This window comes from Zingiber officinale, chromosome 1B (assembly GCF_018446385.1).
Source record: "Zingiber officinale cultivar Zhangliang chromosome 1B, Zo_v1.1, whole genome shotgun sequence".
Classification (NCBI taxonomy): Eukaryota; Viridiplantae; Streptophyta; class Magnoliopsida; order Zingiberales; family Zingiberaceae; genus Zingiber; species Zingiber officinale.
In genome coordinates this window covers 146,929,155-147,001,243 of record NC_055986.1, presented here as the reverse complement: position 1 = coordinate 147,001,243, position 72,089 = coordinate 146,929,155, and the positions used below count along the sequence as shown (strand labels likewise).

At 38.4% G+C, this 72,089-nt stretch overlaps 3 protein-coding genes and 1 pseudogene across 3 annotated transcripts; 2 read left to right on the top strand and 2 right to left on the bottom strand.

Annotated features, from left to right (window-relative positions):
- Positions 1-38,529: 38,529 nt before the first annotated feature.
- On the top strand, positions 38,530-44,621 carry LOC121984376 (annotated as a pseudogene).
- Positions 44,622-45,007: 386 nt separating this feature from the next.
- Positions 45,008-47,719, bottom strand: LOC121984368 (mediator of RNA polymerase II transcription subunit 6-like). The gene is made up of 5 exons (XM_042537270.1): positions 47,392-47,719; positions 47,123-47,297; positions 46,941-47,010; positions 46,194-46,303; positions 45,008-45,349 (listed from the first exon to the last, which is right to left on the bottom strand). Exons 1-5 carry the CDS (start codon positions 47,661-47,663, stop codon positions 45,203-45,205), a joined length of 774 nt encoding a protein of 257 aa, XP_042393204.1. The 5' UTR covers positions 47,664-47,719; the 3' UTR covers positions 45,008-45,202.
- Positions 47,720-57,309: 9,590 nt separating this feature from the next.
- On the bottom strand, positions 57,310-57,839 carry LOC122008033. The gene has a single exon (XM_042563643.1). It carries the CDS (start codon positions 57,808-57,810, stop codon positions 57,475-57,477), a length of 336 nt encoding a protein of 111 aa, XP_042419577.1. The 5' UTR covers positions 57,811-57,839; the 3' UTR covers positions 57,310-57,474.
- A 1,915-nt stretch (positions 57,840-59,754) lies between these two features.
- On the top strand, positions 59,755-60,733 carry LOC122007955 (cell number regulator 1-like). The gene is made up of 4 exons (XM_042563530.1): positions 59,755-59,948; positions 60,031-60,102; positions 60,218-60,427; positions 60,540-60,733. The coding sequence occupies exons 1-4, from the start codon at positions 59,792-59,794 to the stop codon at positions 60,629-60,631; spliced, it is 531 nt and encodes a 176-aa protein (XP_042419464.1). The 5' UTR covers positions 59,755-59,791; the 3' UTR covers positions 60,632-60,733.
- The last annotated feature ends 11,356 nt before the right edge of the window (positions 60,734-72,089 follow it).

Sequence of the window (72,089 nt, the reverse complement as noted above, 5' to 3'; positions counted from 1 at the left end):
CTGCCCAAACATCAAAACCTAGGGCACCTAGATTGCTCCAATAATATCACCATATCCGTAAACTAAGAACATATCCTTAGCTCTTCTTAAGTACTTAAGGATCATCTTGACAGCCACCCAATGATCCATTCCTAGATCAGACTGGTATCTACTCGTAACACTCAGAGCATATGATACATCGACTCTTGTACATAATATATCATACATGATAGATCCTATTGTGGACGTATAAGGTATCTTATCCATGCAAATCCTCTCATCTTCTGTGTGTGGGCACATAGACTTTGAAAGTTGAATTTCATACCTCATAGGTATGAAACCTTTCTTGGATTCAGACATGCTAAATCATTTTAGCACTCTATCTATATATATGTCGACTATGAAAGACCAAGCAACCTTTTTGATCTATCTCTATAGATTTTCATCCGAGGATATAAGTTGATTCTCCCATGTCTTTCATGGAGAACGTATTAGACAACCAAACTTTAACTGACTGTAGAACTACATATCATTTCCTATAAGCAATATGTCATCAACATATAATATTAGAAATATGACTACACTCACACTAACCTTTTGATACACACAAGGTTTGTCTGGATTTTGTGAGAAATAAAACTATTTGATCGCCTCATCAAAATGGATATTCCAACTCCTGGATACTTGCTTTAGTCCATAAATGGATCATTGAAACTTGCATACTTTATTCTTGTTAACATATGTGAATCCTTCGGGCTATGACATATACACATCCTCGAGTAGATTTTCATTAAGGAAAGTTATTTTCACATCTATCTGTCATATCTCATAATCATGATGAGTTGATAGGTCCAAGAGTATCCGAATAAATTTAAGCATTGCCACAGGTGAGAAAGTTTCGTCATAGTGAATGTCTTGCCTTTAACAATAGCCTTTCACCACCAACCTTGCCTTGTAGGTAATAATATTACCATCCATGTCGGTTTTCTTCTTGAAAACCCATTTGTACTCTATAGACGTAATGCTTTCAGGCGGGTCCACCAAGTTCCAAACTTGATTTTCGTACATGGAATCCATTTTTGACTTCATGGTTGTAAGCCACTTGTCCTTTTTTGAACTATTCAGAGCCTCTTCGTAATCAGTAAGTTCCTCATCCTCAATGAGTAACACATCATTCGATTCTCTTACAAGAGATCTATATCTCTCAAAAATATTGCGTGCCCTACCTGATCTACGAGGAGGTTGTGTCATAATCGGTTGTAGTTCTTGACTATGCATCTCATTAGTGTTTATTAGAATCTCTTGAACTTCATCAAATTCAACCATACTCCCACTTGCCTCTTGTAAGAGAAATTCTTTCTCTAGGAAGGTAGCATGCTTTGAAACAAACACTTTTTGTTCTAAGGGGTGATATAATTGGTAACCCTTAGTTTCCTTAGGGTATCCAATAAATAAACACTTATCAAACTTAGAGTCCAACTTGTCTGAACTCGCATGTATCGAGATTATGCATACCTCGATCTCACCTGGTTATGGAGGAATTACTTCAAGAGGCTCACTGCTCCCGATTTGCTATCCACCCAGGCGAAACCTGCATGTATCGAGATTTGAGGTGTTCCTATTGGTGGAACGGCATGAAGAAAAATATTGCAGAGTTTGTAGCTAGATGTCTAGTTTTTCAGCAGGTAAAGGTTGAGCATCAGAGACCTGCTGGATTACTTCAGAGGATTCATATTCCAGAGTAGAAATGGGATCACATCACTATGGATTTTGTGGTGGGATTGACTAGGACACGACGAGGCCATGACGCGATTTGGGTAATCGTTGATCGATTAACCAAATCCACACACTTCTTAGCGATTCGGAAGACCGATTATCTGGATCAATTGGCAGAGCTGTATTGTCGGGAGATCATCAGATTGCATGGTGTTCCTTTGAGCATTATATCGGATAGCATGGTTCACGTCCCGATTCTGGCAGAGTCTGCAGCAGGCCTTGGGCACACAACTCTGTTTCAGTACAACATTCCATCCGCAGACAGATAGACAGTCAGAGCGGACCATCCAAACATTAGAGGACTTACTGAAGTCTTGCGTTATAGATTTTGGAGGCACCTGGGAGGACCACCTGCCATTAGTGGAGTTCGCGTACAACGACAGCTATCATTCAGCTATCCAGATGGCAACGTTTGAAGCGTTATATGATAGGCCTTGTCGGACACCTACCCTCTGGGAGGAGGTTGGGGAGGCCCAACTGCTAGGACCTCAGAGAGCTCAGTAGGAGACAGAGTTTGTCCGCACTATCAGACGGAGGATGTCCAAGGAACAAGACCATCAGAAGAGTTATGTTGATCAGAGACGAAGACCCTTGGAGTTCTCTACTGGCGATAATGTATTTTTTAGAGTCTCACCCACGAAAGGGGTGAAGAGGTTTAGTCTCCGAGGTAAACTAGCTCCACGATATATTGGGCATTTCCAGATCTTGGAGAGAATTGGAGCGGTAACTTACCGTCTAGCACTACCACCTGTTGGTCCCTTTGGAGGTCGGCAAGAGGGGAGGGGTGAATTGCCCTGAAAAAATAAATCTAACCTTTCTTGGATTTTCAACTAAATAACAAACACTTGTAAAAAAACAAAGACTAATTAAAAGAAAATAGACATAGGGGATTTACTTGGTTTGTAATCAGAAGATTGCTAATCCAAGACGAATATGGCGCACTATCTGATGATCTCCTTCGGGCGGAGTAGCCTCTTTACAACGTTGACAGCACAGACAGAAAAGTAAAGGGCAGAGAAACTGATTACAAGTGAAGTGAATAAGTTGTGCAAATCAGTGTTATATTTATAGCACTGTTTGGGGCGCCTCGAAGGGTTCCGGGCGCCCTGGGGGATAAAACTTTATCCCCCAACATTCAGATCGAGTCAAACCTTGATCTAGTCAAAATCCACTTCCGGGCTCCCGGAATGGTTCCGGGCGCCCGGACGGTCCGAGCGCCCGGAATGGATCCGAGCGCCCGGACCACTTAAGTCAACCTAGTTGACTTTTTGTGGTCCGGTTCCATTGCTCCGGTTCAACTCGTCTCAGTCCGGATCTTCTGTTCTGGCTCTGCTAGCTTGGGTGATCTCGACCATCCGGAATAGGGCTCACCCGAACCCAAGTTCCGGCCTTCTCCTCGAGCAGCCTTCCTTCCCGGTTTCTCATCCCTCGAACGTCGCGTACGTTCTTCTCGTCCACCGGTGTACTCTTCTGTTGTCACCTCGTCCCTCGGACGCACCGAGCCCGTCGGCTCTCTCCCCGTGTCATCCTTCTCGTTAGCCGCATCTTCCGCTCGACTTCCTGTGTTCCTAAGCTCCTGCACACTTAGACACAAGGGTTAGACAAAACAGGACTTAAATTAACTTGTTTGATCACATCAAAACTCTTTGGGGTCCCAACAATCTCCCCCTTTTTGATGTGAGCAACCCAAGTTAAGCTAGGGTAAACATATGCAATAAAAACAATTAATTTTCAAATAAGTCCAAAAGAGTTTTCAATTTAAAGAATGTATACCTCCCCCTAGACTTAACATTCTTCTCCCCCTTTGATCACATAAAAATGGGGTTCCTTTTAACAAGTTTAAGGTAAATTCTAACTTAAAAGAAAAAATTAAGGCAAATTGCAACAAAAAATTTCTAACTTAAAAGAAATTTTGAAGTGTTTGATAAACATAATTTTTAAGTTTCAAACATAATTCAGAATTTAGAAGAAATTTTCATAAGTAAAAAAATATTTTTGAATTTGTTTTCTAGAACAAATTAAATAATTATTTTAAAGCATTAAGTGATTTAAATTAATACTTTTTCAGTCAGTCAATTAAACTTTTCATTTCAATACTTGGCTTCCATGCAGTGGCGAGGCACTAGGCCTTCTTGATTATTGGAGCAACAACCACTTTCTAGACAAAGCCGCATAAAGAAATTACATGTTTAATTCTCTTGCTGAAAATGCTAAGTCTAATTTTGATTTTTAAATTAAGCAAGTTTTTGGAACCCAATAGAGGTTCCTTCCTACAGGGTTAATCAAGTATTTTCTAGGTACATAGGCTTTTTCTATTTTTTTTATTTAACTTTGGTGAAACCTATAGTACCAGTTTAGTCCTTTATAATTTTTAAAACCAAAAATATTTGAACAGGTAGAGTTTTTCAATCTTTCTATTTCTTCTTTTAATTTTTCATTTTCAAGTTTAATCTTATCAAAATCCTCTAATAGACATGATTTTGCTAAAGTTCTTTTTATTTCTAAGTTTTCATTTTTTAATTCAGTATTTTTAGCTTTTAATTTGTACATAGACTTAGTCATAGCCTTAATACCGAAATAAAGCTGATCAGGAGGTAAGAGACATACATCACTTACTATATAGATGAATATGCCGCACTATCTGATGATCTCCTTCGGGCAGAGTAGCCTCTTTACAACGTTGACAGTACAGACAGAAAAGTAAAGCGCAGAGAAACTGATTACAAGTGAAGTGAATAAGCTGTGCAAATCAGTGCTATATTTATAGCACTGTTCGGGGCACTCCGAAGGGTTCCGGGCGCCTTGGGGGGATAAAACTTTATCCCCCAACGTTCAGATCGAGTCAAACCTCGATTTGGTCAAAATCCACTTCCGAGTGCCCGGAATGGTTCCGAGCGCCCGGACCACTTAAGTCAACCCAGTTGACTTTTTGTGGTCCGGTTCCACTGCTCCGGTTCAGCTCATCTCGGTCCGGGTATTCTGTTCTGGCTCCGCTAGCTTGGGTGATCTCGACCATCCGGAATAGGGCTCACCCGAACCCAAGTTCCGGCATTCTCCTCGAGCAGCCTTCATTCCCGATTTCTCGTCTCTCGAATGTCGTGTACATTCTTCTCGTCCACCGGTGTACTCTTCCACGGTCACCTTGTCCCTCGGACGCACCGAGCCCGTCGGCTCTCTCCCCATGCCATCCTTCTCGTTAGCCGCGTCTTCCGCTCGACTTCCTGTGTTCATAAGCTCCTGCACACTTAGACACAAGGGTTAGACAAAACAGGACATAACTTAACTTGTTTGATCACATTAAAACTCTTCGGGGTCCCAACACCACCAGCTCTGGTAGGCATTCACGATGTATTTCATGTGTCCATGTTGAGGAGATACGTATCCGACCCAGCACATATTCTATCAGATATATCAGTTCTCATTCATCCTGACGTTACCTACGAGGAGGTTCCGGTACGGATTCTGGACAACAAGGAATGTCAGTTATGGAACAAGACTATCCAGCTGGTTAAAGTCGGATAGTAGTATCATTCTAACGAGGAGGCTACGTAGGAGCTCGAGGATAAGATCTGACCTCGATACCCCCATCTTTTTACTTAAGGTATGTGGAATAGAGTTCCGTTCGGCATTTATCTATTTGCCTATTGCTAGTACTTGCTGATGGTAAATAACAAAATTTGGGGAGCAAATTTTTATTAGTGAGGGAGAATGTAAAATACTATAACAAAATAATAATAAAATAATATGATTTAATGGATGAATAACCTTAATAGAATTTTTAGAAATTTTCTGAGATTTTATCGGAACTCGTATGATGAGTTTAAGGGGATAAATTTATAGGCTTGGGAAAGACATGTTTGGAATAACCATTTAGTGGGAGTTAATTAAGAAATAAACTTAGGTTTTGATTTTTCCTAAACCTAAGTTCAAATTTTATAAAAACTAATACCATCATCGTGCCCTAGCCTCCTTCTCCGCCCGATCCCCCTCCTCTCCCTTCTCCCCTCTCGCGACGCCGAGCCACACCGACCCCCTTCCTCTTCCCCAACCGATCACCTTCCCCAACCCGATAGCGCCGCCTCGCAACACCTATTCTCCCACGCATACAAAACCCCTCAGCCAAGGAAAACCTCAAGCCCTCTCCCTCACGTCGATTCCTCATCTTCTCCTTCCCCGATTCTCCTCTTCATCCCTCATCGCCGCCACCTGATCGGCGACGTAGGTCACTCCAGCATCAACGATTAAAACACATCTCGAAGGCTAGCCAACAACTCTATAGACGGCGGCTGTCCCGAGAGCCACGGAGTTTCCTCTCTCTCTCTCAACGCCGCCCCAGCCGCATCTGCGAGTGCGCGCGCCCTGCCAGATACTCATCGACCAGCCACGACCATCAGCATCGCATTCCTTTTCATTTCTCTGCTTGTGCCCTACTCTGATCTTGCTATCATCGCCTCCTTCCCCTCTCTACCGTGGGATGTCGTTGCCCTAGATTGACGATAAGCTACTGTGGCACCATCTTCTCATCAGATCTGAGAGGAGCGCCTCACTTATATTGCTGCGATTGGATTTCTTCATCAAGCAGCTATGGATCAAAGAAGGGTAAGCTATTTGATGGGTATTTGACTTATACAGCAAGGATTGTGAATTATAGTGTTGGATTTGGAGGTTAGCGGCCCCACCTAGCTCCGGCCATCATTCCCGGCAGCAACTTCTCCGACTGTGATTTAACAAAGGAGGGCTAAATTGGGTGAGTGTTGAATTGATTCATGTTTAGCTTAATCCGAATGGTGGAATGATTAGGGTTAATGGAGCTAACTCTAGTTGATCGATAGATTAGATTAGTGGAGTAATCAACAGTTAGCGTTAATAATCTTATCGATTAGGGTTTTCCCTAACTAGTGTTGGGGATTTTATTTAGCTATTTAATTCATAAGAACTTAGCTAAATAAAATACTTTGATGTAGGACTCTGTTGAGATGACATCATCGACGTGAGAGTTGTTCCGATACGAACTACTGATTAAGGCGGGTACCCTTGACTTATCTCTTTTGATATTGTCATTCTGATATGTGTAATAGGTTATAGCTAGTAGTAATGGTTATGTTTATATTTACTTGGTATGTCACTACTTGATACCCGTAGTATGCCCATATTGTTATCTGTTATGCATTTATGTTTATGCCTATTGATTCTTGCCATGTGTATTTATGTTCATAGAAGTAGTGACATATAATGCAATATCGGATATAGGCCTAACTACTAGATATACTTGGCATGTGTACCTAGATTTATTATCTGGCATGTGTACCTAGTTTTATTATCTGGCATGTATACCTAGATCTTTATTATGGACTCAGTTTTCCTTTTGGTACATATTATATAGAGGTTGATATTTTCAGGAGTTACATGTTTTAGTGTCATGTACCATTTTTGTATGATTGCATGCTGAGCGATTGTCGGCTCATTTATAGTTAAGCACATTGCCAGTTACATGATCTGTGCACACAACCACTCATGGGTTAGTGGTACATCAGGTAGGGTATGCAGTTTGCTCTATCAGGGTTCCGCTGGTCCGCTCATGGGTAGCGGGACTGCAGCGTGGTAGCGGGCTGGGATCCCTCCTCTTGACTATAACACAGGGAGATGAGAGCTTAGTCTCCCCCACTATGTTTGGGGTAGGAGGATAGGTGTACCCCGACAACATCCTATCCACTCAATTATTCAGGAGTAGTGATGGCAGAGTGCATAGTTGTCATAGCCCTACCCACTCGACCTCACCATCACGTGTGAGGTAGTTAACTAGCGTCAGGGGTGACCATGTCATTTGCATCATATGCATGGATTACATTTATTGCTTGTAATTACTGTATTTTGGATGCTGCATTTTGGTGGTTGCATATGATTGAGATGCATACAAGAGACATAAGGTATTTGGTCTGATGACCCTTGTATCCAGATAGGAGGTCCTGGTGAGTACAGCTTCTTATGTTGTTTAGTTCTGCATTTCCTCTTATTATTCAGAAGATTGTACTGCATGATTATTGCTTATAGCTATATCTTACTATGCATGTCTGCTCGATACCCACTGAGTTCTTGAACTCACTCCGTTGATTACTTCCTATTTTAGGTTGAAGCCGTCAAGAGGTTCCAGTTGTTAGTCCCCACTCTGTGTCGATACGATTTTCTATTTTTGGTCTTTTGTTTCTTGTTATGTGATATACATACTTGTGATGTGTGTTTCTAGCACTCATGAATCTTATATCGAGATTTTTTGTATGCTGCCCATGTTTTCCGCTGCGATGGTTTTCCATTGTGGGTTTTGTTTTCCTCGCTGTAGTGGAGTACGTTTGATATATATATATAACTGCGTGGAATATTTATTTAAATTATTGTTTATGTTCCGGCTGTGTTGGCCGAGGATTGAGAGGCCCTGAGGGCTGTGTACTTTGGTTTTAAATTGTCACCGGTACATTGTCACCGGTACAGGGGAGATGTTGTCAGATTTTCCTCTGGCAGAGACTCCTCTAGAGCGTGACACGGAATCTACAAAGACTTTTCACATCGTAATTAGCAATGATAGCTTGAATTGATTACGATCCAAATGAGATCCAATTAGGGTCCGGCCTGGGGTAATCTACCGTTGCATGTGACCCATGGCGAGGCAATGCAAAGACGAAGATATGAGAAAATTTTGGATTTTAGAAAAAAAAAATACGTGGACCTGCAACGTGGGCAGATCCACAACAGTCTGTGACATTTAGTTCGCAGTTGTGCTTCTCAAAAAATTTTGATTTGATTTTTTAAAATTTGATACTATATATTAACCCTTAAACTTTACAAATAAAATAGTATTGACATAACTGGAAGTTAAAAAAATCATCAAACAATAAAAAAAAAAAGAAAACAAAAAAAAATGTTAGGTTGTCTACTGTCGTTTAAGGTGTGCAGTTTAACTTTATTATATATAAACTCGTGTACATCCATGTTGGACGCATGAGTGTAGTCAAGCGCCTAGATCACTTTCGGACACTCCACATACACTCAGGCATCCAACGTGGCATGTACAGGAGGCGCCCAACAGATCATGGCTATATATGTTGTCTGACTTCCCATGTGCGACTCCATTTGTAACTAACTCGCACTTTTGATCGCATGGATCACTTTCGAGCACCCTGAGCACTTCTGAGCTACCCCACACACTCAGTCAGGTATGGAAATCAAGTATCATAAATATATATATAAATGATATCCTGCACACCCTTAGGTGCGCGACGGTGGGCGACATCTGACATGAACGATCTGACGCAATGTTATGGTAAATCTCATCTATGTCCTCATATGAATTAACAATTTTTATCATTTTCCTCTTGATGCGGTGATAAGGGAGAGCCCACCAAGTATGAGTCAAGGGGGGAGATAGCAGCTGACGTGGAGGTCAAAGTCAAAGCGGTCAACGTCAGGGAACCAACGGGCTCACCAAAAATGGGTTGAGCAGAAGTCGACTTCAGCTGTCGATCGGACTTGAGAGGTTTGATCGACCAAAAAGTGATCGAAGTAGATTGCTCGCCTAGGCAGGATCATATAGAAAGAACATCAGATGACGCACAATTGACCGAGCGAGTGCAGGCCGACTGGAGCTTGTGTCCGATTAGGCAATAAACAATCCACCGAATTGAGGTACTATGAAGAAAGCAGCTGAAATCGACTGGGTGGAGGGTCCTGGCCGAGCGGCTACCCCGCTCGCCCATATAGTGGGTCCCTCCCATATTTCTAGATATCCTTCTGGAAGGTAATGTTGCTGACAATAGGGCATGGTCAACAGACAAATTGCACAATGGAAGCTTCTACTATCATGTCAGGGATTGACATGCCCTATTAAGGTACGGTTTCAGAGACACTTTTCTGGCATACCCTTTCATGGGATGGTTTGGGGAATGTGTCCACACCTTGAGAAACGCGCACATCGCCTACTATAGCACTATATAAAGGGGGGTTCATGCACCGACAGAGGTATGTGCTATTCATTATTCATGCTTGTGCTTTCATTGCTACTACATTGCTCCACCTTCTTCTACTGTTCCAGTGACTGCTTGAGCGTCGGAGGGTTAACGTCGAGACCCCTTTCCTAGCTCTGCACTAGCGTTTCTTGTGTTATAGATCGGAGCAAAGTCTTCACGCTGTGAGCTGAGGAGTTACATCCCCAGCCACCCTTCTTCATGATTTTCGGATAGGATCACCTCTTAAATTAAAATAAAATTCTCTCTTTTATTCTTTTATTGCATGCAACAATCACTATGATACTAGTTTTTAAAATTCAGCATCACAGCTTAATTATACCATCCATTGTTGTGGTGTTGTTTTTAAAAAATAGCACCACCTTAGTATAGTATTTTTTTAAAAAAAACCAAGACACCAAGGTATTTTTTAAAAAAACAGCACTAGTGTGATGTTATTTAAATCAACAACACCTTGGTGTTACTTTTATCAGTAATATTTTAAAAATAAGCACCAGAATGGTTATTATATGCAATTAAATGAGAGACATACAAAATAAGAGAGGAAAGAGATAAGATTTACTATAATGTCGTGTCAAATCATCCACTTTGGATATCACCAATGGTTTCTCACCTAATATGGTGCAAAATATATATATATATATATATATATATATATATATATATAGCTTGGGCAGTTTTTCTTTGGACACCTGTGAGCGGTTGATGGAATTAGCGAAATGCTGATTTTTTTTTTTTTAACTCTCAGTTATACTAATAAATTTTTGCCTTTAGGATTTAGGAGTTGGATTATAGTATTTGTAAAATATTGAATAAAATAGTAATAAAATAATAAGGTTATTTGAGGAATAATCTTATTGGAAATTTTAAAAATTTTTAGGGAATTTTTCGGAGCCTGTTTGGCGTATTTTAAGGGAATCGATTATTGGGTTGTAAGAAAACTTATTTGGGATACCCAAATATGGGAGTAGTTGATTGAGTTAATAAAACATAAGTTTCAATTAAAACCTAGGTTTTTGTTTTTATTTTCGTTTCTTTTTCTTCTCCTTTATTCTTCGCCTCCCAATCCCCAAATCTCACCGACTCCTCTTCTCATTGCTATCTCTTTCTCTCTTCTTCTCGCACTGACTCCCTTCCCCTTACTGTCCCCATCCGACACCACCCTCTCCTCTTCTCCCGATCCATTGCCCGTTGCCTTCGTCGCCTCCTGATTCATCACCGTCGGCACTCGAGCGTCGCCCTGTCGCACCTCCCGATTTGCCGACACTGGCCACCATTTTCCTAGCCCTAGTCGCGGACACCAAGCATGCATCAAGAGCCGAGCACTCGATTCCACCCTCTCGGTCTAGCTCTAGCTGTCGATCCACTACCGTCCGATTATCCCGGATCTTTGCTCGACACTGCCACCGGATCGAGCAAGCGCCACTCGGCCATCATTGGTGTCGCCTTCGCCAGGCAATCCAGTGCTGCCAGCCATAGCAGCAGCTAGGAGCATGGTTATTGCCTTCGGTCGATCATTCTTCTCTGACTTTCTTCGGGTCGGTGTCCTGGTGATATTGTTGCCCTGTTTTCTGGCTGACTCACCACCATAGCAGTGAACTTTCGGTAGAAAACAAGGAAGGTACCGAATGGAGGGGTTTGGATTTTGGGAATTTTTCTTTGATTGTCGTTGATGTGGATTGAATACTGTGGTTGATTTGGAAAGCAGCACTTTCATCTAGCTTCGATCATCCCTGTGACACCATCTTATCTTCAGGTCTGAAGGGAGAGCTCCACTGGTATTGCTATTGCATTTGGTGTTATTCATCAAGCAGTTGATCGAATCAAGGGTATTGGTTTTGGGAGATCAACAATCCCACCTTGTATCGGCTACCAATTCCCGGCAGCCAACATCTTCGACCATGAGTCAACAATAGAGCATCCAGTTTAGGAGTTTGATTCGAGACGAGCGTCTCGACGTGAGATTGGTTTATCACGATCTACATTTAAGGCGGGTACCTTTTGACTTATCTCTTTTGATAATGTCATTTTGATATGCATAGTAGGTTATAACTAGCAGTAATGATCATATTTATATTTGCCTTGGTATATCACTACTAGATACCTGCAGCTTATTTTTATTGTTGTCTGATATGTATTCATGTTTATATACTCTTGATTATTGTCATGTGTGTTTTGTTTCCTAGAGGTAGTGACATACTATACTTTACTGTGTTTAGGACTAGCTTTCTAGATTTTTATTATCTGTCATGTGTATCTAGTTTTGTGATACCTAGATCATTGTTATAGAATTCCTTTTCCTTTTTGATACGTATTATTTAGAAATGGTTATGATCAGGATTTACATGCTTAGTGTCATGCACCATCTTGCATGATTGCATGCTGTGAGATTGTCGGCTCCATTATTGTTGAGCACATCGCTAGTTACATAATCGGCACACACAACCATTCATGGGTTAGTGGTACATCAGTCAGGGTGTATGCAGTTGCTCTGTTAGGCTCCGTTGGTCTGCTCATGGGTAGTGTAACGCAACGTGGTAGCGGACAGAGATCCCTCTTCTTGACTATGATACAGGGTGATGAGAGCATTGCGCTCCCCCACACTGTTTGGGGTAGGAGGATAAGTGTACTCCAACAACATCCTGTTCACTCAGTCACTTAAGAGCAATGATTGCAGAGTGCACAGTTGTCATAGCCCTACTCACTCGGTCTCACCATCGTGTGTGAGATAACTGGCTGGCGTCAGGGGTGACACATGCCATTTTTGCATCATATGCATTGGATTGCATTTATTGTTTATGTTTGTTGCACTTTGTTTGCTGCATTTTGGTGGTTGCATATGCTTGACATGCATATAGGAGGCATGAGGTGTTTAGTCTGATGACTGTATGTTCAGATAAGAGGTCCTAGTGAGTACAGCTTCTTCTGTTGTCCTTCAGTTCGTATTTCCTTTTATTTAACAGGAGACTGTATTCCATGATTTATTACTGTTAGTTATATTCTTATTATGCATGTCTATTGATATATGCTAAGTTGTTGAACTCACAATGTTAATATTTTCTTTTATTTCAGACATCAGGTAGATGTATGTGGAGTCACTTGGAGTATTCGGTCTGTCGGTTCCCACGTCACATCCGAAGACATATTTTCTAGTTTCATTTGTACTTTATTTGGTTTATGTATTTGGTGTACTTAGCATTGTATATTCTGATTTTGTTTCTGGATTGTTGTGATGTGGTGTCATGTATTGTTTTGTTGTGTGGTGTAAGTCTAGCCGGCTAGCAGTCCTTGCTTTTGGTCTGTGATAGTTTCTATTATTTTCCGCTGTGTTCTTTTTTTTTTAGTACGGTCGAGTAGGTTGTTTAATATATAATTGCGTTGTTATGTTTTTAGTATACCATGTGAGTTGTTTATGTTGATGCAACCTTAGGTCAAGGTTGACCTGGTTGACCCGACTCGAGTTGACCTGACTCGAGGTGTATTTTGATGTTTGACAAGAATAGAAAAGTTGTATCTTGATGTTTGACAAGAATACAAACTTGGGAGATTGTGGGTGCAACCTTTGGTCAAGGTTGACCTAGTTGACCCGACTTGAGTTGACCTTACACGGGAAAAGTCCAAGTATGGAGACTTGGCACGGAAAAGTCCAAGCAGGGAGCTTGGCACGGGAAAAGTCCAAGTATGGAGACTTGGCACGGAAAAGTCCAAGCAGGGAGCTTGGCACGGGAAAAGTCCAAAGTATGGAAGCTTAGCATGGGAAGTCGGAGAGGGCTCGGTAGCTCGTTCTCCGGACTAGATCAGAGAGGCCTCGGTAGCTCGTTCTCTGGACCGGACGAAGTCGGAGAGGGCTCGGTAGCTCGTTCTCCGGACTAGGTCAGAGAGGGCTTGGGAGCTCGTTCTCTGGACCGGAGGAAGTCGGAGAGGGCTCGGGAGCTCGTTCTCCGGACTAGGTCGGAGAGGGCTCGGGAGCTCGTTCTCTGGACCGGATGAAGTCGGAGAGGGCTCGGTAGCTCGTTCTCCGGACTAAGTCAGAGAGGGCTCGGTACCTCGTTCTCTGGACCGAACGTGGAAGTCGGAGAGGGCTCGGTAGCTCGTTCTCCGGACTAGGTCAGAGAGGGCTCGGTAGCTCGTTCTCTAGACCGGGAAGGCTTTAGGGTTTAGGGCTGGGAAGCTCTAAGGCATTGGATCGGTCTGGTGACCGATCCAGGATACTGATATCCGGATCGGTCCGGTGACCGATCGGTAACCAAATGTAATGTTCACGTTAACCGACGGTCAGACCGATCGAGCGATGGACTTCGAGAGCGATAGGAGGGATCGGTGCGTGGACCGATCATTTATAGTCCGATCGGTCCACGCATCGATCAGACTTTAAGCCAACTCTGTGAGAGTTGGTTGATCGATCCGGGGACCGATCAGTTTAGGCCCTGGATCGGTCCATAGACCGATCGAACTCCGTCTCCAGCCTGATCGGTCCAGGCCTAGCCGTTGCGACACAACGGCTAGATTTCGTGTTGCTCTTTGTCTTCTTCACAGGTGCAGCAGGTGCGGGATATATATCGAGGTCGAGGGCCTCTACAGGAACTCTTCTTCTTGTTCCTCCTTACTGCGATCCGAGCTTTGCTGAGCTCTGTGTTTCTGAAGCTTCGTGTGAGCTTCCCTCGGCTGGTTTGCTGATCAATTGCTGCTGGCATCGTGAAGTTGTTGCTTCATCGAACTCCAGTCAACAAGAAGGCAAGCAAAGTGTTGTTACATTCATATTCTTCTTGTTTTCTTGCTCTATCTTGTACTCCTTTATTGCTGTTGCAAAAGAGTTTGTGGCGAGGTTTCTCCACCCAGAAGGAGTTGTTGTTAGCCGATTTTTCGGGGTCTCATCCACCGACGGATTGATAGGCTTCGTCCACCTTACGGACACGCCGAGGAGTAGGAGTATCATCTCCGAACCTCGTTACATCATCGTGTTTGAGGTTTGATCTTCTCCACTTTCGTTTCTACATTGTATTTCCGCTGCGCTAACTCAAATTGTAGGAAGAAACGAGTTTTTGGGGTCGGCTATTCACACCCCCCTCTCTAGCCGCTATCCGAAGGTCCTAACAAGTGGTATCAGAGCAAGGTTGCTCTTCGTCGGATTAACACCCGGGGGAGCACAAGCTAGAGAATGGATCTACTTGGAGAAGACATCACGATTCCACCCTTCTACGATCGCGACGACTTCGCGTATTGGAAGGTAAGAATGAAGTATTTTCTTATGACTAACCTAGTGAATTGGAATTGTGTACGAGTAGGTTTTACTCCTCCGGTGGATAAAAAGGGAGAACCTCTCGAGAAGAAGAAGTGGACGAAGGAACAAATCCACCAATCCACAATCAACGATGAGGTAACGAAAATCCTTGAATTTTCATTACCTAATGATATCTTGTGTAAGATAGGTGGATACAACGATGCCAAGGAGTTGTGGAACAACTTGGCTAAGTTCCATGAGGAGAGCTCCAATTCAAGTCATGAAGAGGAGTCAAGTGAGCCAAGTAGCTCACATCATGGAGGTATGGAATTAGAAGTTGAGGGCTACTCAACATCTAAGGAAGAAGAGGAGGAGAGTTCTTCATCAAGATTGGTGCAAGAAGAAGCCTCTACCTCCGGAAGGGATGAAGAAGAGAGTTTATGTTCATCCTCAACCCTAGGTAACTCAAGCAACTTAATTTCAAGTAAATTACATATAATGTGCTTTGAGTGTAGGGAATATGGGCATTACAAGAGTAAATGTCTAAAGAGGATTAGGAAGACTCCACCGGCACCAAAAGTCAAGGAAGTCGGAGTCCCGATACGCAAGGGCAAGGAGCACGTGGTGTCTTCCAATGCAAGCAAAGGGGACATTATAGGAGCCAATGTCCGAGGGGGAGGCAACCTCACAAGGACAAGAGACCAAGCACATCTATGGGGGGAGCTAAGTCAAACCCTAAGGTATCTTTTAAGGCACATTATTGCAATTCTAATAAGAAACATGCTAGTAGCTTTATTACAATTGCCAATGATGATAAGCATGATAACCATAGAAACCGATACATGTGCTTAGGTGCCAAACATGTTAGTCTAGGTAAGGATGATACTAGAAATACCAACCCTAGAATTAACTCATCTAAGGTTAAGGAAAACCTAGATAGGAATCCCAAAACAACAAGACATATGCCTAGGAATACCTCAAAGAAAAACGACAAATTAAAACTTGAGGTATTAGAGAAGGAAAATCAAGTCTTGAGGTCAAGACTTGACACCTTAGAAAAGACTCTTAAGAATTTGGAGAAGTCAACTCTAGGGTCTAAGGGTCAAAAGCAAAAGCCCAAGGACATGAGAGGTTTGAGTCACAAACCTAAGTCTCAAGTGGTCAAGCCCACTTATCATAATGTTCCATTCGATTATGGAACAAGACCTAGGGCTAGGAAGACCATCACCAAGGTCACAAGGGGAGTCACCCCTAGAGTTGATCTTGATGAGTCCCAAATGACCAAGGCTTTAAAGCCTAGGAGGGTCATTAGGAGGATTGCTATGGAAGTCATCCCTAGTGAATATTTAGTGAACCCAATGAGCTCAAATAGGTTTTGGGTTCCTAGGAGCGTGATTTCATCACGCTAGATGGTTTAGGGTGTGCCCATCTTATTTGGATAGGTAGTTAACCTAATCATGGCAAAAGATGGCATTTTAGGAAGTTTCAAGGTATAACCAAGCCTTGAAAATGAAATTAAAAATTATTCCTAAGGTGATTAGGATGTGCCAACCACACTTGAGGAATTTTCTAGGGTCAATCTAATTGGCACATAGTGATCTAAAAATCTTTAGTATATGATTTTATATCTATTACACTTAGGAATATAGAATTTATGGCAAAATGATCAAAAATGGCAACTAAAGCTAGAATTAGGTATTTTCTATACCTTTATATGTTATTTGCCATATATTGTTTGCCACATGCCATGTCATGACATCATATCTAATTTACTATCATTTGAAATGTCATGATAATACTTAGGTTAGTTATATGTCATGCCTTATTTAAGTTTCATACTTTATACCATGACATCATGACATTGGCACATGTTTCCACTTATGATATTATTTTATGCCATGTCATCATCTCTTGCATTTATGATCAATTAAATTGATTTAAGGATAAAAACTCAATTTGATATGGAAATCAAATTGTTGTCTAGAAAATGCATGAGAACTTAGCTTAAGATGACCTAAACCCATATCTCACATCAAAATTGACTTGGATGTGTTTGATACACCTTAGATGTGTGTGAGATATTAGGATTATGAGTTAGGATCAAGGTGCATAGCTCTTGTACCTAGATGAGCCTAATTCTAAATTGAGGATCATAGGGAAAGCTTGTGTACAAGTCATGTACATTTAGCCCTAAGATTGTGGTCCTAAATTGAATGGTTTAAAATCATTTCAAAATTGATTTGAAAAACCTTGATGAAGCTTTTCTAGTGATAGCATTCATCATTGAGCAAGTTGATATAAAGATGGATTAACCTTGAGCTATTTCAAAGTTTTTCGAAATTTGTATAAAGATTTGAAAATGGAAGTTATTTTCATAGAAAACTATTTTTCCATGATAATATATGTTATGAGGAATGTATCCTCAAAATTTTATAATTTTTGGAATTTTCTGTGAATTTTTAGGGGTTTCTGAATTTCGGGAGAAAAATCAGAAATTCCTATCAGAGCTTTGTGGACCGATCAGAGGGGATGCTGATCAGTCCAGGGAGGTCTGGATCGGTCACTGGACCGATCCAGGGAAGTGTGGATCGGTCTGGTGACCGATCCAGTAAAGGGCTGAGCGTGCCAAAATGCTGATTTTCGACTGATTGTCTGAAATTTCACCTGGAAGCTGGTATTTTAGATTTCTAAAGGATTGAAACTCTCCAAGACATTGTTGGTGCAATGATCAAGGGCGAGTTGACCTTTACGGGGAGTTTTACCTATTGGTCAAGCAGGAGTTGACTTTTAGGGGGAGTTTTTACTCGTCAAGATGAGTGATATGGGATGGTCACTATGTTGATTGTTGTATTTAGTATCAAGGGGGAAATTAAAGGTTTCAATGAAAGGTATGAGACTTTCATTAGGAAGAAACTCTTGACCTTGATTCACTCTTTTTGATGTGTGTCAAAAAGGGGGAGAATGTTTAGAAAATGTTCAAGGAAGAACATTGGAGTTTGGGGAGAATGTTCAAGGAAGAACATTGGAGAACTATTGGAAAACCTAAGTTAGGTTATCGGGTTAACCTAACTTGATTATGGTTTTTGTCAAACATCAAAAAGGGGGAGATTGTTGATGCAACCTTAGGTCAAGGTTGACCTGGTTGACCCAACTCGAGTTGACCTGACTCGAGGTGTATTTTGATGTTTGACGAGAATAGAAAAGTTGTATCTTGATGTTTGACAAGAATACAAACTTGGGAGATTGTGGGTGCAACCTTTGGTCAAGGTTGACCTAGTTGACCCGACTTGAGTTGACCTGACACGGGAAAAGTCCAAGTATGGAGACTTGGCACGGAAAAGTCCAAGCAGGGAGCTTGGCACGGGAAAAGTCCAAAGTATGGAAGCTTGGCATGGGAAGTCGGAGAGGGCTCGGTAGCTCGTTCTCCGGACTAGGTCAGAGAGGCCTCGGGAGCTCGTTCTCTGGACCGGACGAAGTCGGAGAGGGCTCGGTAGCTCGTTCTCCGGACTAGGTCAGAGAGGGCTCGGGAGCTCGTTCTCTGGACCGGACGAAGTCGGAGAGGGCTCGGTAGCTCGTTCTCTGGACTAGGTCAGAGAGGGCTCGGGAGCTCGTTGTCTGGACCGGAGGAAGTCGGAGAGGGCTCGGTAGCTCGTTCTCCAGACTAGGTCGGAGAGGGATCGGGAGCTCGTTCTCTGGACCGAATGAAGTCGGAGAGGGTTCGGTAGCTCGTTCTCCGGACTAAGTTAGAGAGGGCTCGGTAGCTCGTTCTCTGGACCGAACGTGGAAGTCAGAGAGGGCTCGGTAGCTCGTTCTCGGGACTAGGTCGAGAGGGCTCTGTAGCTCGTTCTCTATACCGGAAGGCTTTAGGGTTGCGAAGCTCTAAGGCATTGGATCGGTCCGTGACCGATCCGGATACTCGATTATGCGGATCGGTGCGGTGACCGATCGGAACCAAACGTAATGTTTACGTGGGTTAACCGATCGGTCAGACCGATCGAGCGATGGACTTGAGAGCAATAGGAGGGGATCGGTCCGTGGACCGATCCATTGAAGCATGGTCCACAGACCGATCAGACTTTGAAGCCAACTCTCTGTGAGAGTTGGTTGATCGGTCTGGGGACCAATCAGCCTAGGGCCTAATCGGTCCACAGACCGATCAGGAGTCTCCCAGACCGATCAGGTTGGAGCCTGATCGATCCAGGCCTAGCCGTTGCGACACAACGGCTAGATTTCTGTGTTGCTCTTTGTCTTCTTCACAGGTGCAGCAGGTGCAGGATATATATCGAGGTCGAGGGCCTCTACAGTAACTTTTCTTCTTGTTCCTCACTCTTGCGATCTGAGCTTTGCTAAGCTCTGTGTTTCTGAAGCTTCGTGTGAGCTTCCCTCGGCTGGTTTGCTGATCAGTTGCTGCTGGCATAGTGAAGTTGTTGCTTCATCGAACTCCAGTCGACAAGAAGGCAAGCAAAGTGTTGTTACATTCATATTCTTCTTGTTTTCTTGCTCTATCTTGTACTCCTTTATTGCTGTTGCAAAAGAGTTTGTGGCGAGGTTTCTCCACCCAGAAGGAGTTGTTGTTAGCCGATTTTTCGGGGTCTCATCCACCGACGGATTGATAGGCTTCGTCCACCTTACGGACACGCCGAGGAGTAGGAGTATCATCTCCGAACCTCGTTACATCATCGTGTTTGAGGTTTGATCTTCTCCACTTTCGTTTCTACATTGTATTTCCGCTGCACTAACTCAAATTGTAGGAAGAAACGATAATTTGAGGTCGGCTATTCACACCCCCCCTCTCTAGCCGCTATCCGAAGGTCCTAACAGTGTAATATATATAACTGCCTGGTTGTGTATATTCTAGCAATGTGGGCTGATGTATTTTGTTTATTGATGTATTTATGCTTCAGATTATCACCAGTATAGGGGAGATGCTACCGAAATTTCTTCTGGCAGGGACTTCCCCGGGGCATGATAATTTATTGGTATCAGAGCCACAAGTTTATGATGCCTATTTTCTTGTATTTTGGATTTCGTGTTTTGGTTTCTCGATGTGACTTTTTGAGTTTTGGGACCAGGCAGTAGCAGGATATCTCTAAGTTATAGGAGGTATGTTTGTTTACTATTATCATGTACTTCTTCTAGTTCATATATAGTTATCTATGATAGTTAGTTATGACATGTGTTAGTACTCTTTTAGTACCTGTCTAGTTGGTTGTAGAATATATTGCATGTGATGGGTCAACCACTGATCACGGTGACCCTACTGGAGGATTCATCATATCATACTACCAGTAATAATCATGTTGAATTAGTCTATAGAGGATTAATTTATATTCTCTTTGGTTTTATCTGTAGAGGATTGATTCACCCTTATTGACTTGGGTAGTTGTAGATTGATTTACCTTAGTTACTTTTGTCAAGGATTGAGGTACTCTTATTGGATCAGTTAGTGGATGACCGATCTATTTTTGTTGGTTCGATCAGTAGGGGACCGACTTACTCTATTTTTATAGAGATTTTGAATTTTTTGGTTACTCGTGCTTGGTTAGAGATTTTAGGCACATTTGGGTACATGACTTGTACCAATGTAGAGAGGATTGAATTAGTCGTATACCATTGTCGACTTGGTCAGTCTGCAGAAGATTGACGTATCTATTCCATGTGGACTTTGACCTTGAACCATCTGTACCTGGTAGAATGACTTAGAAGGTACATTAGGATAGGATACCTCTACTGGTGTGGAAAGGTGTAAACCTACTTGCTTAACACTTAGGAGATACAACCATTTCGTGGGCGTATGAATTAGTGAGTACATTCGGATATATAATTTGTACTGACGTAAGAAAAGTTGAAGTTAGCTGCTTATCTTTACGTGACAAGGCATCACGTGAAGGATGAAGTAGATGATGATTTTTTGAGATCAAGGCATCATTTGGGGATTACGTTGAGATGTTTTGAGAGCGAGTACTTTACTACCTCTTCCAGTAGCATGATGGATTATAAGGTGAGGATCAGTAAATTCGCCTAACCCTGATCCATGAGGGATCCTGACTCATGGACCGATCACGGATATCCTTGATGGTGTCTAGGGATTTATGACCCGTAGTGATATAAAGGTGGTGTTAGTTGGTTAACACCTAGAAAGTTCCACCGTCACCGAGTGAAAATATTTTATGATGGTGGAGCAATTGTAGTATGATGTGTTATAAGACAATGGTTAGTTGACTCAATTAGTATTGTCTCCATAAGTAGCTCAAGATCTTGACCACATGATCATTTTACCAAGATCTTGAAGTTTATAATTCATATTGGAGTATTCGATCTTTTATCAAAATTTGTTGAGGGTTCAACATTTTGCAATGGTTATTGGAGGACATTATACGGGTATGATTATGAGATTTGTGGTGATATTCTTTGATGGGTAGACTCTTAGTCAGAAGGTTGAGTGACCTTTTGAAATTTGGATTGTGATTCTTTTATTGTAGATATTTGAGTATCTAAAGGATGAGATTGGCATACTCATTAAACATTTTGGATAGGATTAGTAGAGTGTTTATACTCATCTTTTGGATTGATCGTATCTCTACTACTTGAAGAGTTGTTGATTATCGATCAAGAAGTTAAGGGATATCCCTTGGATTTCAGTAGTCATACATCTTAGGTGGGATTGTGATATATTTATACATCTTGATAGTACACCAAGATGAGAATTTGTTACTGAAGGTTATCATATTTTATTATTGTTGAGGATGATTTGAGGTTGAGGGATATTATGAGATTAGATATTGTGATATGTGGATTTCAAATGATTTATTGGATTAAATGTTGAGTTATGTGGTTGTCTGATGATCCATTAGTGGATATTTGTTTTGATGATCTATTAGTGGATATTTATTTTAATGATCTATTAGTGGGTATTTATTTTGATGATCTATTATCTGGGTATCTCATTGATGGTGACATAGTGAGTGTCCTGTGTGATATTTATGGATTTGGTGATATGTAGTTGGTGATCGGATTACAGATTCGTTGCTAGTAATCTTATGGTTTAGTATGCCTTATATACAGAAATTATGAGTTTTTTTTGGCTTACCAATGCTCTAGCGGTATTTATGGATTTGATGAACCACGTCTTCCTGGAGTATCTAGATCAGTTCGTTATCGTTTTCATCGACGATATTTTGATCTACTCGCGTTCCGAAGAGGAATATGCACAGCATCTTCGCATAGTCTTGGAGACTCTCTAACGACATCGTCTATAGGCAAAGTTCAGCAAGTGTGCTTGTTGGCTACCTTCAGTCGGTTTTCTGGGACACGTGGTTTCTAGCCGAGGTATTTCCATAGACCCTAAGAAGATCGAGGTTGTCACCAGTTGGGAGCAGTGGAAATCAGTTCAGGAGATCCGCAGTTTCTTGGGATTTATCGGATATTACAGATGATTCATTAAGTGTTTCTCTTGCATTGCCATGCCGCTGACACGCTTGACAAGGAAGGGAGTGAAGTTCATGTGATCAGAAGCCTGTGAGACCAGCTTTTAGGAGCTGAAGCGGAGATTAGGGTCGACATCAGTTTTGGTTTTTCCCTTTGGAGAGGACGGATTCGTACTCTACGCCGACGCTTCTCTACAAGGTTTGGGCGTTGTTTTGATACAGCACGGCAGGGTAGTCTCCTATGCTTCTCGTCAGTTGAAGGAGCATGAGAAGAACTACACAGGACATGATCTGGAACTGGCCACCATTTTATTTACTTTAAAGATTTAGCAGCATCATCTTTATGGTATTACATTTAAGATTCTCACTGATAATAAGAGTCTTAAATATCTTTTCACTCAAAAGGAACTCAATTTCCGACAGAGAAGATGGATGGAGTTCCTGGAGGATTATGACTGTACTATTAGCTACCACCCGAGGAAAGCTAATGTGGTTGCCGATGCACTTAACCGGAAGTTCAGAGGGACTTTAGCTTTCCACCGAGTTTTGGTCACGGACTTGATTCAGGGTTTCTCTGAGTTGGACCTTGAGGAGCAAGGACAGACTGAGCAGGGTATGTTGGTTACCATGGTTGCTCAATCGTCGATCAGGACCAGGATCTGAGAGTCCCAGGCCGGTGATCAGCACTTACAGTCCATTGGCAGCCAGATAGCTTCCTGACAATAAACGAAGTCCACCCGAGATGATGAGGGTATTATTTGTTTCTGATGTAGATTATGCGTACCTCAATCTCACCCGGTTATGGAGGAGTTACTTCTGGAGGCTCATCGCTCATGATTTGCGATCCACCTAGGCGGAACACGCATGTATCAAGATTTGAGATGTTCCAATTGGTGGAACGACATGAAGAAAGACATCGTGGAGTTTGTAGCTAGATGTCTAGTCTATCAGCGAGTGAAGGCTAGACACAGAGACCTACCGGATTACTTCAGAGGATTCCTATTCTGGAGTGAAACTGAGAGCACACTACTATGGATTTTGTGGTGAGATTGCCTAGGACACGATGAGGCCATGACGCGATTTGGGTAATCGTTGACCGATTAACCAAATCCGCACACTTCTTAGCGATTCGGAAGATTGATTCGCTGGATCGATTGGCAGAGCTATATTGTCGGGAGATCACCAGATTGTATGGTATTCCTTTGAGCATTATATCGAATAGAGACCCACGGTTCACGTCTCGGTTTGGCAGAGTCTGCAGCATGCCTTGGCCACTCAGTTCCGTTTTAGTACAGCATTCCATCCGTAGATAGATGGATAGTCAGAGCAGACCATCCAAACATTAGAGGACTTGTTGAGGTCTGGCGTTATGAATTTCGGAGGTAGCTGGGAGGACCACTTGCCATTAGTAGAGTTCGCCTACAACAACATCTATCATTCGGCTATCCAGATGACACTGTTTAAAGCGTTGTATAGTAGACCTTGTCAGACACCCACCCTCTGGGAGGAGGTTGGGAAGGCCTTCTGCTAGGACCTTAGAGAGCTCAGCAGGAGGCAGAGCTGATCCACACTATTAGATGGAGGATGTCAGAGGCACAAGACCGCCAGAAGAGTTATGCTGATAGGAGACGGAGACCCCTAGAATTCTCTACTGGCGACCATGTATTTTTGAGAGTCTCACCCATTAAAGGGGTAAACAGATTTGGCATCCGAGGTAAGTTAGCTCCGCGATACATTGGGTCATTCCAGATCTTGGAGAGAATTAGAGCGATAGCTTACCATCCGGCGCTACCACCGTCTCTAGTAGGCGTTCACAATGTATTTCATGTGTCCATGCTGAAGAGATATATAACCAACGCAGCACATGTTCTGTCAGGTATATCAGTTTTCCATTCGTCCTAACGCTACCGACGAGGAGATTCTGGTACGGACTCTGGACCACAGAGAGCGTCAACTGCGAAACAAGACTATCTGGCTGGTTAAAGTCGGATGACACTATCATTCTAACGAGGTGGCTACTTGGGAGCTCGAGGATACGATCCGAGCTCGATACCTCCATCTTTTTACCTGAGGTATGTGGGTTAAAGTTTCGTTCAGCATTTATACTATTTATCTATTGTTAGTACTTGCTGATAGTAAATAACAAAAATTTAGGGGCTAAATTTTTATTAGTGGGGAAGAATGTAAAATACTGAACAAAATAGTAATAAAATAATAAGGTTATTTGAGGAATAATCTTATTAGAATTTTTAGGAATTTTTAGAAATTTTCTGACAATTTTTTGGAGCTCATTTGGCGTATTTTAAGGGGATCAATTATTAGGCTGTAAGAAAACATGTTTGGGATACCCAAATGTGAGAGTTAATTGAGTTAATAAAACCTATGTTTCAATTAAAACCTAGGTTTTTGTTTTTATTTTCGTTTCTTTTTCTTCTCCTTTATTCTTCGCCTCCTGATCCCCAAATCTTGTCGAACTCCTCTTCTCATTGCCATCTCTTTCTCTCTTCTTCTCGCGCCGACTCCCTTCCCCTTATTGTCCCCATCCGACACCACCCTCTCCTCTTCTCTCGATCCATTGTCCATCACCTTCGTCGCCTCCTAATTCATCACCGTTGGCATTCGAGCATCGCCTTCTTGCACCTCCCGATTTGCAGACACTGGCCACCGTTTTCCCAGCCCTAGTCGCGAACACCAAGCACGCATCAGGAGCCGAGCACCCGATTCCACCTTCTCGGTCGAGCTCTAGTTGTTGATCCACTACCGTCCGATCATCCCGGATCTCTACTCGACACTTCCACCGGATCGAGCAAGCGCCACTCAGCCGTCGTTGGTGTCGCCTTCGCCAGGCAATCCAGTGCTGCCAAACGTAGCAACAGCTAGGAGCGTGGTTATTGCGTTCGGTCGATCATTCTTCTCTGACTTTCTTCAGATCGGTGTCCTAGTGATATTGTTGCCCTGTTTTCTGGCTGACTCGCCACCATAGCAGTGAACTTTCGGTAGAAAACAAAGAAGGTACCAAATGGAGGGGTTTAGAATTTGGGAATTCTGCTTTAATTGTAGTTGATGTGGATTGAGGACTGTGGTTGATTTGGAAAGCAGCACTTTCATCTAGCTCTGATCATCCCTGTGACACCATCTTATCTTCAAGTCTGAAGGGAGAGCTCCACTGGTATTGTTGTTGCATTTGGTATTATTCATCAAGCAGTGGATTGAATCAGGGGTATTTGTTTTGGGAGATCAGCAACCCCACCTTATACCGGCTACCAATTCCTGGCAGCCAACATCTTCGACCATGAGTCAACAGCAGAGCATCCAGTTTAGGAGTTTGATTCGAGACAAGCGTCTCGACATGGGATTGGTTTATCACGATCTACATTTAACGTAGGTACCTTTTAACTTATCTTTTTTGATAATGTCATTTTGATATGCATAGTAGGTTATAGCTAGCAGCAATGATCATGTTTATATTTACCTTGGTGTATCGCTACTAGATACCTGTAGCTTATTTTTATTGTTGTCTGATATGTATTCATGTTTATATACTCTTGATTATTGTCATGTGTGTTTTGTTTCCTAGAGGTGGTGACATACTATACTTTACTATGTTTAGGACTAGCTTTCTAGATTTTTATTATCTGCCATGTGTATCTAGTTTTGTGATACCTAGATCATTGTTATAGGATTCCTTTTCCTTTTTGGTACATATTATTTAGAAATGGTTATGATCAGGATTTACATGCTTAGTGTCATGCACCATCTTGCATGATTGCATGTTGTGCGATTGTCGGCTCCATTATTGTTGAGCACATTGCCAGTTACATGATCTGCATACACAGTCACTCATAGGTTAGTGGCACATCAGTTAGGGTGTATGCAGTTGCTCTGTCAGGTTCCGTTGGTCCGCTCATGGGTAATGTGACACAGCGTGGTAGCGGGCAGGGATCCTTCCTCTTGACTATGATATAGGGAGATGAGAGCATTGCGCTCCCCCCACTCTGTTTGGGGTAGGAGGATAGGTGTACTCCGACAGCATCATGTTCACTCGGTCACTCAGGAGCAGTGATGGCAGAGTACACAGTTGTCATAGCCCTACCCACTTGGTCCAGAGGTGACACATGTCATTTTTGCATCATATGCATTGGATTGCATTTATTGTTTGTATTTGCTGCACTTTGTTTACTGCATTTTGGTGGTTGCATATGCTTGACATGCATACAAGAGACATGAGGTGTTTGGTCTGACGACCGTATATTCGGATAGGAGGTCCTGGTGAGTACAGCTTCTTCTGTTGTCCTTCAGTTCGTATTTCCTTTTATTTAACAGGAGACTATATTCCATGATTTATTACTGGTAGTTATATTCTTATTATGCATGTCTATTGATATCCGCTGAGTTGTTGAACTCATACCATTGATATTTTTTTTATTTCAGACATCAGGTAGATGTATGTGGAGTCGTTTGGAGTATTCTGTCTGTCGGTTCCCACGTCACATCCGAAGACCTATTTTCTTGTTTCGTCTGTAGTTTATTTGGTTTATGTATTTGGTGTACTTAGCATTGTGTATTTCGATTTTGTTTCTGGATTGTTGTGATGTGTCATGTATTGTTTTGTTGTGTGGTGTAAGTCTAGCTGACTAGCAGTCCTTGCTTTTGGTCTGTGATGGTTTCTATCATTTTCCGCTGTGTTCTTGTTTTTTTTAGTACAGCCGAGTGGACTGTTTAACATATTACTGTGTGGTTGTTTAGTACAGTCGTGTGTGTTGTTTAATATATATAACTGCGTGGTTATGTATATTTCAGCCGTGTGGGTTGATGTATTTTGTTTGTTGATGTATTTATGCTTCATCGGTAAAGGGAGATGCTACCTAAATTTCTTCTGGCAAAGACTTTGCTTAGACGTGACGGCATTAAGTATAAAAAAAAATAAATCGAAAAAAAAAATTGGATTTACACTGGATGCGTAGGGTATATATATTTATATATAGAAGAGTCTGGTCATGGCCAAGTTCTTGGTGGTTCGGATGGATGATTTTCTTGCGATCACCATCAGCTGCTGTGAAGGAAATAGTTTTGGATCATCATTGACAATTAACGGCTGAAAGGAATATGATACATCGAAATCAAACTGATGCATCGCAAAATCTAGTTATCATCGATAATAAGTCTAGAATACAAAACGAATACCACAATGGTGAACCGAAGGACTATACAACAATGGTGAATATATCGAAGGATTGACCTGAATAGAAAGACAATGTCATTGCTTACTTGTCGCTAATCGAAGCTCCTACAACGGAGCGGAGTCTTCTATAAGAATGGATGACAATCCAGGTGTTGACGAGTGGCTCATATTTGGATGAAGGGATGTCATGGAAGAAAAATCTGTTAAGATTTTTCGTAATAAAATTCTGTTAAGATTTTATATAACAGAATTTTGTTATGTTTTTCATAACAAATTTTGTTACGTTTTTACCGGGTCTGGGGGGTTTAGCAGTATTTATAGGGATCATTGTAAACCCATTGTAGATCAGACAACACAAGAATCATTAGATGTGATTCTCTTGTGTAGAAGAGAATTCTAATAAAGCTTCGGCCGTTTTGTGGAGTAGGCAAGTCGCCGAACCACGGTAACTCTTTTTCTTTCTCTTCTTCTTCTCCTTCCTGGTGTTTGCTCTCTTTTGTGCGTCTTTGTCTTGTTGTTCCGCGCGATCTCTTTTCTCTCTTCCTCTTCTTCCGTTCAGAAAGGTTGAGAGGTATTGCCCCCTTCTTTGCACAGCAATTGGTATCAGAGCTCCAGGTTTTTGGCAGATTTCTACAATATGCCGAGGACGACTTCTGTGAAGTTTGACGGAACTAGAAAATTCGGATTATGGCAGAGAAGGGTCAAAGACTTGTTGGTGCAACAAGGCATGGCGAAGGCGCTAGGAGAAAGAAAACCGGAAAGCATGGAGAAATCAGATTGGGAAGAACTTCAGGCGAAGGCAGTAGCAACAATCAGGCTTTGTCTTACGGATGACGTGATGTACCATGTCATGGACGAGGAGTCACCGGTGACAGTTTGGCAAAAGTTGGAAAGCCGGTACATGTCAAAATCATTGACAAACAAGTCATATCTCAAGCGAAATTATTCGGGCTGAAGATGATGAAAGGAACCGATTTGAGCCAACACATCAACGTATTCAACCGGATTGTAAGTGATCCGACGGATTGATGTGAAGATCAAGACGAAGACAAGGCGCTGATGTTGTTGAATTCTCTACCTTCATCTCCTACGTACGAGAATTTGGTTATTACTTTAATGTGGGAGTAAGAAAACTCTTAAATTAGAGGAGATCACAGGTTTATTGTTACGTTTTCATTAAAGGAAGAAAACAAACGATGAAGTTTCTCAGGAAAAAGGACTTGTGGTAAATAGCAATCAAGAGCATGGTAGGAGCAAATCTCGACATGGATATGACAACAACAACAAGACTCGTTCCAAGTCGAGAAGGAAGAAGGTGATCACGTGCTACAAATGTGGAGGTAAAGGTCATATCAAGAGAAATTGTCTAGAGATAAAGAAATATGTTGCAGAGAACAAAAGTAGTTCGGCAAAGTCTGCAAACATAGTTGAAGAAGAAAATTCAGAAAGCGGCGATGGAGATATGCTATCAGTTATGTCAAGTTCGGAGCAGCTGACGGATGCATGGATTTTAGACTCTGCATGTTCATATCACATGACTCCAAACAAGGATTGATTTGACACCTATAGGGCAGTGGATTCTGGTTCAGTGTTGATGGGAAACGATGCATCATGCAAGGTTATCGGCATAGGGAATGTCAGAATCAAGATGTTTGATGGTGTGATTAGAACTTTATGTGATGTCAGATATATACCAGAGCTAAGGAAGAACTTGATCTCACTAGGCACACTGGATGGTATTGGTTGTAATTACAAATCAGTGAGCGGGGTGATGAAAGTCAGCAAGGGAGCTCTGACGGTAATGAAAGGACAAAAGGTAGCAGGAAACATCTACAAGTTGATAGGGACTACAGTTTTAGGTGGAGTCGCCTCGGTGGAGTCTGAATCAGATAGTACTGTCTTGTGGCATATGCGGCTAGGGCATATGGGTGAACGTGGGATGCTAGAACTTCACAAGCGAGATTTGTTGAAGGGTGTCAAAACGTGCAAGCTTGAATTCTGCAAATTCTGTGTTCTTGGGAAACAGAGCAAAGTGTAATTTAAGACGGCAACAAACAAGACGGAGGGGATTCTGGACTACGTATATACGGATCTCTGGGGACCGGCCAGTGTAGCATCACGTGGAGGGCACTTGTATTTTGTGAGTTTTACTGATGATTTCTCACGAAAGGTATGGGTATACTTTATGCGTCACAAGTCAGAAACTTTTGCAAAGTTTAAATTGTGGAAAACTGAAGTAGAGAACCAGACCGGAAGGAAGATCAAATGCCTTAGGTCAGATAATGGGACTGAGTACACAGATTCAAAGTTTCAGAAACATGGGATAATGAGGCACTTCTCGGTTCGCAGGACACCTCAGCAGAATGGGGTAGCGGAAAGGTTGAACAGGACAATCATTGAGAAGGCAAGATGTCTTAGGCTGAATGCAGGGCTTGCAAAGAATTTCTGGGCGGAAGCAGTTAACATGGCATGTTATCTCATTAATAGATCACCAAGGGCAGCACTAGAAGGCAAAGTATCAGAGGAAGCATGGACAGGGAATCAAGTAGATTACTCTCATCTTCGAGTTTTTGGATGTCCAGCCTATATGCATATATCTAGTGAGGAAAGATCAAAGCTGGATGCAAAGTCAAAGCAATGCATTTTTCTGGGCTATCAGAAAGGAGTTAAAGGCTTCAAGCTTTGAGATCCTAAGGCAAACAAGGTGGTGATCAGCAGAGATGTGGTGTTTGACGAGAAAGCTATGTTACAACGTACTCAGGAAGAAGGAAAAGAAACACCACAAAGCAACAAAGAGAAAGATATTGTGCAAGTGGAGCTAGAGACTTATGACTTCGATGATTCTAGCTCAGAGCACATGGAGCATCGCACTATAGCTAGTGGTAGAACGAGACGAGTCGTAAAACCACCCACTAGATACGGATTCGAAGACTTGGTATCTTATGCACTTACCACTAGTAGCGGAGACCCTACATCTTTTCAGGAGGCAATACATAGCTCTGAGAAGGACAGGTGGACGGGTGCTATGGCAGAGGAGATGGAGTCGTTGCATAAAAACCAAACGTGGGATCTAGTGGAACTTCCTGAAGGAGAGAAAGCTATAGGGTGCAAGTGGATATTCAAGAAGAAAGAAGCAATGTCAGAGGGAGAAGAAGTGAAGTTTAAGGCTCGGTTGGTAGCAAAGGGTATTCACAAAGAAAGGGGATTGACTATGAAGAAATTTTCTCCATACGTCAATTAGAGCGGTATTAGCTTTGGTGGCACATCACGATTTGTATTTGGAGCAAATGGATGTGAAGACGACATTTCTTCATGGAAATTTGGAGGAGCAGATTTTTATGTCACAACCTGAGGGATTTAGTCAGTCCGGACAAGAGCAGTTGGTTTGTAAGTTGAAGAAATCGCTCTATGGACTGAAACAATCTCCTAGGCAATGGTACAAACGTTTTGATTCTTACATGATTCAAAACGGATATAGGAGATGCGAGTATAACTGCTGCATATATATGAAGGGCCTTGAAGATGAATCACTGATTTTCTTACTACTATACGTAGATGACATGCTCATTGTTGCGAAGAAGATGAGAGAGGTTGACAAATTGAAAAGGCTACTGAGCAAGGAATTTGACATGAAAGATTTGGGAGAGGCCAAGAAGATTCTTGGGATGGAGATTCACAGGAATAGAGTTGCAGGGAGATTATGGTTGTCTCAACGTAGCTATGTGGAGAAGGTGTTGGATAGGTTCAACATGAAGAATGCAAAGTCGGTGAGCAAACCCCTGGCGCATCACTTCAAGTTATCCAGTACACAGTGTCCAAAGACGGATGACGAGATCCAAGAGATGTCAAAGGTTCCTTATGCCAGTGCAGTTGGTTGTCTGATGTATGCCATGGTTTGCACGAGACCAGATTTGGCGCAAGCAGTTAGTATGGTAAGCAAGTTTCTCTCAAATCCTGGTCGACCACATTGGGATGCAGTGAAATGAATTTTCAGATACTTGAGAAATACAACTAATTATGGCATCATGTTCAGTAGACAACCGGAAGATCCTTTAGTTGCTGGGTACGTAGATGCAGACTATGCAGGAGATTTAGGTAACAGGAGGTTTACTACAGGATACGTATTCACTGTGGCAGGAGGACCTATTTGTTGGAAATCTATGATACAATCTATTGTTGCATTGTCTACTACGGAATCCGAGTACATGGCAGCAGCTGAAGCAGCGAAGGAAGCTTTATGGCTTACAGGGTTGGTCAGAGAACTGGGTGTTCAGCAAGGTGGAGTCAAGTTGTTATGCGATAGTCAGAGTGCTATCTATTTGGCGAAGAATCAGGTGTATCATGCGAGAACCAAACACATTGATGTGAGGTTTCACAAGATCAGAGAGTTGATTGCTTCCGGGGAAATTCAACTTGAGAAGGTTCACACTGCAGACAATGCTGCAGATATGCTGACAAAGCCAGTGACCACAGAGAAGTTTAAGCATTGCTTGAACTTGATCCATATCTCTAGATGCTAGAGGAAGGAAGCCCAGACCCAGAGATCCAGATGGAGTTTTGTCCAGATATTCGTATTCTTCGAAGGGGTGAATATTCGCCAAGGTGGAGATTGTTGACGAGTGGCTCATATTTGGATGAAGGGATGTCATGGAAGAAAAATCTGTTAAGATTTTTCGTAATAAAATTCTGTTAAGATTTTTCGTAATAAAATTCTGTTAAGATTTTATATAACAGAATTTTGTTATGTTTTTCATAACAAATTCTGTTACGTTTTTACCGGGTCTGGGGGGTTTAGCAGTATTTATAGGGATCATTGTAAACCCATTGTAGATCAGACAACACAAGAATCATTAGATGTGATTCTCTTGTGTAGAAGAGAATTCTAATAAAGCTTCGGCCGTTTTGTGGAGTAGGCAAGTCGCCGAACCACGGTAACTCTTTTTCTTTCTCTTCTTCTTCTCCTTCCTGGTGTTTGCTCTCTTTTGTGCGTCTTTGTCTTGTTGTTCCGCGCGATCTCTTTTCTCTCTTCCTCTTCTTCCGTTCAGAAAGGTTGAGAGGTATTGCCCCCTTCTTTGCGATCACCATCAGCTGCTGTGAAGGAAATAGTTTTGGATCATCATTGACAATTAACGGCTGAAAGGAATATGATACATCGAAATCAAACTAATGCATCGCAAAATCTAGTTATCATCGATAATAAGTCTAGAATACAAAACAAATACCACAATGGTGAACCGAAGGACTATACAACAATGGTGAATATATCGAAGGATTGACCTGAATAGAAAGACAATGTCATTGCTTACTTGTCGCTAATCGAAGCTCCTACAACGGAGCGGAGTCTTCTATAAGAATGGATGACAATCCAGGTCCTCGTCTCAATGGGAAATTAGTAAGGAGGAGAAGAAGCTCAGTTCAATACGATGTCCATTTGAATTAATCTTCTCTTCTATCCTTATATATATATATATCTTGGGTTTTTTTAAGCCAGTAGAGACGATCCAAATAACACTCATAACCTATTAACTGCTCATTACTATACAATTCACGTCCAATAATTTAAATCCCCTTTAATACAAATGTATTAAATCACTCAATGCGATTTAATCTTAATTAAAAAAAAATAGATCTATTATTTTAATGATCCCTTTAATATCAGTTTTATAGATATACAGAGAGATAAATATAAATATATAGGTGTTAGATGTTAGGATGGTAGGATAAACTTCAGGTAATTAATTTTTGAAAATTAATTATTGACTATTAAATCAGAAATTATATGTCCATCATCTGCGCTATGGTTTAAAGCTTAATCTTAATAACAATTATTGTTTGTTGTTAATTCGAATATTAGCTTATCAACGTTATCTTTAATTAACATGCTAAACATATTAATTAAAGATGTCGTTAGTTTTTAAACCGGATAAAATATGAGAAGACGCTGATGAGAGAAAACTAATAAGGTGAACCATGTTGTTTATCCTCACAAGTAAACATTTTTCCGTATTTTTCATGGCCCACATACTATCATTTAAACTGATACCCATATATAATTATGCCCCTCCAGAAAAATAGAATCAGTCAACTTAACATATACACATGCGATCGGTGTTAGCACTCCTCTTGACTCAATTGGACCTTACCATCTCCCTCCGACTGATCTCACTCAAGGGCAGATCCAGTGAGAGACCATATCGACGATCACCTTTTTTTATTGGCGGTGAAACCTCTAGTATTATGAGGTTACATTAGTAGAGATGGAGGATATCGTCCTTTGTTTCGTATAAAAATCGTTCCTTCATTCTTAAATTCTTGGATCTGCCACTGATTTCAATGTCCAACGATCCAAATATTTCTATCCAACATACATTCTCAGGACTCAACAACCTAAACACCTTCCTCAGCCTTCCGAAAGAGCATTTGATGGCCCGAATTATACAAATTATCTCAAGTATCCTATCTAGCTTGACAATTCACGTTCTTATTATCCTCAAATATCTAATTGATTAGAAGATGACATATTTATTATAATAAGATAGACATTAATTTTCAACGGAGAGATCCTTAAAAAATAACTCCTCTCAATTTCTAACAATTTGATGTCTTAGTTATTTGACTCTATAATTTATCTCTTTTTACAAAATTTATAAAACTAAAAATATAATTATTTTTTATTATAAATTGACAACCCACGTTCCTAACACAATTATTATTTACAACCCAATTATTTACAATTATTATTTATAATTATTATTTATAAATATAATTATTTTTTTACTATAATTTATTATTTTTTACAACCCACGTTCCTAACACAATTCAACATCGAAGTTTCGTACATACCTTCCTCCGTGAGAATCTCCTAGCATTGGCATGGTACTTTGACTCTGCCTCCTATGAACTTCTGAGGATTTCAGCCTTAAGTTACCTAAGTTACAAATGAATGGCCGGTTTAGACCAGGTCCTAATTTTTATTAGGGCTCATTATTATAAATATATTTTTTATATATTTTTTAAAGATAATGAAAAAAATAAGTTCCACGTGATAAAAAAATTATACAATCTCATTCTCTAAAAATTTCTAAAAATTAAGATCATTATTTTTAATATATTAAATATAATTTTATGTATATTTTTTTAAGATAATAAAAAAGAATAAGCCCTATGTGATTAAATATTTATATGATTTAAATCTATCAAAGTTTTATTTCGCAAAGATCTCATTAGAGTTCCAATAGATAGAATCATAAAAGAACTTTTTTTTAACAAATTAAATTTATTTTTAATTATGGATATTATTTTATAAAATCTAATCTATTCCTCTTCAATATCTCTCAATCATAGCCTACTCTGGTTATATTTCTTATTCGCTGGTGTTGGTGATGCTTTCTCTTTTGATCAATAAGAACATGAATTAAAATTTTTTTATCTTATCTATACAATGCAAAATAAAAATGCTAATTTTTTTTTTAAAATTCTACGTCTTCCCCTTTTCCAACTCCCCCTCTTGCTTCTCTTGCTCATTGAGATTGGAGAAGAGAAATCGCATCTAACACTAACACGCTGATGCGACCAGTGCTACGATGCTCATTGCTTGATTAAATTCAAATGTTCATACATTCATTCATATTGTGTCTGATCAAAATGGAAGATTTTATTATTTTTTAGCAATAATAAGTTAGATATCTCTATCTTTTCTCTTACTTGATAGACATTAAATTTAACTTTTATTTAAATATATTTACAATCATAAATTATTCTATTTTTCATTTGTCTTTATTCTATCATTTACAATTATTTTATTTTAGGTAATGAAAAATATGATTTATTTTTTCTTTTGCTTTGTGTCTAAAAAGACTTCCATTTAGTTCTTGATAAATAATAATAGTTAGTTTGATCTATTATGATCTTTATTGTCTAAGGATTGTATTAAGTTTTATTATTTTATACATTATTTTTTATTTATTTATTTTTGTGCTTCACCTGATGAATTAGCATGGGAGCATAATTTTTTTATATTGTTATCTTATTTTATTATCCTTATTTCCTCAATTTTGTTCCTTCTTATAAGGGTTGTTCTTTCTATCTTTCATTTAAATATATTTATTTTTAGCTAAGTGAATTGTAAACTTATTATCTACTTGAAATATATTATTACATCTAATAATAATACTTTGTTTAATACAATAAAACTTATATTTCTCTGAATTAAATTATTAAAACTTGAATATAAAAATTTAATTAATAATTTTACATCTAAAAATGAGAAATTAAATTATATAAAAAATATTTTTAAAATTAATATTTAATTTGTTAAAAAAAAATTAAACCATCATTTTTTTATCCAAATCTGAATGAAAAAATGTGAGAAATTTTTTTAAAAAACAATATCAAAGGCGTTAAAATTTTTTCCCGCCTAGGACTTCAAATAGACTTAAGCCGGTTCTACTAATGAATCAAGTCACTTATGAGTTATTCGAAGTTTGATTCAATAAAAGTTCGTTTGAGCTCGTTTAATGAGCCTCATTAAGATAAACAAACCAAGCTCAAGCTTCACAATATTCGGTTCGTTAGCTTGTGAACATGTTCGTTAAGTTCATGAATCAACTTTTAAATAAAAGAATAATAGTTTTGATATTAAATTTATAGATTTTACATTATACTTATAAAACATATAGATAAATATATTAAATTTATTTATTAGAATAAAATTATAAATTTTAATAAGAATATTATAATTTTCTCTAAATATATAATTTATTTTTTAATAAATATTTAAATTTATAATTTATATTTATCAGGCTCGTCTAAGCTTGATAAAAACTCGAATAAATTCGTGAATCATGAATATATTCGTTAAATAAAGTTCGAGCTTAGTTCGATTATAAACGAATCAAATTCAAACATTCAAAAATTCGACTCAACTCGATTATCCTCCTAATTATCCACGTGGTCCTCCAGCAGTCCCCCCATCTCTTTTACTCCTAATTATCCACGTGGTCCCATCTCTTTTGCTCCTGATTATACTTGAGAATGGTCCTTTGTTATCGCAAGTCATATTTAGACTTGACTGATTGCAAGTACATGTCCTACTCAGATGTATGACTTTCCACCCATCCCATTACCACTCTTACTCGTGTAAGATGTCTCACTTTACCTCCATATATTCCATATATAAGTATTAAGTATATTCAGAAGATACGGATACACGTAGTCATTCAAATTATCATATATAATTTTTATTATAAGATTAGCAAATAGTCATATAATTAAAATTATAAAAAAATAAAATATTATTTAATATTATTTAATTCAACCTAACCAAAACTTATTTATTTAAAAATATTAATATATAATCTATTTTATTATTTTATTATTTCCTCAATTACAAAACCAACTTTTATATATATATATATATATATATTCCTTTTCTATTTAAACTATACACTGTTTTTTTTACTTTAAGCTTTTCTCACTTTTTACAATTTTTTTTTACTTTATGTTTTTATCTGTTTTAAACTTTACATTTATTTTTATTTTTACTTTAGGTTTTTCTCTTTCTGAACTTTACATTTATTTTTGTTTTTTAATTTGTTTTTTTTTAATTTACATTTTTTAAAATATTTTTTTAATAAATTTTTAACTTCCCCCTATATACTTTTTATAATTTAAGATAAAAATTTTATTATAAAAAATTGTAGAAGTATTTTTAATTAAAAAGTTTCGTTAATCTGAAATAAAAAAATCTTACTTTTTTGATATTTTATGATTCTAGATTGCAGGTTTATTTTACTAATATGTAATGTCATACATATGAATCATCATTCAAAAATCATCATATCATTTGATAATCTTTATCTCCTCGGATGAATCTAGTGGCTAGCACATAAGATATTATCATAATAAGATCTAGAGTTTAAATCTCGACAAAGCCGAGATAAATAGTTTTCTTATGTGCTAGTCATTATTCCAAAGGTTAGTAGTTGTTCGTGATTTACTTCCTTCATATTGACCCTGAGATGAATTGACAGAGGTCCTAGGGACAAATATATTCACCTTTTATCACAATCAATTAATAACCTTAAATGAATAATCTTTTATTTTTTTTTTCCGTTTTATGTTCTCTAAATTTCAAGTATTGAAGCGTCCTTTGACACATGTTGCTACATGCAAGTCCGACCACATTACACTAAAAAAATCTATCGAATTTTTATTAAGATATTACCCGCCAAAATAAATCTGATAAATGAAATTTTAATTTGTAATAATTAATAAATAAAAAAAAAGACTTTTGGAGCCGGTTGGAAGACATGAATCATTGAACAATGAAACAATTCAAATCAAATTTAAATTATTGTAAAGTTGAATATAGCGCGACTGGAAAGCCGTCGTCGTAGAATTGAACCTCCGATCGCAACCAAATCCATCCGGCCAATAGAAATCGGTCAACGACAACACTAAAGATCGCCATGACGTCATTTTGATATTGTCTTTTCTTGATCGCATCCACAATCATTTTGAACACCTGGGACGGAAGATCTAGAATTAAATATTGAGAAATAAAATAGTTGTTGTCATTTTTTTTTAAAAAAAAAAATTGCATATAGCCAAAAAAAATATGCACCTCACCCATGATCTAAGAAAGTGATCGCGACTTGCTTTTTTAATTTTATTTAGTTTTTAAAATTTTTTTAATTTGATTTTTATTGTAATATGTCGGAAATTTTAGATAAATTTGGAGCATTTAGGAAGAGGTTGAGATAATTTTGGGTCAAAATGATTAATTTCAGATGAGAGTGGTGGAAAATTAATAGGAAAAATAAGAGTGATCGAGCAGGATAAGCTGCGAGTTCTTGAAGGTCACCACAATGTTTTGCCTGCCATTTTTCGTCCGTATTGATTATTTTATCGCCATTAAACACCGCCAGTTGTGCGGCTTTGTACTTTCTCCCTCGTTCTCTTGTTTCCATCTGTGGCGGCGGCGCCGGCGAAGGATCTGGCGCTGCACTAGAAGCGTACATGAGGAACGAGGTAGTGGGTTGAACATCTCCGCGGTGGAGGAGCCAGTTCTCTCCTTGCGGAGTGGCCGGCGCGGTGGACATATGTGCCATCCGGCGGGGCGGAGTCGGTCTGAGAAAGGAGCTGACTTTCCGATTTAGACGGTCGGAGAATGCCTCCGGAAGAAGACCTAAGGCGTTCATGGGCGCCGCTGTTCGTCTTCCTCATCGCTCCCGTGTTCGCCTTCGTGGTACGGTGGAGATGGCGGCTGGCCACGGCGAGGCAGGAAGAGGTCCGTCGGTTGGCTTTCCTCGCTGCGCAGGAGTCTATCCGGGAGGAGGCGGAGGCAATGAAAGCCTACGTGTCGGCTTCGGCTGCGGCTTTGTGTGTGGAAAAAGACACCTCGGTGCGGCTGACGGAATGCCTCTTGTGCTTCAATCCTGCAATGGCGAGGTGCGGACAATGCAAGGCTGTCAGATACTGGTAGGCGCATGCGAATTCTTTCCCCTTTTTCCTCCTCTTAATTTCAAGTATTTCTCCAAGTGCTGTATCTTTTGGGGGTGATAGCAGGCTTCTGTCTCCATTTTTGAATTGCTTCATCTAGGGTTTTCCCCGTTGTTATAAGTTTCCAATTCGAAACCCGCAATTGCCCTGGAAAATGCTCTGTTCTCTTGGTTGAAGTTGTTTCGTTATCGCCGTTCGTTATGGAGTTCTTACATCATTACACGGTCTTTTATTGGACACAGTTTCTAAAGATTTCGACTTATGTCATCTCGACTCTGCATCTACAATATCTATATATAATATATATTGTTCTCTTCTTTGTTTATCCGATGAAAAATTCACTTTCTTTTCTTTTTCATTATAGCTCTGGAAAATGTCAAATTATTCATTGGAGACGAGGCCACAGAGATGAATGCCGTTCTCCAATGATCAATGGTAGCAAGTGCGGCCTGATGAAGGTTAATGATTCGGAGAGAATGCAATCCGAAGAGCCTGATTTATTGGAGAAGAGTTTAGCGCCTAATGAAGGATTAAGTGCCACGGCAGTTGAGAATCCAAGGAGGTCTTCTGCACTCAAATCGGCATCCCCTAATGCTTTCAGGGAAGCCAACAAGCCTGGAGAACTCGATCCTAAGTTAGGAGAGACTTCATCTTCTGATATTCTTACTACTAACCCCAAAACTGGACCTGATGCTTACAATGCAAATCCTCCTGCCTCATTGATTCCTGAGCTTGCTAGATCAAATCCTTCCTTAATGGAGAAGCCATCTACGTTTGAAACAGAGGTGAATCATTCTATGGCGATTAGCCAATCAAGTTTAAAAGTGACAAATTCTCTTTATGCTCTTCCCTCAAAGACAGAATCCCAGACAGAGGAGGAGACTTCAAACTCAGGCAATAGAATTCCAATATCTGCTGCTAGAGCAATAGCTGCTGAGATATACTTAATGGAATCCAAAACTTCCGGGACTTTTGCATTTGCTTCTGATCTGTTATCAACTACTGGCAATGCTATGAATGTTGCATCTCCTAGTTCCCCAAAAGTTTCTCCTGGAGAACCAGTTAGATCATCTAATTCTTTTGCTGCTATAGGAAATGCAGTGTCAGTGCCGACAAAGTCCTCAGAACCAGCTGCCTCTATTTTATTAGAGGTTAAATCTCAGACACAGCACAATGAGGTTCCAGCCTCAAACATAGAGACATCAGATCCTCCCACTAATGGGGCAGCAATCAAAGAACAGTCACTCAAGTCCAACACATTGAGATCCTTAGCATCTTCTTCTAAAGAACTATTAGATAACAGTGGTGGTCAGACTACCACTTCCTGTGAATCCTTAGCAAGAGGCAGTGCTGTTAGACGATTAATTAGATCAGACGATGCTTCTGGTGCTACCTCAAATGGTCTGCCAACTGCTGCAAAGATAGTTCTTAAACAGCCTATGCCTTATAAAACTTCGAGGAATTACCCTTCCGAATTGGTAAGTTGTCCTGTCCTATCACTTGAATTTATAAAGTATATTCAGACGAGTGTTTATGGGTGTGCCAGATTTCAAATCTGTTGTGGTTCTAATGTTTTCTTTACCCTAGTTATGTCCCTCTTGATTTATCTTATTATTACAGATGCTTTTCCCATATCATCTTTTCATCAAACTCTACAACCCTGGCAAGATTCAGTTGCATCCTTGTGGTCTTACCAACAATGGCAACAGGTAAGAAAATTCTGTTCTGTGTGATTTGTCAATTAATGATTTTCCATGTGCTAGTTTGTTTCTCTTAGTTCTTCGATCTTCCTTCTTCTGCTTCTAATTCTTTATGGCTCAAGCAAGGTCTAGGCAAGTGAAATTGTAGTAAGCTTGCATGTCACCATGTGGCAAGGGCACGGCAAATTGACATGTCCTAATGTTTCTATTTAATATTGTCCTTGCACAGCAAATATTCGTCAAAGATGCTGGATGCAAGCTAGCTAAAGTTGTGTCAAATCCCTTTTAGTTAAGTTAAATAGAGTTTTGTTTAGTCTCCTCCTATCCACCCACACCTTCAACTAGTTAGTTAATTACTGTCTAACTACATAATTTTTGGTTTTTTGATATCCATATCATCTTAACCTTTTTTTCCCTTCATATTATCATTTACTCATGATACACCCAATGGCACCCAAGTATATGTTCTATCAACAACTGGTTTTAATATGGTTGGGACTCTGGTTGTTGTTGTTAACTCACTTCAGCATGTCCATATTTATATTGCAGCTGTTATGCTAATGTTGTTCTCCAGTGTTTGGCATTTACTCGGCCATTGTCAACATATCTTCTCAATGGTCTTCATTCCATGAAATGTATGGTCAATGGCTACTTGAGTTGTTTTTTCTTTTACTTTTATTAAATACATAAAAAAATTAATAAAATATGTGCCACCACGACTAGGTCCAAAGAAAGAGTGGTGCTTTACATGTGAACTTGAGAGACTCGTGATGCACACGAAGCAAAGTGAATCACCTTTATCCCCACTAGGGGTACTCTCCCATTTACACAAGATTGGAAGTAACTTTACTCATGGGAAGCAACAAGATGCCCATGAATTTTTGAGGTCAGTTTTGCATCTGAAGTTACTTTTCTTGTCCAGATTCTTGTCATATATTATTGTCATCATATTGAAGCTAATATATTGATTATCTTATAATCTGTTTTTGCATAATATTTTTGTATTGTTTGTGGTGGTACATTTTCTTGAATGCTTGAAGACCTAGTTAGATGAGAAATCATCATCGGGTCATAAGTCATGGTTTTTCAAATAATATTTTATTGATTTCTTTTCTTGTGTGCTACCTCATATCTTGCTTTTGTTTTATGGTATAAAAGAAAATGATGATAGGGAGATCCTGTTACAAATTGGAGTTAGATTATATCATCCGTAGTAAGCATTAAGAACTCATGCACTACATATTTTGCTCATTCCATTTAGCTATTTGCACCAGACATTTCTTTCCTGCTCATGACAGTATTGCGAAAGACAATGCTGCATGCACATTTGAGGTTAAACATTACTGTCTTGTTATCCCCCAAGCTACTTTTGTACTTTCAGATTAGTTTCTACATGAAGTTTGGCTTTGCTGACTCTTGCAAATTAGCTCTATTTAGAGAGTTATGTAAACATTCAGTGGCATTATCAACCTTGCAAAGTAGTTTCCTAACAATCATTCTTGCAAAATGCAAAGTAGTCCTTATTAGAAAGTCATATAAAACATTTAGTGATGATTGAGACATGCAAAGATTGTTTGGGAACTATATAAAAATGTCTTCTTTCTCATAAATTCATTGCATTTAATAGAGTTATCTTTATTTATATATTTTGGCAGGTATGCAGTTGATGTTATGCAATCTGAATGCTTAAAAGAAGCCAGAGCAAAGCCAGAAGGCATGTTAGCAGAGGAAACAACACTCGTACAACAAACTTTTGGTGGCTACTTGATGTCTAAGGTAATTTGTTTATAGATCTTGTTAATCTAAAACTGATGAGTTTACTAGATGCCAAATCTTGCTGTTTAGCAACTTTGCAAAAGGGTAAATGTTCAATATTCTGAGTGCAGATAAGGTGCAATAAGTGTAAGGTCAAATCAAAACGTTGTGAAAGAATGATGGACTTGACTGTGGAGATACATGGAGACATTGCTACCCTTGATGAAGCACTTCATCATTTTACATCTCCTGAAATTTTAGACGGGGAGAACAAGTATGAGTGCAACAGGTTGGTAATTTATTGTTTAATCCAGGATTAGTTCGGATGATCTGAATCTAACTACAATTCTTTCAAAGAATACTGACTGACTGAGATACCTTTAAATATAATGGAGTTACCCTTCCATCTTTGCTAAATAAATCTTTATAGTCACTGTAATTCAAGTTAATCTTGACGGAAGGATATTTCAAGTGAGGATATGTCAAATAAATGAAGATAGTAGATGGTAGATTTGTTTATCCGCACACATCGATCTCATCCTATATCTCCTTTATAGGAGATGAGAGCACAAACTTGTACACAGTTTTTGCATTTATCACCTTTTCAAGTTCCAAAGATAATTACGGCCAAAGCGCTAAGCCATTCTTGTGGTCTACTAAGTATTTTATATCATCTTTCTTCGCTTGTCAGATGTAAGTCATATGAGCAAGCAAGAAAGAGATTGGTGATATTGGAGGCTCCCAACATTTTAACCATCGTATTGAAGCGGTTTCAGGTGATCACTATGGTCATAGCATTTTTTATCTTTAGTTGTTTTATTTTGAATTGTCTCAACAGTAACTTCAGTTTCCTGTGTCTTTATCTTTCTATAGTCTGGTAAATTTGAGAAACTCAACAAGTCTGTTCAGTTTCCGGAGTATCTCAATTTAGCGCTTTATATGAGTGGAGATGATGCGTCCCCTGTTTATCAGCTGTATGCAGTGATCGTCCATAAAGATGTTAGGAATTCAATCTTTTCCGGTCACTATGTTTGTTATGTGAAAGATACACAGAGCAAATGGTATAAGATTGATGATAGCAAGGTATTTTCGACTACTTTTGAGATTTTAAGAACATCGACTAATTTAGATTTACCAAAAAAATATTTTCCGGCATTAACGAATTTCTAAATTTTAAGCAGGTAAAACTTGTGGAACTCAAAAAGGTTTTGTCAAAAGGTCCATACATACTTCTTTATGCCAGGTAGTTATGTTATATGCACTCAAGCTGCATATTCTTTCTTTAATTTCCTTTATTTTTTTTGTTGGAAATCTTTCTTAAGATGAAATTTCAAATAGGTGCTTGCCGCGTGCTCCAAGGTCGGTAAGGAAAGCAATGGCCAATGACTACAAGCAAGGAAGACTAAGAGCAAGGAAGCCAAGGGAAAGCTTGGTGGTTACGATATGGAGGGCTTACTCCAGCAGCAAGTAGAGAGGGAGAATGACAGTTCTCCACCATCATATTCAGTCGACAAAGGATTTCAGCCTCCAACTGATTCTTCTAACGATAGTTCTTCTCTTTTCGACGAGAGTTCCTCCTGTAGCATCGAGAGCAAAAGTGACTCAACAACCACAGAAGAGAATTCTGGAGATCTAGACTTCATCAATCCGAATAGCCCCCCAAGTGTTTCTAAATTCAGTCATTCAAAATAGCAATCATGAACAGGACAATGTTGGATTGATTGGATGCTAGTTCTTCGGAAAGGGAGATGGGTCATGTGTCATGAGCATGCTCAATGTCACGGTGGCATACCAGTATTTTGAAGGGGGATGAGGCTATCCTGTCTGGCATTGTGAAAGTGTATAAATGTAGAGATGTAACCAGAAATCTTAGGACTGTAGAAACCGACTGTATTAACCTAAATGAGGTCAAGTTTGGTGTATTATGGAAAAGAAGATTAAGTAGGTAAAAGAACTGCCCAAGCATTTTATTGATCTGTTTGGGTTGTAAGGAAAAACAATTATTAGGTTGTATTATGGGCAGTGAAAAGGAAATGGAAAAGGAGCAAAATTTTTAACTTGCAATTCATTATGGCAATGAGGTTAAGCTATTGCCTAATATTTCACCATGAATAATAAAGTTTGAAATATTCATGAACAAACTCAGAATGAGTTCATTTTGTAATTATTTGATATTAGAATGGAATAGAAATGAGATGAAACACTGGACCTCAACAAAGTCGAGCTTGGTTAAGTTTTTTTACAACCCTTTATGGGAAGAATCTTGAATGGGATCTAATACTTGGGGGCATAGATCAATTCTTGACAGACATGCTTTCAAAAAAAAAAAATCATCTTCTAATCACTTGCTAACGGTCGATAATAAAATGACCCATGATTTACCTCACTTCACATAATCTGGGGATGAACAGTGAAAAATGTTTAAGATGAATGTAATCAATTAACTCTCATTGATCAGGTAAGATACTATTTCTTAATCTATAGGTGAAAAGAATTTTACATCATGGGAAATACATGACAAGAAATGGCCGCCACTTGTGGTCTGGAACAAATGATAACTTGGGACATCCATCACGATGTTGTTTCAAATTCATAAATAAATCTATAATGATAATACATCAATTGAAACTGCAATATAATGCTCCTCAAAATTTAGTTCTTTTCGCAGGACCTTGGTCAATTATTGGGTCAACAGATGTTGGCTGCTCTGAAGCTCGTTTCTCCAAGTCTTTCTCCATCTCCGATGGAGCATACCCCTCAGGGAATGGCGGTGGTGGAGGAGCTGGGGGCAGCTGCATTATCCAAGAATTCGAAGATATTACCTTTGACGTAAAACAAAATATTTAAAGCAAAGCTAGGGCAGAAATATGCTTAGATGGAAAGAGGCCCCATGAAACCCAAGACATGGAGAAAAACCACTATTCCTTTTGGAGGGGATAAGGTACAACTACTATATCGCATCAAATTAACTTCGAGGAAATGTAACTTCATGCTAGAAACCATAAGCATTATAATTGTAAAGGAAAGTTAAACATAGGAATTCTCATGCAGTTCCTAGCATTCACTGTTTGCGAGGGGCAAATTGAACCCAATGGAAATAAATACCCACGTGTCAAGTACACAAGACATGGATTGTTCTTGTTTTAGTTGTTGCAAGGCTTACATAATTATAAAACACATTCTTTGGTTTGTTTGCTTGGATGTATGAATCGGAGAGAAGTGAGGGGGAGGGAACTTTTTTTTTTTACAGCTCCTTTTCCCAGCTCTTTTTTTTTCATCTACCCAAGTAAACAAGTTGTTTTTGTTATTTGTCTACATGCCAATTATGCAAAGAAAGGTTGGTATCCCACTAAGTTTTCATTTGAGCTACATTATTTAGGGTTATGCCGTAAGTCAAACTTCCCAACATTAACAATTCAAATGTAGGAAGAAAATTTACCCTTGAGCTCGACAAACATTCAGAATGTTTTCTGAACATTGTTAAAAGAACTTATAAATAAATCCTATCTTATCCAAATGCTATGTATTTTCTCCAATGTTAACAATTATCCTATGGTGTGAGTTCTCAGATCCAAAATTCATTTCTTTTGTTTTTCGTATGAGAATATTTATGTTATCCATAATAAGATAAATTACCTTGCGCTGCAAGGTGGCAAGAATATGATCAACTCGTTTCAGTTCCTTGAGGTCAATTGCCTCCTTTCCATTAATTGATTCTGAGTTGGGCTCTTCGTTTTCAGCATCAGCTGTAAGGCAAATACAAATGATAGCTTCCCATGGAAATAAACATGCAATCATCACTAAACACCTTTTGAGTAACAATTTTATGCATCACATTTATGAAGCTTCAGAAAGTTGAAGTCATAAAACCTAGAAGAATAGCAGGTTTGTGTTTCTTACTATAACAAACATGTTAGATAATGACTATATAAAAACATTTTTTATTTTATTTAAAAAAAAAAACATAGAGCAGGAAGGAGACTAATAAGATATTTCTTATAGTATAACAAGAACATAATTGACTGAAAAGTTCAAATATATAAAAGCTTAGTGTAAAATAGTGGGCAAGGCCTCAAATTGCAAGTGGGTATGCTGTAGCATGTAACTCAATTCAATGGTTTTAGTTGCTTGTAAATGGCACACTCATAGTTAAGGTGTTACAAAATGCAAGCAGAGCTTGTAGGTAATATTCAAAATGTAATAGTTCTTGTAGTTGTATCCAGGGTTTCAATAGAACGAATAGGTACTCGGCCAAATACCATATCCAATCCTATATGTAGCTAAGGTTTCAAATAGCTCCTGTAGTTGTAGCTAGAGTAGATAAAGTTATCTATGATTACAATTTCATAAACGAGTAGCAAACGTAGTTAAGCAGCCAAATACCATAACCAATTTTCTCCAATTTCGAGGCTGCGGTATTGAAGGCCTTCGATATATGATACAGCGCCCTTCCCTGAAGCAAGAACGTGAATTTGAGACTAATATGCCATCGGCCAAGCAGCTCCAGCAACTTCGAAGAAGGTAAAAAGGGCAAAAAGATAAGAAAAGAAAAGAAAAGAACCCACAATCCGTGACGCGAAGACACTAGCAAGCTGCGGCGCCTGGTAGATGGATCCGTCGAGGATGTAGTAGGTGAGCATGGGGGTGACCTTCTCCGGCCCGTCTCTCTTCTGCTTCCGGATCACGAACAGGTGCGGCTCCATCACCTCGCTCAGCGCGTACTCCGTCCCCGTCATCTTCCTGATCGCACACAAATACAGACAATCAGCTCAAAGGCGAGACCTTTAGGTCAAAGAAAAGGAAACAGACGAAGCCGAAGGGGATCTCATCTAACGAGAGATGGGAGAGGTCGAGCGGGTGAATGGACCGAGACCGCAGCTGCTCGTTGTTACAGGACCAGTCGTAGAAGGGAGAGAGGGCGAAGTAGTCGAAGACGAGGTTGCGGTCGAGGGGGTAAGTATTGAGCCAGAGTTGGTCGCGGAAGCATATCCCGGTCATGTCGGTCCCCGGAGGCTGCGGCATCCCGTCAGAAGCGACGACGCCGGGGTTCCCCACTTCCTGCGGAGGACCTCCTTGCATCGCCGGAGGGAGCGGCGTCGCTGCCATGGCCACCTCCTCTTGTCCCACGCGACGAGTACGATCGATTCGAACCCTTCAGCCTAATAAAACGGGTGAGGATCCGGACCACTAAAACCAATTCTGCCCCTGCCCAATAAACCGGCCTTCTTAACGGCCTATTTTACACTAGCAGCCCTCCTTAGTCAAATCTTCGTCGATTACTTCCTCAAGCCCGTCAGACTCCTCCCTATCCGGATTCTTCCATCTCAAGACTTGTATGGGTCTTAACAGATTATACATGCGTGTCCCATGGGATTGGGATGGCGCAGTGGTAAACGCCGACTGAACGGTAAGGGCGATTTTTATATAACGAGGGTTTAAATCTTATGACGAGTTCGAACAACCAATGACGTTGCATGTCACGTCAGGACTTAACTGTGCTTTGTAGATTTATTTGATAGCCGAGGTGTGAGATCGGGCCGTCCATTTTTTTTACTTACTATACATAAAAATATATACGTTGGATCCTTAATATAACGTATAATTATATATGGGAGATTATCATGGTTAAATCCAATTAAAGTGATGAATTAAAGTTTTAAGTATTTAAATTTTAATATATCTCATAGAGTATATAGTATATGTAAACATTTTGGTTACGAATGTAATCCTCCTTAGAGCATCCATATTAATTTTCTTATTACTATATCTAAAATTTAAAATAAATAACACACTCTATTAAATTTAGATAATTATTTTTCACTATATACTACATCAAATATCCTAAAATTTTCATCATCCTTAATTTTTTTTATTATTTTCTTCTCTTTCTTTTATTTATTATTATTATATTTATGGAATGAGCGGAAGGAGAGAGATTGAAAAGACTGAGTGGAAAGAGAGATTTAAAAGAAATATTATTTTATTTTTAGAATAGAGGTTTCATTATCTAAATTTAGAGAATCACTATTCATCAAATCTAAATTTAGGGAATGGATAGGGTAACTGATGCAGACGATTTTTAATTATCCTATCCAAAATTTAGGATAAAATCTTTAGATAGAGTAGTTGATGTAGATGCTCTTATAATGTAATCAAGATTATATTATAAAATTAATTATTTTATTTGGTACAGTTTTAAAGTTATAATGTAATGTAATCTGAATTACAAAAGGTAATGAAGTTTTGTAATTTGGATTACAAAGTAAACATCATGTAATCTGATTACATTACGAAGTCATCATTTAACTAAAATTTAAATGTCAAATATACCCCTAGTTCATTTTCGGCATCAACCGATCATCGACGGTCCATTCCGCTGTCGGTCGCTGGTCGTCCGCCAGTCGCAGCCGTTGCCACCGGTAGTTGGCCGGTCGCCATCGTTGGTCACCTGCCAGCCGCCGTCGACCACCTCCGAGCACCACCGTCGGCCACGACCGCCGACCACTACCTCCGATAGAGGTACGGTGGCGACCTCTGGTAGAAGTCTCAAGATATTTTTGTAATTTTATAATAATATGAATTACATTCCTTATAAAAAATATTGGACACCAAATAAAAAAATATAATCACCCTTGTAATCAAAGATTACATACATTACATTACTAAATGTGTTAATATAATCACATTATAAAATTTATTACCAGCTTAATTATATTACTCCTAACCAAACTTAGTCAAATGAGTGATTTCTATTTTCATGATGAGCCAAAATAGAAAAAATATGAAAGGATAATAGATAGGTTATCTCTATAAATAAGAGGTTAATTATGATTTCCGAATTACACAAGTTGTTATCTATTATATTTTGAATTTCATTGTGAGAGAGAACACCGAAAGAACCTCTTAAGGGAATCATGTTGATCTCGAAGATCGATCGCATGACTCTAAAAGGTTATTAAGTGTTATGGATTTAGGTGCACTTTCACATAATTATTGATTAATAAACACAAAAGATCTAGAGTTTTATATCCAATGATTTTCATTAAAATATTATTTTATTCTTATTCTAATTAACAAGTGGTATGAGAGTCTCCGTGTTAATCATTAAAAAGTATATTTAGATCATCAGAGCAATCATATTCGATTATTATGCATAATCTATTTTGTTTTGAAGATTTTATTGCATTATTAGTTTCTTAATTACTCCACAATTTGATTTCTAGGGGGTTTTATCATTTAAAAGGTTTTAAAAAATCAAAAGAAAATTTAGCCATTTTTTAATCCATTGATAATTTTGTATTGTCTTTCCTAATAAAAAATTCATTGATTACATTATCTTATTTTTATTTTTGGACTTGTAAAAATTAGTTTGCAACTGCCAATTTTGATTGGATATGTAAAATTAATTGCAAACCGTGAAGGAAAACACCAAATGCATGTAACCATAGTCACGATTCATCAGGATCAATCCATGTATTAGGTACAGTCGACTAGCGTACATGAATATAGTAGATTTTTCAATCGACTGATACACTTGATTGATCTGTATAAACAGTGCATAGTAAATTTATCAATTGGTTGACCTACTCAACTGGCTGATCATATACACGAACCGTGCACGGTAGACTTTCCATTCAACTGGCTTACTCAACTATTGTGGACGAACTGTGCACAACAACTGCAGCTGATTGTCCATATATCAAAGGACTGAAGGTGAATTCCGTAGTCGACTACTGAAAATTTGACTAATTAAAGAAAATTCTGATATAATTTTAAATTTGAATACCGTATGTTCATATATATATATTTTGAGATAACTTAACTGAAGCAATATACCACCAAAGTGATCCCTCTTGTAGAAATTAATTTATTTAAAATATAAGTATTTAACCTACCTATAAGAAAGTTAATATTTACTAGAATTGCAAATACACTTGTGATAATAAATGAATGACAATTATTTAGTTTTCATGTGAACAATAAATCAGAGGAAGATTTATTGTTTGACATGTTTTTTTTAAGGATATATTTGGTTGAAGTTTATTGTTAGTAATTTTGATTATTTATCTAAGGTTATGCTATTTAATTTTATTTGATAATGTTTCTTACATAATGGAGCATACTCACTATGTTAATAAATAGGGGATATAACCTCAAATATATCATTTTGGAAATGTGAGGTTTTAGGTAATTTTAATTTGGAGTTAATAAAAAAACTTTTCCAATTTTTTCTTCTATTTTTTTTTATATCAAAATGAGTATTTCAAGAGTTAAACTAAACAATATTAGATTATATTTTATTCATATAGTAATCACATAACATGATAACTTGAATCAAATACACTAAAACATCACTCAGTTAATATTTTATTCAAAAATAAAATATTACTATCTAATTAAGAATGACCCTTTGATAACTAATTTTGGTAAAGCTCAAAATTAAATTACGTTAATATCCTTTATTTTTTTACACTAAAAATAATTTTAAGATTTATTAGTAATTTTCTCTGGTTATTTTTTATATAAAACTTACTATTTAATTAAGAATATGGACTCTTTAATAACTAATTTTGATGAAGGCAAGAATTAAATTACGTTAATATCTTTTTTTTCTTTTCACGCTGAAAAAATTTTTAAGGTTTATTAGTAATTTTCTCTAGTTATTTTTATATAAAAAATATACATTGTCATAGTTTTCTTTAGTCTTACATCTTAGGATTGGCAACGCCGTGAGCAGAGAAACTTTTATAAATACCTTAGGCCGACGACATTAGAAAGTATATCTTTCTTGGCCAATTTATAAATCTGGGCACTAATTCATACATATTCATACATTATATTACACATACAACACGCGTAAGCAATGTCTAGTATTAATGGACTATCCAATATCTTTATTTGAATGTACTTTTATCATTCTTATTTAAGGCTTATAATAGTATATATGTTTGTTATTCTTTTCAGCTGTCAATAATCTTGCTAATATACCTGTCAATATCAATTTCATTCCAATGACTCTAATTTTAAAATCATGGAAAGAAAATTTCTTAATAGCCTTGGGCCATATTTGGGTAAAGGTTATTGTTGATAACCTTAGTTATCTACTTAAGGTTATATTATTTAATTATGTTTGATTCAAGTAATGAGCGATTCCCAAATCATTGAGCATGTCGGCCAAGTCAACAAATGGAGGATGTAATCCGAAATGTGATTACTTTGAAAGTGTGAGATTTTATGTAATTCCAGGGTTAATAAAAAAAAAAATCAAAATTATCCTCTAATTTTTTCCCTTTTGGATAAAAAAAATACCCTCGTGTTATGGTCACTCATCCAGTCCACTCTTCTTCGAAGAGCATCGTTGACAACCAGAGCTCTTAATCTATATTCACCCTTCATCGCCCATGGCTACTTATATTTATTACTACGAAGACTCATCTTTGTCTCCTCTTCCACCATGGCCACCGCATCAGATTGTGATGAACTACAAAGGAACGATTTGCTCAATGGGTTTAGACCCTTTCAGTTTAGGCCAAAGTCAGCCCTTTCTTAAGGGGACCTGGACGCCTTGCAAATGGCTACAATGGCGGTAGAAGAGTTTTTGTTAAGGACGATTATGGTGAGGTTAGTGTATTCCAAAGGTTAAACCAAATAATATTATTAATTAGGTTATATTTTATTTCCTATAACCTTAGTTATGTATTGATTTTCTAGTAATCATATAACCAACGTTATGCATGATAAATTAAACCAACACACCCTTGGAGTCATAGATCTTAACCTTAGTTAAGGACTAATCCTCCCCCACCTTTTATGGATAATAGTACCTCGGTTGAAAAGAGGGAGATGGAAAATGTCGGATTGTTAGGATGCACAAGAGGAGAGTGAATAGCGTGTGTCGCCTTCTTCATTTTTTATCATTCTTTCATTTCTGTTAGGGTTAGTACACATTAGAATATAAAACAATAAAGACAAGAATACAACATCGAGCTTTACTTAGTTGTCACCCCTAGAATTAGTACTCCAAGGCCTATGTACAAGAGACGCCTATCCACTAAGGTTATCTCTTTTTTGAACTTTTCCAGAGGGGGAGAAACCCCTTACAGTTTTGTATTAAGCATAAATAAGAAATAATAATAATAATGAAGAGCTTAATACATAAAATCACTGATCGCCCCTGGAGATCCTGAGTGCCTCAAACTTGTCTTGGAGTCTCCTATCACACAACTTCGACCCACCTTTAGAGCAAAATGAACTGAAGAGCTTTGAGTATTTGATTGATTATTTGCACTCTAATCTCGAGATTCATTTATAGGACTCTTCCGGTTGACCTATAAACCTCGTTTGGTCACCAAACTTGGTCAAACCTGATTCCCATGATCAAATTCTCCACGACCTAGCCATGTGATCTTGTCGTTATTAGGTTTATCCGTAGATCGAAACCTTTATGATCGATTGAACAAGATCAGTCACCCAAACTAGACCTCGAACTCGGGTTTGGCTGCTCGAGGTCATCCGATCAATCGAACCGATTTTGATCTGGTTCAGACTGGCTTTGGTCTGGTTCACTCCGATCTTCTTTCATCTACATCTGATTGCATTCATATGTTCTCCAATCTTTCTTTCAACTTTCCTACAAAACATACTTACAAACATGCAAACAAACAAACAAACAAACAAACAAGTCTAATCTTATAAATCTACCTAACATACTAGATTTATTTTTATTTGGATCTTGACAAAACATTTATTATTGTAGGTCCTCGACCGATCGGCAAGAGGAGATGAATTGCCTTGGAAAAGCAAATAGACCTTTCTCGAAACTTTAAGCTTAATTAAGACAACCACTTTATTAGAATAAACTAAAATGCATAAATTAAAAGATGTTACCGATTTTCACTTGGTTACAAGGGAGAGGTGGTTAATCTAAGATATTGAAAGCACTAATCAAATTCTCCTTTTGTCGTAGGCGGAGAAGCCTCTTACAAGCGTTGAAAGTACAGAACTTGAAAACAAAGATGTAGTTCAAAGTACAGAAAGTGTTGTCTTGAGCTATTAAGACCAGTGCTCTATTTATAGTCTACTGGTTGAATCTGACCATTTGTTGACATGACAGCTCTGGGGGCCTAGAAGGGCTCCGGACGTCTGGGTATGGATAAAACTTTATCCACATTGCAATAGCTCGTAACGGTTGGTGTTGATAAAACTTATCTGGTCCGGGGGCTTGGAATAACTCCTAGGGCCCGGAACACCTTCAACAAGCGCATGTCAAGGAGGTGCCCTGGGCTACCCAGGGCGGTCCAAGCGCTCGGACTGTCCGGGTGCCTGGACTTGGTCCAAGCGCTTGGACGGTCCGGGCGCCTGGACTTGGTCCAAGCGCTTGAATGGTCCGGGCATCTGGACTTGGTCTGGGCGCCTGGACTTTGTCCATGAGCCTGGACTTTGTTTGGGCGTCCAGACAGTCAACAAGATGACATCTGGACTTGGTCCGGGCGCCTGGACTTTGTCCATGAGCCTGGACTTTGTCCGGGCGTCCAGACAGTCAACTTCTTGTTGACTGTCTGGTTTATCTTCCGTTCACTTGGGTAATTTTGACCATTTATAATAGGGTTCACCTAAACTCTTTTTCCGGCTTTCTTCTCGAGCAAGTTTCCGCTCCAACTTTTCGTCCTTTGAAAATGTCGCGCGCCTCTTTCATCCGCCAGCATACTCTTCTGCAGTACCTCATCCATCGAATGCACCGAGCCCGTCGACTCTTTCCAGTGTCATCCTTTTCACTAACTGTGTCTTTTGCTCGACTTCATGTGCTCCTAAGTTCTTGGACACTTAGACACAAGACATCAAATACACACAGGACCTAACTTAACTCGGTTGACCACATCAAACTACCTCAGGGTCCCTATAATTATACCATCTTTTAGACGGAATTTGATTTCTATTTCTACTTTGAATAACTTTGGTTATTCTTGTTCATTTAGAAATAAAAAATTTAGTTTGTTTCATGAATCAAAATTTATTGGAACCAATTCTATATTTGATTATGATAATTTTTACTTGATTGTTATTATTGTTTCATTTAATGAAACACTATAATTAAGTACACAAGATAAAATAGAAAATTAACAAATGAAAATTCTGCTACATTATGACACAAGAGATTAGGTCATATCTCTAGATATGGAGAATGAAGAGATTTGAAGGAAATTCTAGACCCCGTGGATTTTTACAGATTTAGACATTTGTGTCAACTATTTAAAAGGGAAACAAACTAAGCCAACATGACTTTAGGTGTCTTAGAACTTGTACATATAAACATTGGTGGGTCATTCTTGCAGTTGTTTGGAATGGTCATAATATTTTATAATGTTCATAGATAATTTTTCATGATATGATGACTACTTATATCTCATTCATGAAAAGTTAGTCATTGGATATGTTTAAAAATTATAAGGTTGAAGTTGAAAATTAACTCAACAGAAGGATCAAAAGCATCAAAGTAGATCATGGTAATGGTAGATATGATGATTCAGGTGAATAACTTTTAAGACCTTTCACTAAGTTCCTAGAGGAATAGGATATTGTCCCACAATACACCATGTCAAGTTCATCCACTATGAATGGTGTCATTGAAAGGCGAAATGGAATGCTTAAATAAATAGTAAAGAGTATGATTTGTCACTCTACCTTACTGAAATCGCTCTAGGGGGAAGTGTTTAACACTGGAGCATATATTCTTAATAGGGTTCCAATTAAAGCAACTAACAAAACCCCTTGTGAGTTTTGGACGGATAAGAAGCTGAGTTTTAAACATTTAGGGATATCCAATCGAAGCACGATCTTAAAGGCCTAATGAACGGTGAGTTGCTATTCTGTTGGGTACTCTAAAGATCAAGGGGTTAGAAATTTTATGATCCCATGACTAAGAGGGATCCTAAAGGCAATGTGAAGAGGTGTAAAGCTTGTTTTGTCGTGAAAGACTTTATACAAAAATAATGCATCGACTATAAAAAGATTTTCTCATTGTTTTCTTTGAAAGACGCTTTCAAGATAATAATGGCATTTGTGGTGCATTCGATCTTATGTTATATCATATGGATGCAAAGATCATCTTCATCAATGGTGACGTACATTGATGAGATAATCTATATGATGGAATCAGAAAATTTCGTGTCAAGAGATTCAAATAATATAGTTTACAAACTTAAATCTATGGGCTCAAGCAAACGTCTCAACAATATAATGGCATTTCAAATTTCATAGAGTGATCTTCTCATCATGATGTTGAGATGAATTTGGATGATGATTGTATATACCATAGGTGATGTGGGAGTAAGTATATTTTTCTATTCTTATATGTTGTTGATATTTTACTTGTTAACAATGATCGATACATATTTGTTGCACAAAATTAAGAAATTTCTAGCTAAGAATTTTGAGATAAAATATCTTGATGATATATTTTTGTGTTAGAAATATAAATACACCAAGATCACTCTAAAGGTACTCATGCATTATCACAAAAGAGCTAAATTGAAAGGATTTTCAAAAGATATGACATGCAAAATTGTAAACCGTGTGATACCCCTATGGCTAAGAGAGACAAATTTAGTATGCTCCAAGAATAACTTTGAGAAAAAAAGATAGAGAAGATTTTTTTATGCATTCATAGGGAGTCTAATGTATGTTTAGGTTTGTACGTGTTCAAATATTCTATATGTTACGGATGTTATGTAGATACTTTAGTAATATAATCTAGGCCATTAAAAAACCAAACGGATTTTGGATCGCATCTATAGAGAATATAAAGGATTGCATGCTCATCTATTGGAGATCAAATAGCTAGAGATCATTGGATATACTAATTCCGATTTTATTAGATGCTAAAATAGTATGAAATTTACATCAGGCTACATTAACTGAGGGAGTTATCTCTTAGAAGAGTGTCAAACAATATATCTTATGGCCTCTTCCACCATGAAAGCCAAGTCCGTAGCATGTTACGAGACGTACAAATTATGGAATATGATTATGAAATTTTATTACAGGACTGTGCATAATAGACAGTATACATAGACCATTTAAATTATTCTGTGAAGTTTTATATTTCAACAACGGGTGCATCAAATTTTTAGTTGTAAAAGAAAAAGTTTAAATTGAACAATTATCCATAAAGCATGAGATCTACAAATGCAAAAGGTATTTTTAAATGTATGCAGTACTGTATATAAGATCATACCTAAATTTTTCCAAAAGTATTCTTATATGAACTTCCATTCTTTCTCTTCTCTTTCCTTAAAAGTATAATATTGTTTTATCACTAGGTGGATTCTTCAATCAAAGGGTGGACGGTTAGGTCAAGACTCGTATGGATCTTTATAGATTATATATAAAGTTTTATATCCTTTAATTTTTTCCATGGAAATTACAGGAATCAAGGCATCAAGAGATCGGGAATATTAGAATCGTTTGATTAAAGCCGGAATTGAAGGGGCTGCCGCATGACGCGCAAATCAATTTCAGAATCTAATTGAAAAAACAATTATTAATTAATCCAGTAGTTATCCTCTTTAATAAGAAATAATAGTACTATAATATTTAATGCCATGTGAGGATAATAATAAAATAAAAAATGACGAGGTTAAAGTAGAAACCATTTATTACATAATTAAAACATATAGAAGCATTTATGGTGCAAATATATATATCCGCACAAATTTAATAAAGATAAGATACATATATTAGCACAGTAGTAATTATATCTGCAGACATATATACCACTCAAAAATATACAACACAACACCATAAATTAATAATTAGAACAAGCAGAAGACCCATATGTAATCAAGAACATTATGTTATACAGAGGCACTGCATGCATATATATAATTTAATCAAATAGTAGTCTTAATTAATTAATTAATTAACAGCTCGAAGAGGAGTCATATTGATAGATCTTCATGTGGAGATGCTGGTTGGCGTACGAGATCAGCCTGTTCATCTCCTCGTCGTCGTCGTCGCCATTGCTATTGCTTCTCTTCATCATATCGATGAGTCCGTTTCTGTTGACGTCGGCCTGCTTCATGGCTCGCCGTGCCTTCCACCATGCAAACCATGCATGCAGACTACGTAGCGCCCGGTGCAAGTCGTCGAGCGTGAGCCGGCCGTCGTGGTCGGAGTCGAACTGCCTCAGCCACGCCCTGAACTCGCCGGCGCTCATCTCCTTCTGCGGCAGCACATACCCATGCGCAAACGCCATACACTACTACTACGACGACGACGACGAACCCTGATGAAGGAATAAGTTACTTGTCAGTTTTGATATATATATATATTGATGGATGGATGGGAAGAGATGGAGGTGTAGTGGAGGACAAGTTAGGGTAGGGAATCGATGCTCACTTTGTTCGCCATTATTTGTCAATTTATTGAAAGTGATAGATAGCTAGCAGGGGAAAGTGTGATCGATCGAAGAAGCTAGCTATTTGGCTGTCCCCTTGATTTAGATGTTTCTTTCTATCAAGTTAACTTCATTATTTCTTCTTTGCTTTGCATGGTGTGGTGGTCAAGGTTCTCTGGCAAATGCATGTGAAATTAATGTAAAAAAAAGAGAGTATATGTTATAATATTCGTTCGATTGGAACTTCCATGAAAAAGCTCAGTAAAGTATATGTAATCAAGAGGTGCACTCTAGCTAATAATTGTTGTAAAATAGGGTATCATGTAAAATAATCCAAAACATTTATTTTTTCCCAAAAAAATCTTCCCTTTCTCCCACATTTTTTTATTATTTCTTTTCTCTTTCCATTGTTTGCCCAGTTGTATCCTCTAATTTATCTATTCGGCGTGCCAACTTAACCAAAAAAAAATTGACGACTTCTTCCGTAATAAACAAGGCATAAGAGAACCACACGTGCTAACTAGTAACTTATCCCGTCTAAAAACTAAAAAGATGATTAATTAAAGATGTGACTCTATATTTAACTAGATGAAAACTTCACGTGGGGTCCTGTAAGACAGAGTATTGTTAGTGTTGGGTCGAAAAAAGATTTTTAATGTTGGTCCTATGACACTTAAGTAAATCCTCGGTATAATGAAGAATAATAGAAAAGCTGTAACAATGAACGTGTTGAATAGTAAAATAACTCATATCTTTGTCTGTGTATAAAATTCTATTTTATAGTGTCACTATAGTGTCTGTGCACGTATCTCAAAGTATATACACATTTTCCAAAACGTCCTAGGAAAAGACAAGTCAAAAAGTGTCTCTGATCCCTTTCCTTAAGCATGCATACAAATATGTGATATACTAGAAGTTTTTAAAGTACGATTTGTATGCTGGACATGCTCTGTTGTCGGCCGCATAAACTTCCAAAATTGTACGATGAGATATGCAAGTGGGTCCCCCTAGGCCGACTGAATGCAGCTCGGCGAGGAAGTCCCAGCTTAGTCATACTGCACAGAGCATTTTTCCTTTACTTGGCTTTTCTATTGTCGGAGGACTATATCTTTTATTCGACTGGACATGGCATCCGCTCGACAATGTCGATGGGCCGAGAAATTTACTGTTTATCTCCTACCCCAATTGTAAGCTTTTCAAGGATAGTTGTTCAAATAGTCACGTCCAACAGCATTAGAGGTCAGTTTAGTCAACTTCGCCTGATCAATTGACCTAAGCTTTTACTCTTTTAACTTTAACCTCCACGGTAACCACTTTTCCTTACCTTAACCCATCTTTGACTACCCCTTTTCATCACGTATGAGCCTCCATCCTTAAATATTGACCAATTAATCATGAATTAAATGCGAGTTTGCAGCCATAATTAACTCAATAAGAATTAATTTTAATTCCAACTCCAGCTAAAAGTCGTTTTTGTTTATCTGTTGGTTTTCGTAAAATATGATACGGATCATAATTCATAACATTTTCCAAAGCACATACAAGTTAAATTAATAACACTTGGCCTAGTTCTTTTGCTTCGTCGCTAAGGTCGACGTCCTCGTCAATTGACTAGTCCAATATTCGATTCGAGGCCACCTAAACAATTACAAGATTGAGCAAATCAATTAAGCAAACCCTATAATTAATTGACATTAATCAATCAAGCCAGTCAAAGATTCTTCCTTCAAGTTTCACGGAGTTCAATGAGAAACTTATAGTTAATTATTTACCTTTGATGAAGAGAATCGATATAATTGCTGCACTTCTCCATCTGCTAGCTGGTGGCTGCATTTGTATAATGTATCCTTCGCACCCCTACAACAAGCATGGAATCACCGCCGGCATTCCGGCCCCGGTGCCGCCGCCGCCGCAGCACGCCGCCCTGCCTTCTCGCGGCAGCCATACTGTTCCCTGGTCGACCGGTCTTTGCCACTGCATGGATGACCCTGGAAACTGTAAGTCTTAAAGATACAGAAGGCAGATAATTTGCTGAATACATCCATTTAATCATAACTTTAATGCTCCCTGAATAATCAGGTTTGATGACATGCTTTTGCCCGTGCATCACATTCGGAGAGATAGCGGACATAGTGGACGAAGGCGGCTGCTGTAATTAAGATTTTTCTTTTTTTTTTTGGTTTGTTTGTTTTAATTTCACTTTTGTTTCAGACTTATTTTACCAAGAAAAGCAGAGAAAATGCTGAAAAATCGATTGATTGAATAGCTTGTGTGGCGAGCGGCGCGGCCTACGCCGCCCTCTGTTTCACCGGGGCGGCTTGCTTCTACTCCTACTGCTACCGCTCGAAGCTCCGCGGGCGGTACGACATCTCGGAGGGGCCGGCGCCGGACTTCCTCGTCCACTGCTGCTGCGAGGCCTGCGCTCTGTGCCAGGAGCACCGCGAGCTCAGGAGGAAGGGCTTCGACATGGGAATCGGTGAGCCTGCTGCCGGATAGACTGGTCTTGGTTAATTAATTTTTCTTCCAATAGTAGTGTAATTTGACCATCTGCGAGTTTGAATTCGGCTTCAATATTTGATCTTGCGAAGGGTGGAAAGCGAACGCGGAGAGGCAGCGGCGAGGGATGATGATGGAACCTGTGATGGGGGCTCCGGCGATGCGTGGCGGGATGACGAGATAATTAACCATGGGCTTGTGCACGTGTTCTGCACGGAGTTGATGAATATGAATAAGTTTTTTTCTTTTTTTTTTCAGTCGCATCTTTCTTTCAAGCTTAATTACTGTCTTTGGGAGGCAGTTGCATTTGTAATGAATGATTTCTTTAAAAAAAAATGTTAAACAATGTTATTTAATCTCATTGATATATTGAAAAGGTCCTAAGGCTCAATTAGAATTGTAAAAGAAATAGGCAAATTCGCAAAGGTACACCTAAAGTTCCCAACGCTTAAAAGACGCACCTAGATTTTATATTTCCCAAAAGACACCCATCATTCTCATTTCACCCCTCCTGTTAACCGTTAATTTCATTTGTGTTTTTTTAAGGCATTCAAGACACATTTTACATTTTTAAAAAAGGGCAACATTTCATTGGTTCGCATAACCTTGGCATCTCTTTCTGCACAAGGAAAGTAAATATCTTCTTAGAATTGTAAATAAGCCAAGTCAAGCTAAATTCTAGAGTGTTCAAGTAACAAGTTTATTTGATAAGATAATCGAATCAAATCAAGTCGAGTCTAAAATTAATCAAGTATTTGAAATGATTGTTCAAACTTGGTTTGATTTATTTTTGATGAACTTGAACTTGGTTCGTTTAGATATCATCGAACTTTCAATTCAAGTATGCATGTTTGGTTCATTTAGATGTTATCGAGCTCACAATTTAAACTTGTTTGATTGATTATTGAACTTGATAATTTAAACTTATTTATTTATTTTAAAAGTTTTTTTTATTTAACATGTTGATAAAAATTTTATTAATGAACATAGTTCATGAACATTAACGAATTGAATACATATGTGTTCAAATTTATTTGTTTATTTTAACAAGTTGTTTAAACTTGTTTATTTAATCAATCTTGTGTGTATTGAATGAACATAAACAAACTCTTACCAAGCTAAATACCAAGTTTATTCATGAACGTTCGGTTCATTTACAATCCTATATCTCCTCTCTCTCCTCAAGGAAAGCAAATATCTTCTTTCTCAACCCACCGAAAGCAATCTCTCTCTCATCATTGAAAACCTCAAAAGCTAAAACCCTACACATAGGTGTGTTCCCCTCTCAGCTCGCGACAAACGAGTTAGGGTTTTCGTTAAAACTCACCTACTAACAAGATTTCCTTCTCCCAATCAAGTTTAGGGTTTAGTTTGCCTTATCATACCGTGTACCAACATCGATGTTGGTCATCTCCCTCTTCTCCGATTGTAAATTATAATTCTATTTCATAATAGTGCAGAAAGATGTTTCAACCTCTCCATCTTGACCATCTCCAAAAGTATGTATTCGGTTTCTAACCTAGTCCTTATCTCTTGCACATGTTTACAATTTGTCTTTCACACATTAACTCACATTCTTTGATTTTATATTGGGTTTTCTAACAACCACTTTGTTTAGGGGTTAGCATCCATAAATCCATCGATAAATTTTGACAAAAATTCATTGGATTTCAAAATTCAACACTAAGGTGGTGTTGGATTTCAAACAACATCAACACCCTAAATTTTAAGAATCAGCACCACTACGAGGCTAAATTTCATAAACCAACACCACTGTGGTGCTGCTGTTCAAAAACTAGCACCACCCTGATGTTGAATTTCAAAGAACAACATTACCCCGAAGAGCAATTATGATTCTCTGGTATTCTGAACAAGGTGGTTCTAAATTTTAAGAAGCAACACCACTGTAGTGCTGAATTTCCTAAATCAACATCACTATAGTGCTAGATTTTCAAAAACCAACACCATTATGGTATTGCTGTTTAAAAACTAGCACCACGCAATTTTAAAAAATAGATAAGTCAAACCAACCAACGTGATTCTATTTCTGAAAAATCAGCATCACTATGGTGTTGGAATATGAAAACTAGCACTAATATATTGCTAAAGAAGAAGAAGTCAAAGGATATAGTGTTATACCAATGTCAAAATCTTATAACTATTGTCTGTGCATCTAGACATTTGTTTTTTATGTTAATAATTTAAATTTTTAAAATTTGTAGGCATTAGTTGATGTTGGTTAGAAACTCCACTAGATTAGTGTTTTAGGTCCCTCTAATAAAGAAAGGAAAGCATCGTAGGTATGCTCGTTTACATGCTCAACACAAAGTGATCATTAAACAATCTTCTTTTGCTATTTTTTTTACTTACAAGATATTCGTCAAATTCATGGTCTATTGGTAAATATATTTCAAAGTTGAGATTCAACATCTCAAACCTTTAGATTTTCAAGTACATCTCCAAGTTTGAAAGTTAGAGAAACCATATATTTTTTTAGTTTGGTCAACACATAATAACAAACTATTCATTTTAAATTTTGAGGTGTCTAGTTGCTTTCACTAGAAGAGATGTGTCTTTGTTGCTTGATATTACAAATAGAGGTGATTTCATTCCAATGAACTCAACTAATGCATAGGGTGACCCTGTTCTTGCTCACTTCTCTAATAAAAAAAACCTACTAGATTAAAAATTAAGGAGTTACTTAAAATGTATATTCATAGAGTTAAAGTAATGATAATATTTTAGTATTTTGTAAATTATAAATTTTGTATATATTTATTTGTATGTTATTTTCTTCTAATACATATAAGGTTCCATTAGGTCTTGTAGATATTGTAGATAATTTTAAAAAACTAAGTAGATTCAATTGGGTTGAAGTCATCCATCAATTTATTGCTTCTCAATTACCTACCATCGCGGATCTTTTTTCATCAAGTAAGACATATCAAAGGACCACCTTAGTTCCCTACTCAAAGGGATTTGCTGATCTTTTAACTCTAAGTTTATTTTTTAATAGTAAATTTGATTTTTATATGGGCATTAATATGTATGTTGTTGGTGTTGGGAGCACAACTTTTAATCCAAAATTTTGATATATGACTAAAGTTGAAGTTAAATTTGTTAGGATATAACAAATTGATGCTAAGTATGCAAGTACAGGTTACTCGACAAGTGAAAAAGTTTTAATGAGTGAAGCTAACCAGTTAAAAAGTTCTACTTGTTAAGTTAGGTAGTTGAAAAGTTTTAGTGAAGATAGGCAGTGACTAAATCATAGTGAGTGAAGCTAAGTAGCTAAAGTCTTGATTGGGAATCATGCATGAGTTAAGTCTTGGTTGTGGACCAAGCAAGAAAGTCCTAGCTAGGACTTAGGTGAATGAAGTCTAGGTGAAGCAAGATGAGAGCTGAAACTTGGCAGATGAAGTTCAGGTGGAATAAGTTGGGAGCTAAAGCTTGGTGAACAATTCCAAGTAGAATTAGCTGGGAGCTATAGCTTGGAAACTCAGTCTAGATGAGTCAGCTGGAGGCTATGTTGGTGCAGTTTGTACTAACGGTCTAACTCAGATTTTGATGAATGATAAGTCAGTTAAATTAGATGTTTTGTGATCTAATTACATTACCAAGTGTGCAGAAATTGACAAGTTCAAAGGACCGGACACCAGGATGAAATTGAGCTAAGTCCACGGGATCGGATAGCTAGTGCGAAGTCCAGATAGGTCAACAGGCTAACTGGATATCTAGCAGGAAGTCCGATTGGGTCAGCGGGACCGACAACCGATAGAAGTCCAGTTGGATCCGCGAACCAGACAACTGGCATAAAGACCTGGCGGGTCAGAAGACTAGTCAACCAACTGCAAGATGGTAAGTAAAGGTAAGTCACTGGAGGAGAGTAACTTTGTGAAAATGCGCCCCGGTTGAGGGACAGTAGGAGTCAGTCCAGGTTAGGTCCATTTTGGATACCTAATCTGAGACCTTGACTAGTTCCTGGTCCTAGGAGGACAGGAGCTAATTACTACTTCTTATTTTCAATGTGTTAACTTTGTTTTACAATATTTTAATTTTGGACTAACATAACTTGCAGGGCAAAAGGAGCAAAAAGCCTTTGGATGAACAGTACCTGAAGGCGCCTTCAAGCATTGGAAGGCACATTTGCACTATTCATGGAAGCCGCCTTCAATTGCTTGAAGGTTCCTTCCAAGGGATAAAATTTGGACATCGTCGAAAATAAGGCACAGTGACTTCAGGATCAGATTTGACCCATTGGAGGTGCCTTCAACACCTATGGAAGGCGCCATCCATGGCCTTTATAAGTCAGTCTCGAACAAGCTTCATACAACAACTACTATACGAGCTACTATGCGTCAATTCGAGGTTCCGACTGCTTTGACTTCTACTACAACTCTGCTGCGAAGTTGCTACGCCTGACTACTGCTCCGAGGACTTCTGTCATGACCGACAGACTAACACTGACACAAGAGTACTCTCACATCGATCCTTAAGTGTTGGTAACAAATTTTTTGTACTTAATTACTGAAAAAGGGAAGTGTAGTATATTACACTTCATCTAAATTCTTTGTACTTGATTCCCTCTTCTGGAGATATTGAAAGAGGTATTTTAGTGGATTATCCATCGATAGGTCCGTGGTGTTGGTTGCTACTCGGAAAACCTAGAGGCTCCACTGTACAAAAATTTTGTACAAAGGTCTGAACCTTTTCCTAGCTATCATGTGTTCTTTTAAATTAAATTTTGGATCGCTTGCGGAACTTAACACGTTTGATCCAAAACTTAATTTATTTGTTCTTTTATGTTTTGACTTGGATCTCCTGCGGAACTTAACACGTTCAACCCAAGTCACCTTAAGTTATTAATTCCATTAAATATTAATTTCCATAATTGGTTCCCAGTACTGACGTGGCGAGGCACATAGCCTTCTTGGATATGGGAGCAACCACCACCGACTAGACAAAACCTTTTATGGAAAGCTAATATTTAATTTCCTAAAATAACTTTAGGTTAACCGAAAATAACAATCAAATCACAAGGAAAAGAAAAATAAAAGAACACTATATCGAAAACAAATTCGAAACTCTAGAATCATATGCCTCTTGTATTTGGTATTATTTCCAAAAATAACTAGTATGATGCGGAAAGAAAAATTACTAGTTATACCTTTTAGAAAAACCTCTTGATTTTCTACCGTATTCCTCTTCTAACCTCGGACGTTGTGTGGGAAACGATCTTCCGAGATGAGAACCACCAAACACCTTCTTCTTCCTTACAAGTTTCGGCCATCAAAACTTCTCCTAGGATGAAGAGGTTCGGCCACCACCACCATGCTCCAAGGGATGCTAGAAAAGCGGCTTCTTTTCTCTCCTTCTTCTCCTTCTTAGATCCGGCCACCAAAGCTATCTCCACCATGAGAAGGTTTCGGCCACACAAAGGAGAGGAGAGGAAAGAAAGGGCCGGCCACACCCAAGGAGAAAAGAGAGGAAAAATAGAATAGAGTTATTCACCATGAAGCCTCCTCTACCCCCTCTTTTATAATCCTTGGTCTTGGCAAATAAGGAAAATTTAATAAAAACTTCCTTAATTCTTTTGTCATTGAAAAAGAAAATTTATTTAATTAAAAATAATTTTCTTCTCATCAATTCATATGGCCGGCCATATTAAAGCTACAAACAAGGAGAGTTTTAATTAATTAAAACTTCCTAATTTGTCTCTAGAAATTTATAAAAAATTTCTCCAATAATTTTCATCCCTTCATGATTGGTTAATAAAAAGGAAATTTTATAAATTAAAATCTTTCTTTTAAATATGTGGATAAAAAGAAAGTTATCTCTAAACATTAAAATCTCTTTTAATCTACAAATAAGGAAAGATATCAAATCTTTTCTTAATCTCTTGTAGAAACTTATAAAAGAGAATATTTAATTTTTAAACTCTCTTTTAAATCATGAACATGGTTAAAAAGGAAAGTTTTCTTAAAATTTAAAATCCACCTTTTAATCAACAAATAAGGAAAGATTTCAAATTTTAAACTCTCTTTTAAACATGTAGATGATTTACAAATAAGAAAAGTTTTTACAAAAATTAAAACCATCCTTTTAATCTACAAATAAGGAAAGAGATTAATCTCTTCTCTTAATCTTTTGTAGAAAGCTATAAAAGGAAATTTTTAATTTTTTAAACTTTCTTTTAAAATCATAATATCCACATAAGAAATAATTTTAATAAAAAACCTTTTTAATATTCTAGTGGCCGACCACCTAAGCTTGGGACCCAAGCTTTGGCCGGCCACCAACTTGGCTCATCCACTTAGTCTTGGCTGACCCTAGCTTGGGTTCCAAGCTAGCTTGGCCGGCCCCATTGGATGGGTAAGAAGGTGGGTATATGGTGGGTATAAATCTCTATATACAAGAGGCTACGATAGGGACCGAGAGGAGGAATTGGTTTTGGTCTCCCGATGAAATTAAGCATCCCGTGTTCGCCCCAACACACAACTTAATTTCATCAATAATAATTCATTCCACTAAAGAACTATTATTGAACTACCGCACCAATCCCAAATTACATTTTGGGCTCCTTCTTATTATGAGTGTGTTAGTCTCCATGTGTTTAAGATAACAAATGTCCACTAATTAAGTAAGTTACTGACAACTCACTTAATTAATATCTAGCTCCAAGAGTAGTACCACTCAACTTCATCGTCATGTCGGACTAAGTCCACCTGCAGGGTTTAACATGACAATCCTTATGAGCTCCTCTTGGGGACATTCTCAACCTAGATCACTAGGACACGGTTCCTTCTATAATCAACAACACACACTATAAGTGATATCATTTCCCAACTTATCGGGCTTATTGATTCATCGAACTAAATCTCACCCATTGATAAATTAAAGAAATAAATATCAAATATATGTGCTTGTTATTATATTAGGATTAAGAGCACACACTTCCATAATAATTGAGGTCTTTGTTCCTTCATTAAGTCAGTATAAAAGGAACGACCTCAAATGGTCCTACTCAATACACTCTAAGTGTACTAGTGTAATTATATAGTTAAGATAAACTAATACCTAATTACACTACGACCTTCCAATGGTTTGTTCCTTTCCATCTTGGTCGTGAGCTACTGTTTATAATTTATAAGGAACCGATAACATGATCTTCTGTGTGTGACACCACAGACCATGTTATCTACAATATAAATTAATTGAACAACTACATTTATCATAAATGTAGACATTTGACCAATGTGATTCTTATTTCTAGATAAATATTTATACCAAAAGCTAGGCTTTTAGTATACACTCTAACACGTGGGACCTAGGTCTTGGAGTAGGAATCACTGAAAGCTCTGAACTAAGTAAAATCGATCGTGTTTTCTGGTGGTTGTTTTACTTAATTTCTGTTGCGTAGTTATCTTTTAAAATTCGAAAAGAATAAGATTTTAAAAACCACGTGATTCATCCCCCCTCTCACATGCGACTCAATCCAATAGGCTGAACATCTAGACCCAACGTAAGTGCGAGTAACTTTAAATCTTATATCTTACTCATTACACGTAAACAACTACAGGGAAGCGGTTCAATAGTTCTAAGCGATCAGAGGGAGTCCGAGGTGACTAATTGCTAACAACTTTCGATGAAGGAAGTTCAGAGGTCCAGGTTACGATATCAGGTTATAAGAGATCAGAGAATACATGTGACTAGAGCAACTTCTAGGTGACCAAGGCAACTTCTAGGTGACCAGGAGATGAAGTTAATCAGTAATCCGTGCACATCAGGTTAAGATCAGATTTGACCCTTCTCCAAGCAATTGGAGGGCGTCCAATCGATTAGAGATCTTTGTTAATGTTATCTCATGGATAGAAGTTTTAGTCACGTCAGCACTAATACATGCGGCCAAATAGAGGCTATAAAAAGAGCTTCAAGCAGAACTTGGATATCACCAATTCACTCATTCTCCTAATCTATTGAGCTCATTCTCTAGTACTCTCTCGTCTTCTATGTTATAACACGATGCGACCCTCACTTCATTTCTTATTAACAACATCTAGAATAATATTTTTATTTATTTTTGTGTTGTCATATTTGTTTGAATGCGCTTAACTTTTTAGATTTTTTTTCTATGAGATTTTTCAATCTCTAGAGGCTTTTTAGAATGGGAAGATTAGAAATAAGAATCATATTTTTATAACTATTGTTTATGTCTATACTTCTGGTTTGTTGGTCAACTACTTGTGTGCTTAATTATAGTTAAGTCTTTTGCATGCTTACATTGTTTTGCTATTGAATCTGTTCAAGTAATTATATTTCCGCTGTGCTACTTTGATTAATTCAATTATTTCTGTTACTATCTATTTAAAAAATTCATAATGCTATTCACCCCCCCTCTCTCTCTCTTAACGTTAAGTTTGATCTTACATATGTAACACTCCATATTATGAACAAAACATGATTTTTGAAGTATGTTCCAATCTAAAAATCATATAATACTGAAGGTGCGCACAAATAAATAAGTGGAGGTATACTCCTTTCCTTATTAGTAAGGTGAGAGTGTTGTTGAACCAAGTTTCATCTGAAGAGGCAAATATCGAAAATTGTCACCTAACTTTATTTCATTTGTAGTTTCTATATAATTTGATAGGTTATTATTGAACTAGTCTTTACCCCTTCTGAAAATACATTAGTTGAGAACCACCCTTATCTCAATGATACTCCGCATCCATTAAAGACATCACGATTACATGATATAGAAGCTAGATCATCAAGTGATAGTGAACAACCTAACTACATTATTCATCAAAACCAAATCAAGGAGCTAATAATGGAAAACATGCATCTAAATTAAGGGTGAAAGAATTACTTGAAATAATACAAATCAAGGCAGAATCAAGCAGCCTTGTAGTGGATCCTCACCTTGAATCAATTGCTTCTATAGCCAAAACTAGGAGAGGATGTAACCAAACTCACTATAATTATAGGGATACTCCTATTGATACTCTTATGTGACACAAGTTTTTACCTCATAAGAAGAGAAGCAAGATATAAATCTACGAACTTTCTAAGAACATCACAGGACGAGGAGTAGAACTTATTATGGACATAGGAAAAGGAAAAAATTGATATGGATAATATGCAAGAAAAGAGAGATATTATATCAATTTCTGAAGACAATTATGAAGGAGAGATCGTGAAGGATTGCCAAACTTACAAAATGAGACTGAAAACCATAGTCATAAGTCTGTATTTACACATCAATTAGTTTAAGTAGTTTGATTTTAATTACTAATTACATGTGTTTTTTTATGGTAATATGTCAATAACAATTTAATACTTTCAAAAAGAAAAAACAAGATGAAGATGTACTTACTTATTCAATACATTGGAAGAATTAAAATATGTTAGTTTCAACACCTCATTAGAGAGTTAATTTAATTTTTTTCATAAGTTTAATAATTGATAGGTTTTTATATACCTTATTGAAAGTAATTGATTTTCTTTGCAAGTTTACTATAGAATTGGTTTGGGAGGAAACACATTTTTTTTTTTAACTATGACTTCTTTCTTCTCTGATGTAAATGGTAATGTTTTTATAATAAGGGAGTTAATTGATATTTATTGTTCAATTCTATTTAAGGGAGTCTCCTCGTCTAGTAGACCATATAACAAGTTTAAATATTATTCAACCAACTTTAATGTAAGGAATTTAAATTATATGATAATATATTATATTAATTGGTTACTTATATATTGTTGGGACCGAAATGTAGCTAGAGAGGGAGGGGGGGTGAATAGCTCGTCGCGTGCTCGTGGTCGACGTTGCTTGTTTCTTCAAAGATGTGCAGTGGAAATATACAAGAAACAACACACACAACGCTAACAAGTAGATTTACTTGGTATCCACCTCCAAAGGAGGTGACTAGTCCAAGGATCCACACACTCACACACACCTCCACTAATAAACACTCCTTTTCGGTAACTACCGAAGGCGGAGAAGCCCTACAAGTTCACACTACAAGAAGAAAGGGAAAGGATACACAAATACAAGCAAAAGCTTACAATGAGTATAGAGAACCCTAACCTTAGCTTTCTTCCTTTTTCTGTAGGTCCGCCTCTTGATTTGGAAAAACCTCCAATAGCTTCAAGAACTGGCGGTGAGAACCCTGTGGAGAGGCTCTGTGATTGCTGGTGAAGATCGGGAGAAGTGGCCGAGAGTTCTGCCAAAGGAATCGCACGCCTGCAGCCTTTATCTGTGCCAACGGTCGGATCCCGATCGATTGGATTGCTCCCAATCGATCGTAGAGGCTTTGGATCGATCGGTCGATCGATCCAGAGCGCCTCTGTACTCTGCGGGAAATGCCTGGATCGATCGGCTGATCGATCCAGCCTTTATCGCGTAAAAACGCGCCACCCCAATCGATCCACTGATCGATTGGGGTCTCTGGATCGATCGGTCGCCTTTATCGCGTAAAAACGCGCCACCCCAATCGATCCACTGATCGATTGGGGTCTCTGGATCGATCGACCGATCGATCCAGAGACGTTCTGTGCGCTCTGTGACTTGCCCACTCGAGGCTTGTCGCGGGGACCTTTCCAATCGATCGGCCGATCGATTGGACATCAGCCAATCGATCGGCTGATCGATCCAGACATTGGTTTTTGCCCAAAACCAAGTCCCAAGCCCCCAAACCAACATCCGGTCAATCCATGACCTGTTAGTTCATCATGCCTAGCATCCGGTCACCCTTGACCTGCTAGGACTCCCTCATCAAGTGTCCGGTCAATCCCTTTGACCCACTTAGATTTTTCCTCATCATGCCAAGTATCCGGTCACTCCCTTGACCTATTTGGATTTTCACCAGATGTCTGGTCAACCTTGACCCATCTGGATTTCCTCGCGCCAACTATCCAGTCAATCCTTTGACCTACTTGGACTTCCCAACATCAGATGCCCGATCAGCCTTGATCCATCTGGATTTTCCCTTGCCTGGCTTCACTCACCAGGACTTTCAACCTGCCTAACTTTACTTACTAGGTCTTTCACCTGGCTTCACTCACCAGGATTTTCCTTCTGCCTAGCTTCACTCACTAGGTCTTTCACCTAACTTCACTCACTAGGTCTTTCACCTGGCTTTACTCACCAGGATTTTCCTTCTGCCTAACTTCACTCACTAGGTCTTTCACCTGGCTTTACTCACCAGGATTTTCCTTCTGCCTAACATCCCAGTTAGGACTTCCCAGTCAAGTATCTGGTCAACCTTGACCTACTTGACTCTTCTTCAACCAATCTGATCAGACCCTGATCAGAGGGAAATTTCACCAAACAATCTCCCCAAATGAACAACTGCACCTGCACTTGTCCATATCATCGAAGTCTTGTATTTTCAAACATCAAAACTCAAACCAAGACTCAGGCTTGGTCAACCAGGTCAACCTTGACCTAAAGGATATTGCACCAACATATATCTCTTTGCATAATTATATGCAACATTAAAATATTTTTGAGAGTGTGCCACGACACATATCATAAAAATCAATATAGAAGAGCGAGGGGTTAGGTATTATTTTATACCTATTACCATTAATAATGCACACTTTCACTTACTGTCTATCAACTCACAGGCAATAACTTTTAA

Excerpts from the sequence above, each read along its gene's own strand:
- LOC121984368 (XM_042537270.1), bottom strand. The coding sequence starts at position 47,663 with ATGGCAGCGACGCCGCTCCCTCCGGCGATGCAAGGAGGTCCTCCGCAG. Across the intron at positions 47,298-47,391 it reads CTCGACCTCTCCCATCTCTC|GAAGATGACGGGGACGGAGT; the intron begins GTTAGATGAGAT and ends GTGTGCGATCAG. Across the intron at positions 45,350-46,193 it reads TTGCCACCTTGCAGCGCAAG|CTGCCCCCAGCTCCTCCACC; the intron begins GTAATTTATCTT and ends TGGATAATGCAG.
- LOC122008033 (XM_042563643.1), bottom strand. The coding sequence starts at position 57,810 with ATGGCGTTTGCGCATGGGTATGTGCTGCCGCAGAAGGAGATGAGCGCC.
- LOC122007955 (XM_042563530.1), top strand. The coding sequence starts at position 59,792 with ATGTATCCTTCGCACCCCTACAACAAGCATGGAATCACCGCCGGCATT. Across the intron at positions 60,103-60,217 it reads AGTGGACGAAGGCGGCTGCT|CTTGTGTGGCGAGCGGCGCG; the intron begins GTAATTAAGATT and ends TTGATTGAATAG. Across the intron at positions 60,428-60,539 it reads GGGCTTCGACATGGGAATCG|GGTGGAAAGCGAACGCGGAG; the intron begins GTGAGCCTGCTG and ends GATCTTGCGAAG.